This window comes from Mus musculus, chromosome 9 (genome assembly GCF_000001635.26).
Source record: "Mus musculus strain C57BL/6J chromosome 9, GRCm38.p6 C57BL/6J".
NCBI classification, from domain to species: domain Eukaryota; kingdom Metazoa; phylum Chordata; class Mammalia; order Rodentia; family Muridae; genus Mus; species Mus musculus.
In genome coordinates, this window is record NC_000075.6 from 59182239 (window position 1) to 59254327 (window position 72089).

At 43.6% G+C, this 72089-nt stretch overlaps 1 long non-coding RNA gene across 1 annotated transcript; it reads right to left on the minus strand.

Moving 5' to 3' along the window:
- Positions 1-8962: 8962 nt before the first annotated feature.
- Positions 8963-52833, minus strand: Gm33053. Its single transcript, XR_379496.3, has 4 exons — positions 52561-52833; positions 49688-49916; positions 48797-49179; positions 8963-9307 (listed from the first exon to the last, which is right to left on the minus strand). It is a non-coding gene; the product is annotated as a predicted gene, 33053 (long non-coding RNA).
- Positions 52834-72089: the final 19256 nt, after the last annotated feature.

The window sequence follows — 72089 nt, forward strand, 5'->3', positions numbered from 1 at the left end:
ACAGATGGAACTCTGCCTTCCTCTTGGCTGCCAGGGGGAAAGGAAAGTTAGATTCTTTCTGTGGCCACTGTTCAAGTATTTCCTAAGTGTCTTAGAACTGGTTTCAAATACTGCTAACCCCCTTCAAACTATAGCAAGACCATAAGGGTCAAAGGGGTGGAGATGGGAGAGGGCTCAGGGGAAAGAGTCCTCTGAAGAGAATGTGGACCCGTGGCTTCATTGAGAGATAGGGCATGGCTTTAAAGAGAGCAGCCATATAGATGGAGAGGCTGGGGCTTGGTTGATGGCTCCCGTACCCATTGGGAAGAGCTAGAAAGACAGAGAAGGCGAGTAGCACGTATGAAGCTCAGCGAGTGGAGAGCCCTTTTACAGAAGTACCTGTCAAAGGATGTCTGCTCCCAGCCTCTAGCACAGCCCACCCTGGGAGAAATCAGAGTTCCAGGCTTACAAGAACAGAAGCCAGAAGCATGCTAGTCCCTGCTGGAAGCTCCCTGCTGGCAGCAAGCCCGGGCAGATGAGAAAGATTTAACTTTAAACAGATTTCCAGATTTCTTGTTATATGGTAGTGAAATTCCAGTCTAAACCGAGACTGTATTGGTATCTTAAAGAGGATGTAGAACGTTTTCTTTATCACGAATGTTATGACCAAAGTGTCACAAGGCTTTCTATCCAGATCCCTGCAGGTCTACGCTTCCACGAACTACATTGCCCTCTGTGTTTAAATGACTTAGCTCACCCTGCCTGGGGAGCTGACTGCCCAGAGGAGAGCAAGGGTCCTCAGAAAACCTTAAAATAACCCAGAAACCCAGACAGATGTCACAGAAAGGACATCCATAAAAAATGTTGGCCTAGGGCTGTGGAAATAGCTCAGTCAGCAAAATACTCATCTCACAGTCGTGAGAACTTGAGTTCAATCTCCACACCCACGTAAGGAGTCATGTGTGGTGGCTCTGTTTGTGGTGGCTTACGGTAGCTGGTGATTTGGAGACAGGCACAAGCAGATTTCCAGGACTCCCTAGGAGCCAGCCTAGCTATTTTAGCTGAATCGGGACCCTGTCTCAAAAATGCAAGGTTGGATGGCTTCTGAGGAACAACACCTAAGGAGGACCTCTGCCCTCCACATTTATGTGCATGCATGTGCTTGCATAGGCTCTCTCCCTGTCTCTCTGTCTCTGTCTCTCTCTGTCTCTCTGTCTCTCTCTCTGTCTCTCTCTCTCTCTCTCTCACGCACACACACACACACCCCATATACATAAAAGACTGATTTTTTAAAATCAGAATTAATAAATGAAATTCACAGTTTGATTGATGAGTGTGGCCTGTGCCAAACAAAATCTAGAAGAGATTACTGAACAGACAGACCTCTGAGTTCTTCAACAAGGAAGCAGTGTGTGCCAGGAACTAGTGGACTCACTAGGAACCTGTCTAGCTCATGTCTTCTCTCTCTCTCTCTCTGTATGTGGAGACAGACAGACAGACAGACAGACAGACAGACAGACAGACAGACAGACTGAGACACAGAAGAGATTTTCTGTGTCTCAGTCTGTCTCTCTGTCTTTCTACCTCTGTCTGTCTCTCTGTCTCTGTGTGTCTGTCAGTCTCTGTCTCTGTCTCCTCTCTCTGTGTGTGCGTGTGTGTGTGTGTGTGTGTGCGTGTGCGTGTGTGTGTGTGTGCGTGTGCGTGTGTGTGTGTGTGTATGAGAAAGAGAGAGAGGAACAGAGAGGCAGAGATTGAGACACAGAAAGAGAGTTTCAGTCTCTCTGCCCCGTCTTTCTGTCTGTTCCTGTGCATGTGTGTGTGTGTCTGTCTGTCTGTCTCCTGTGTGTATGTGTATGAGAGAGAAACAGAGTCTGCCTCTCTCTCACTCTCTCTCTCTCTCTCTCTCTGTCTCTGTGTGTCTGTGTCTGTGTCTATCTCTCTTTCCCTCTGTATCTTGCTGTCTCTGTCCCCACGTCAGTGGATAAAGGAACATTCATAAACCCTACATCTTGATTTCTGTGAGGTCTTTCCTTCTTCCTGCTTTTCTCTGCACGTGGGCGTGTCCAGGAACAGGAGGGGAATCTATAATCCCTTGATAGGGTTCTCACAGTTTCTTGTCACCCTGGAAGGGAATCTGGTGGCATTCTATGGACTTTGTTCAGATTCTGTCCAAGTTAATAATTATATTTTCCAATGATTCCATAAAGAGATTGTTTTTACTTATGAAGTACTTTGTACAAAACCTGAGCAAGCACATCTCAAGTGTTTATCATTCCTTTCTGATGAAAACATTCAACATCCCCTTAGCTTCTGTAAGATGCACAGCTCACTCTCAGTATCTAGAGTCACCTTACTGAGAAGGGTTTCTTTATGAATAACTTGGAAGGTGACAGGGGGCTGGCTTTATCAAATGTATGCAAGATACTGAGACAGAAGAGATAGTGAACACATGTGACTGACTATAATTCTATTCTGTCTAACTTGTGATCCTATACGTGGACACATTTTGACATTGAAAATGGAAATCTCTGCACCAGGGATAGTGGCTCAGAGTTGATAAAAGCTGTGGTTCTTTTGGTTTGTTTTGACTTGCTTAGCCCACTGACAAGGTGGCTCTCTGGTCACGTGGTCCTTGGCCCACATCACTGAAGTCCGAGTCTGTCCCAATTCCTCACTCACTGTAATAGCACACCAGCTCCTCTACACAAACTGCCCCATCCTTGCTGGATCAAATCCTGTGAATGACTTGGGCTCCCCGGGCCTCTCACTTCTGTACCCACACCACTGCAGAGGCCCCTGCTGCAATTCCAGCAGGATTTAATGCCTTGGGCACCATGCTAGTTCCTGGCCCATTATCCATCTCCCTAGAGCTCTGTACCAAGTGGCCACTTGTCCCTGCATCCAAATTCCATCTATCTCTATGCATAAGCACACATGTCCTTCCTGCTGGTAGGAATCTCCTATGGAGGAGCATTAAGTCTGCATTGTTTAAAAGCCGAATTGTATTAGTACTAGGTGGGCTTGTGTATGCCTAACAATACTACACAGAGCCTCTGTCTAACCTATGTACCTAATATGAATTTGCTTAAAGTTCCCAGATACTGAAAACATACATTCTAAAAACATGTTGTTAAATTTTATATAGAATAAAATTATCTTATCTTCATAAGTATATTTGGATGTTTGATTCTTCCTAATTGACTTATTTTTAAAAAATATATGGAGGATGGTGAGGCACTGGGACATGATCCAGTGGTTAAAAGCATATGTTTCTCTTGCAAAGGAGTCAAGATTGATTCCCAACACCCATGCAGGGCAGCTCACACCCATGTAGGGCAGCTCACACCCATGCAGGGCAGCTCACACCCATGTAGGGCAGCTCACACCCATGTAGGGCAGCTTACACCCATGTAGGGCAGCTCACACCCATGTAGGGCAGCTCACACCCATGTAGGGCAGCTCACACCCATGTAGGACAGCTCACACCCATATAGGGAAGCTCACACCCATGTAGGGCAGCTCACACCCATGTAGGGCAGCTCACACCCATGTAGGGCAGCTCACACCCATGTAAGGCAGCTCACACTCATGTAGGGCAACTCACAACCACCAGTGACTGCCACTCTGACCTGGCAACTCTGACCTCCACAGACAATCTGCACTTCTGTGCACACACCCACATATAAATCACACATGTGCAAACAATAAAAATTATGTGCATATATATACATATATACATAATGCACATGAGTGTGTGTGTGTGTGTGTGTGTGTGTGTGTGTGTGTGTGTGTCTCAAATCATCTGTAACTCCAATTCTTTGGTCCCTGTGGGCACCAGGCACATATGTGGTACACATACATACATATATACAATCACTCATATGCCTAAATAAAAATAAGAAAATCTTACAATATATGAATTATTATGTAGCTTTGCTGCTGTTTCCCTTTAATTTGCATGTCTATACGTTATTTTTAAGTTTATTGCATATTGCCTGGCAGTTTCTAATAAAATCCTATCGGACAAGGAGAAACAAGTGTGTTTTTATACAAAGGTTTCTGTAACAAGAACAAACAAAGAGGAGACATCCAGTTTTATTCTTAACAACCAAACATTAGAAAGGAAGCAAATGTCTGTCAGCAAGTGAGTGGACCAACACACTGGTCCATCTTCACACTATGAGCTGTCCACTGGATAGTAGAATGGAACTCACCGCTGATACCACCAGCAGCGTGAGCTAATCTCCCATTACACCAAGTTAAAAAAAGCCAGGGAACGCATACATCTGGTTCCAGTTATGGGGAGTTCAAAGGCAGTGGCAAATTAAAGCTCAGTGAACAAATTAGTACAGTTCTCACCCAGGGGGGTGAAGAACCCATAGGGAACTGGCTGAAGTTGGGCATATTCTGCTTCATGATCCAGGATGTGGCCAGTGTACAGACGAGCATACACACACTGGAACACACACACACCAGAGCACACACACAGAGCATACACACACACACACCGGAGCACACACACACCAGAGCATGCACACACACACCGGAGCACGCACACAGCTGCTCCTCTGAAGACCTGTTCATCTTTACTAATGTAAATGACTGGAAGTGATTATTATGCACATGTATAAGTGCACACACACATGTCCATACATGTGTGTAGCCCAGAAGATGATCTCAGGTGCTATCTACTTTTTTTTTCTTTTTCTTTTTGAGACAAGATCTCCCAGTAGCTTGGAGTTCATGAGGCTAGGCTTTCTGACCAACAAGCCCCAGGGCTCTTCCTGCCTCTGTCTCCCAAACACCAGAATTTCAAAGTGTGAAGCCCCAAGTCTGGGTTTTTTTTTTTAAACATGAATTCCAGAGATCAAATTCACATTCCCATACTTGCAAGACAAACATTTGCCTGGCCAAGCAATCTCCTGCTCCAGCTCGTCATTTAAAAGACTTTATTTCATCATGCATCCACTCAAAACCACACACATACTTACACACACAAACACACACACTCACATACACACAGACACTCAGACACATACACACTCACACACAAACATACACACATACACACAAAGACACACTCACACACAAATACACACACACACACTCACACACACTCACATACACATAGACACTCAGACACATACACACTCACACACACACATACACACATACACACAAAGACACACTCACACACAAATACACACACACACACACTCACACACACTCCAAATGAGCATATTTCCACTCTGGTTTGCAATTCAGTTCCACATATTTCTTTGGCACAATGCAGTTTTATGGCTCCTTGGTTTAGGTGTTTGGGTTGTACCTGTTCAGAAAGTTCGGTAAGTTCTGTTGGCAGATTCACACACAGTCAGGAAGCTACAACTCGCTGCTCCCGGACACCATGTCCTGAATTCTCACCATTGTGGATGTTTATATCTGGATATATATTTATATCTGGATGTTTATGTTAAGCCAAATGCAATCTTCTCCAGGTTTTTCTGTCTTCAGAGCCTCCACTTACATCCTCTGCCAATCATGGAGACTGGCAGGCACCACCCAGGAGCCTGTGCCCATGTCCCTGCTCACTTGGAGCAACCCCACCCTGCTGTGGGCACTCTGAGTAAACAGATTCTGCAAGTGGACAGAAAACATGGCTGCTGAAATCCCCCGTCCATCTCTCTAGTGACCTTCATCTGTTGCCTGCTTAATGTGAAGTCTACCTGGTGATCCATTCAGGTCACCCTCCTCTCTTCAGGATGAGACTTTGTGTAAGCAACAGCCCATTTCCCAGTCCTCCTTCTTAGCCAATGCAACCCACATGTGAGGACAACCAGACTGGCTGTCCTGGGGAAGTTCACTTGGGTCCTGATCAACACAAACTCACTGCGACTAAGGGAAGCATACAGAAGAAGCCCCACCTGAAGCTGAGACCTCCAGCTCTGGTCACAAGCATCCTTTCCCTGCTTAGCAGAAGGGGTGGTCTTAGAAGATGATGTCTGCTCTTGAGACAGGTAGGCTGAATCACGAGGCTCTTTTCTGTAACAGAGGAGAATGAGTATCACTCACTAGTCCCTTGGTTAGAGACCTTTTGTTAAGGAATTCTATTTGCTCCTTTGCTCCTTGCTTTTAAGAGAGCCGCATTTCTTTGGGCACCAAGTCAGGCAAAGAAAGTTACAGACAGATTGCAAGCAGCCCATAGCGGCTGTCATGGGAAGAGGGATGAGAGGAGTCTGGGTGCTTTGTCCTTTTTAAGGAGAGCTATTCCGCTCCGGAGGAGAAAGCGAAACAGTGTGGCTAATGCTTTTAGTCATTTATTTTACTTCATTTTTTTTATTTTTTCATGCTAAATTTGGTAGCAAGCAAAGCTCTGGCCAGTCTCTTGGGGCTCACCCTGGCTCCAGGGAAGATAGTCTAAGTCTGGCAGGCCCTGAAATATGTCTGTAGCATTTGAGCAAATACCACAATGTTCTGGATAAGGGAGATGGTCTGTCACAACCATTAGAAATGCAGGCTTTGCAGACAGACCAACTGAAGGCTCCATTCTAGCAGGCCATTCTATGGAGCAGGTTTCCTCTGCCATAACTGTAGATAAAAATTCCTCTCACTGTCGTGAAGATTAAATTGGACAGTATGTGCAAAGAGACCCTTTGTTATTGTTACATTGTAAATAAAATTCACATCTTCCACAAACTCTTGTATGAAGGCAGCAGAGCTTATAGGGTAAAGACAGTGTCTCAGGATTGGCACCTGGTGACAACCAGGGACCCTAACTGAAGGATGCCGAGCCACCTGAGCCTGGCCAAAAAGACCTGAAACCTAGAACAACTCCAGGAGAGGGGTAAGGACTAGTTTTCTCCAGTAGACCACAGCAGCCCTTTGGGGGTTATAATACTATTCCTGGGATTCTGTCCACTGAGAGAGGCCATCTCAGGTCACAAGCACACTTCTGCTGGGTGTAATAGAGTTTGTTTGCTTGTGGTAAGGCCAGGAAGCGCCAAGGCGGGTAGCAGAGAGGCTGGCTGCCTTGGCTGGGAAGCCAAATGCTTGGCCAGTTGGGATGTTTCCAGAGAGTGAACTGGCCTGTCTTGGCTCTGTAGCCTCTGCTGCTGCCTACAGAACACCCCCCTGCAGCCAGCTGATTTTCTCATCGCTAGACTTCTAAATAGCGTGATTTATGACCACGCTCATCGGTGCTGGCCCCTGGGTGTACACACTTTCACTTCCAGCCGAGGAAGTGAATAATGAATTAATCACCCTGCCTCAGGTTCAATACGGAGCCGAGTGTTTGCAGATCTTTATTGTAGTGCACAAGCCAAGTCGATCTGCTCAATTTACACTCTTAATTCATTGGAGTTTGTGCAGTTCTGCCTGATTCTGGGAAGCTACAACCTCGTGGCTGCTTGGTCTCAGTGGTAGCCATCTTCTCCCTCCCAGCAGCCTCTCCTCATTGTCAAAGGCCTCTGGGTACTCAGAGAAGCCACAACAATTTCTTTAAGGCTGTACCATCCTAAATAGTATTTGGTAAGGCATTTCTCAGCATCCAAAGAGATGGGTGAAGGGTGTCATAATTTCCATTGCTGCAAAGAGACACTATGACTAAGGCAACTCTTATAAAGAAAACATTTAATTGGGGCTGGCTTACAACTGCAGAGGTTCAGTCCATTATCATCCTGGCAGGAAGCAAGGCAGTGTGCAGGCAGACATGGTGCTGGAGGAGCCAAGAGTTGTACATCTTGGTCCAAAGGCAGCCAGGAAAATACTATCTTCCACAGGCAGCCAGTAGGAGTGTCTAGAATTATTCAGTGGGCAGAGATTGAGCATAGAGACCTCAAAGTCCACCCCACAGTGACACACTTCATCCAACAAAGCCACACCTTCTAATAGTGTTCCTCCTCATGGGCCAAACATTCAAACACATGAGTCTATGGGGGCCAAATCTTTTCAAACCACCACAAAGGGCAACCCAGAAAGACATCTGTCATCAATTTCAGGCTTCACACACACACTTGCACACACACAAACACACACACACACACACACACACACACACACACACCCCAAAAGAAAAATTGAAAAACAAAGAAAATATTTGTTGAATGAACTGTCCTGGTTCTTACCAACACAATCGTCCATAAGAATTAATGGTGTGCAGTCATGGTTGCAGCAGGTCTCCTGTTCCCTTGTCTTAGTACTGTGGAACTTTGGGAGGAGTTTTTCCTAAGTCCCGGAGCTCATACAATCTGATTAATGAGATAGGGCTGACTGTTTTTCAAGTCATAGGAGCAGTAAGAGGCGAACATGGCCATTCCTAGCTTTGACCATTTTTCTTTACCTCCCAGACACCAAAGGCAGAATCAGATGCCTTTTACCACGTGCATGGAAAAGCAGGTAGACCTGGGACTCCCTGTGGAGCAGGCTAGCCCGGCGTCATCCTGATGGACTTGGAGGAGGGACATTCAGGCTGAGGACACCTTCTCCCTGACTGAGCTAGCTGAGATGCTCACCCCTACCCCATCTCATGTATCCTGTCTGGAACAGAAAGGAGGGGCAATACGAACAATGTAACTTCCGCCCTGTAGCATTTGGCTCCCGTAGGAACAGCTAGAGATGGGAGCAATTCTGACAGCAATGCAGGCTGGAAACTGGCAACTTCATGACCTCCATAATAGAAGATCCAGGAATTACAGCTTATGGGACTCAGCTGGACCTGGGTAAACTATGCATGTTCTTCTATGGTCCACCTGAAACCAAACAGACTGCAGAGTAGGACCTATTAAGATTGAGGAATTATAAAGTAAACTACTATTTACTGGAGGAACCTGAAAAACATTAGAATATCACATTACAGCCTTAGCTGGGAAACGTAAGGGAAACATGAGCTTTAAAACTGAGCAGAGAGCTATAAGCAAAATGCACCTTAAGAAACAAAACAAAACAAAAAATAAGCAAAGATCTGTGTTAAAATTCACATTGGCAACAGTAAAGAAAACTAACCTTCAGAATCCAAAATAGTGAGAAACTTTTCAGAAAACAAGGCAGGTAAGAGGGTGATGAAGACTGTCAGAGGATGGAAACAGAAAACTAGGGATTGCTTTTAAGTCGTCTAGGAAAACCAGAATGTTTGGACAAGGATTACAGAAGATGCATGCAAGAAAATTCCGCCAGTGGTTGACAAGTCTGGAGTATGCATCCTGAGAAGTTTTATTATGCTCCAAAGGCAACAGGATCCAAAGGCATCCGTATCCCCGCACATCCTCAGCTCCTGAGTCCTGACTGGTGAAGAGTCAGCCTTGAAGCATAGAGGCATACGAGCTCAGGCAATCTACAAAGAGGAAAAGTAGGCATGGCTCATTTGTGACTCAATAACACTACATCTGAGGAGAAAGGAGATTGGTGACTGAAGATCATTTCATTTGGAGCTGTTTTGGTTACTGTGCTATTGCTGTGAAGAGACACCATAGCCAAAGCAACTTATAAAAGAAAGCATTTAATTAGGGGGCTTGCTTATGGCCATCATGGTGGGGGACATGGTAGCAAGCAGGCAAGCATGGCACTGGATAGGTAGCTGGGAGCTTACATCTGATCCACAAGTTAAAGGCAGAAAGAGAGGTGGGGGCTGGGCTTGGCATGGGTACATCACCTGCAGTGATGCAACTCTTCTAATAGGGCCACACCTCTTAATCCTTCTCAGAACAGTTCCATCAACTAGGGACCAAACATCTAAATATATAAGTCTATGGGGGCCATTCTCATTCAAATCACCACTGTCAGCAAAGTGCTTGAAATCAAAGACAGGCAGATGCCTGAGGCTGGTTGGACAGCAAGACCAACCCACGAGGTGAGTTTCAGGCCAATGAGAGACTCTTTTTCAAGAAAAAGGTGGACAGCTCCTGAGGAACAATACCTGAGTTTGGCCTCTGGACTCTGCAGATACACACACACACACACACACACACACTGTACATACATGTATATAGTGACAAGTCTAGAATTTTGGTTTTTATAACAAAATATAGAAATACTATAAGAATGTGCTTTAGTTTTAATCCCAGGTGTGGTGATGTGAGGCTGCTTTGGACTGTCTGCAGCAGCTGACTATGATTTGCCTCGTGCTCTAGCAGAGGAATGGTTTATGCGAGCTGCAGGTAGTTCCTGTGATTGTGTGACATTTGAAATTCTGGGAAATTTCAGAGGGTATATAAATCCTAGAGCCCTGATAGGCATGGTTGGTGATCATTCAGGAGGTTGGTTGTGGCTTGTTAGTAGTTATGCTCAAAGAAGAAACAAAAAGAAAAAAAAGGGATGTGTGTGTGTGTTTGTGTATCTCCCCTCCATCCTTATTTCTCTTCTATCTAGATATAGGGGGGAAAGCCAGAGGGATATAAAGGGTGGGGAGAAAGAAGAACCCACATAGCAGCAAAGAGCAGCTACATATGTACACACACATAAACACACACACCATCATTCTATGTGGCTACTGCAATTTCTATGTACTAAATTCCATAAAAAGATACATGCTCTTAGACATGCATGCTACCCATACCTCTTCTTTATACACCCCTTTTTTAGAAATGTCTTACAGACTACACTCCTGCATATTACAAGAAGAACAAGCCAAGACCTCATCCACATATCAAGGAAGTCAGTTTGGCCATGTTTCCAAGACTAAACCTAATCCTAGTAATCACTGTTGTTTACCTGAGTGAGTAAAAAACGTATGCACGCACGCGCACACGCGCGCGCGCGCGCGCGCACACACACACACACACACACACACACACACATATACACAAACTTGTGTACAAATGTTTATAGTTGCTTTATTCATAATTTCCCAAATGTGAGAGCAACCAAAGTGTCATTAAGTAGGCTAATGGTCAACTAAGCTGTTAAACGTCCAGTTAATGGGATACTAATGATTAAAAAAATAAATGAATGAGCCATCAAGCCTCAAAAGAGGGGAAAATGTGTATTACAAAGTCAGAGGTACCAACCTAAAAAGACAAGATATTGGGTGACTTTCCACCATAGAACATTCTGGGAAAGGTGAAACTATGAAGACGGTGGTTGACTATGGCTTCCTGGGGAGGAAGGAGAGAGAGGTAAATTGGTGGTACCCAGAAAAAACTTTAATCTAGTGAAGGTGTCCTGTATGATGGCTGCATGAACTTAGGCATTTATCAAAACCCACAGAATGTACAATACAGAGAGTGAATACTATCATAAGTCATGGTGTTAATTAATAATAATGGATCACTAACCGGAGCAAATGTACTACGCTAATACAAGTTATTAATAGTAGTGTAAATTGGGGTGAGGTGGAGGGGGAATGGATATTTGAGAGTAATTTCTACTTTCTGCTTGAGTTTTCTGTAGCTAAAACTATTCTCCCCAGCAAAACAAAAATTATTTTTAAGTTTAAATAATAATGGCAAATGGTGATTAAGCTGTCTTTGATTTTAGTTTGCTTAATTCTGTTGAACTGCCTGTATCCAGGGGCAGTCTGTACCTGAGGTGAAGCTGAACTCCAAAGGGCTACCCTGGGTGGGTTCCTGCAGTTCTCTTCAAGACACTACCCCAACCGAAAGCTGGCTTTACCATTTTCTGGCTGCATGTGTTGCCTGCTGTGTGGCTGTTGCCCCCAGAAAGCACATCCTTTGTGCTGTTGATACCTTGTTCAGAAAGCATTACTGCCCACGGGCTTATCTCTCCCCTTCCAGCAGCGGAGCTGAGCAAAGTGACATGGCTCCTCAGAATCAAGGAACAGGACACTCATTAGATGAAAGGGTACAGGGCTCTAAAGACCCAGAGTCTAGCACAGTACATTCTCCGGGATTTGGATCAGAAGAGACCTAAAGAAGTGGTTAGGGACCTGGGGAGACGACTCAGTCCATAACGCGCTTGTCTCGAAAGCTTGAGGATCTGAGTTTGACCCCTGGGAATCGCGCCAAGGAGCCAAGTGTGGACAGATGAGATGGCTCAGTGGGTAAAATACTTGCCGCCAAGCCTGATAACCTGAGTTTGATCGCCGGGAACCATAGAGCAGAGGGAAAGAATCAATTCCCATAGGTTTTCTTCTGACTCGATGTGTACAGTATGGTGCACACATCTCCCATATCTCACAGATAAACAAACACATATTTAAATAAATACTCAAATAATTTTTAGGGGTATAGGAGAAATATGTGTCTATATCTTACCATGAAATGGGTCATAAAAATGTCACACTCAGGGACTGGAGAGATGACTCAATGGCTAAGGGTGTTTGCTTCTGCACAACCATGGGAACATAAGTTCAGATCCCATATAACAATCTGGACACAGTCTCATCACACCTGTAACCCCCGGTGCTTTGGGGAGTGGAGACAGAAGGATTGCTAGGACTTAGTGCCCTCCAACCTAGGTGAGAAATGTGTGCTCTGGTTTCAGAGAGAGACCCTGCCTGAAGGAATAAATCAGAGATTGGTAAATGAAGACACTCCATGCCCTCCTGTGGCCTCTGCACACACACTCATAGATGTATGCATCTGTATACACAAACATCCATACACACAATAAGAAAATCATGTGTTCTCTCTTTCTCTATGAGTGTATGAGAAAGACAGACATAGAGAGACAGAAAGAGAAAGGGAGAGAAAGAGGAAAAAGAATTTGATTAAGAAAATGGGGTTGACATGTTAACGATAAACAAATCTGGGGCTGGAGAGATGGACTTGGTAAAGTGGGTGAGCTGTGAGGACTTGGGTATGGATCCTCAGCACCCATGTAAAGGCCATAGGGGACAGCATAGTAACCAAAGCATTACTGGGAGGGGAAGACAAGAAGAACCCAGGCTCACTGGCCAGCCAGTCCAGCTGAACTATCAAGTCCCAGGTTCAGTGAGAGAGCCTGTCTCAAAAAACAAGGTGAAGGACTAGAGAGATGTCTCAGTGCTTTCGCACATGCATTGTTCTTGCAGTTACCAGTACCCAAGGTGGGTGGTTTACAACCACCAATGACTCTAGCTCCAGGGGATCTAGCACCTTCTGCTGGACTCCACAGGCATCTGCACTCATGTGCACATACCTGCCCCAATACAGATACATGCATAGGTGACCATACACACATGCACACACACACCTACAACACATACATAATAAATAAATCTGTACATAATCAGAATCTCTTACTTTTTTTTACTTTTAAAGCTTTAAATTTATTGACAGAAAAAAATGCTTGAGAATTTGAGCAAACCATGCCTTTAATCCCAACACTCAGGAGGCAGAGGCAGGCAGATCTCTGAGTTTGAGGCCAGCCTGGTGTACAGAACAAGTTCCAGAACAACCAGGGCAACACAGAGAAACCCTGTCTCAAATAAATAAATAAATAAATAAGAAACCCTGTCTCAAGTAAATAAATAAATAAATAAATAAATAAGAAAGTGAGCATATTTCAACACCCCGTTTTTATATTAAGATCTAACAACTTATGGATCCTGTGGTACTGGCAACTACACTCAGGTCTTCTCTTGCTAGGCAAGCACTGTATGGCTGAGCTGCATCTCTGGTCCCCCTGTCTTAATTGTAAACCAGTACTAGGCTGAGAGTACATCGGAGCACTTCCTCAGAGACACCCTCCGCTCAGTCTACAGCATGACAAAACACCAAGTAGTTTATCTACTTAAAACTATATCACCAATGTCATCGAAAAATCACAATGGACAATTCACCATCCGCTGAACATGGTATCTGGGGAAGATAGATAGACCACAGGTTCTACAGAGATGGGTCACGTTAAGGCATGAGGTTTTATTTTTTCCCCTTTCTTTTATTTTTGTTTTGTTTTCACTTTTTTTGTTTTTTAAGACAGGGTTGGCCCTGGCTGTACTAGAATTTGCCCAGCAAACCAGGCTGTCCTTGAACTTAGAGATCTGTCTGCCTCTGCCTCCCGAGGGCTTGTGTTTAGGGCACGTGCCACCATTGCCCATCTCCACATCACTCTTTACTTATTTACTTACTGTATGTGTTTAGGCACAGGCATATCACTTGTGAACACATGAAGGTAATCAAGTCTCACTTTCTACCACGTGGGTCCCCAGGATCAAGCTTTGTTTCAGGCTTGGTGGCAAGCATCTCTACCCACTGAGCCATTTCACAGATCCCCCAACCCCCATATCTTTACATTGCTTTCACCTAGGGTCTGTTATAACTCACAATGCTTACAGCTCAGCACGTGCTTTGTCCTCCATTATTTTTACAAGAAATATAGTTACAAAATTATAGAGCATTATTCCTACAAGGAGATATGCAAAACTGAAGTTGGTTTTTTGCTTTAAATTTAAAAACACACATGTATTTTCCAAACTTTCTCTAATCAGAATATATTGCACTTATTACCAAAATAGATGCAATTTTAAAAATCAGCCCATATAATTTTGTATGTATCATATGATCACAATCATGAGAAATTATAGACAACAAAAGAATAAAAAGAGATGTACTTTAAAAAGCAGCCATGGCTGGTGTGAAAACCTGCTGGTTTTCTCTTCTGTCAACTGCTCCTCTGTTGTCCTAATTACTGCTGTAATGCTTAAAACGGTTGTTTTTCCTTTTTTTTTTTTAAACCAACCAGAGAGCTGCAGGTTATTTTTAAAATGAGGTCCTCACCTCCCTCCATGCACTTAAATTAATCTCAACGGTTTTAGCGAGTTATATTTTCAAATGATAGTAACTTAAGAGGTATTAATCAAATTTATATTAAATAATAGACCCCTTAAAGGGGTGATTTTCTACACCTCGGATACTAAGAGAAATCGCAAATAGAAGACGTGCTGCGTAAAAATTCTGTAATGTCATTAAGTCGGAGCAGTATCTTGCATCCCAAGGATGGAACTCTACAGTTTGAAAGAAGTTGTGATCTAAGATGCTTTAATTTAGTCCATTTGACACACCCCGTCAGGGTGCTCGCCTCAGGTTGGGGGTGGAGAGTGGAGGGGTAGGAGTGGGGAGTGGAGGGGTGGGGATGGGGGGTGGAAGGGTGAGGGTGGGGAGTGGAGGGGGTGGAGGCGTAGGGGGGTGGTGTCTAGCCATTCCCTTCCTTTCTTTGTACTCCTATAAGACAACCTGAGAGGTCCTGATACAGCGAGCACTCCAGACACGGACAGACCGACAGACTGTGGTTACAACTCTACCGCTCTCTGATCTGTCTCTTAGCTTCCTGGCTGTCTTAATGATGAAAGCTGAGGCCGGGGATGTAGCTCGGTGGCTGAGTACTTTCCTAAGCATGTGCAAGGCTCTGAGTTCAATCCTCAGCACTAAAAATTTAAAAACCTAACAGACGGATGAAAGCCGTTGAAAGCCACTACTCCTCCTTCCGTTACCCCACTTCCTGGCAGAAGGCAGGAGGTAGCTCTTCCTAGCTTGGCCCAGGCCTCCTACAGAAGAGCCAGCGCAGCCGCCTCCTCTCTCCAGGATGGCATCTTTGTCTGGGATCACTGTTGGTCTCCAGCAGCGAGGCCGGCCATCTGCTGATGCCTACCACCAGCTGCTGTCTCGTCTTCACTTTCTGTCTCCCTTGAGAATCCCAACTTGCAGGCATGTGGGATTCTCTCCTGAACTAGCTTAGCCTGGATTCTTATCTTCCCGGACGGGCGCTTTCAGAATGTCCTCTCTTCACTTAGCCTCGCCTACATTCCCCTTGAGGACAGATCTGTCGCCTTCCCCTGAGGGAGTCCCCTCTGGTCATATACACCAACCGGAGACCCTAGGAAAGGAAGTCCATCTAGAAAAGTGTTTGAGTGAACTCACAGGAGACCTGCAGCTTCAAGTAGGAGGAAACTAGATCCTGGCCCAGAGTCCCACGGGACTTCGTTTCAGTTCCCCATATGGAGTCCCAAACCTGTGACTCGTGCTCCAGGTTGAAATTTTCCTTTGGTATCATTTCATGGGGAAAGAACAACCACCAAAAACCATAAAAAGAGCATGATTATTTAAATTAGCTCTTTTCCATCTGGATGCTTCCCCCAGTGTCTCCCCCATTTTAAAAGCAGGCAAGTCTAGCAGGGTTTGGGATCCATACTGTCTCCTTTCAGACTGTCTTCTGTGGTGGCGGCTGAACATGGGTGTTTCTCCCTTCAAACCCTGGATTCCCCTGCCTCCTGGGAAGAAAATAAGCTGCTCAGCCCCTGCCCTGTCCCCTCCCCTTCTCAGCCTGCTCCTGGAGCCTCAGCATCTGCCAGATCCAACTCCATTAGGTTAGGGCACAAATCGAAAGGGGTAAGCAAGGTTGCTGTCCAGCCCAGCACTGTCACAGTAATTAATGGTCCTTGGATCAGTGCTAAATCAGTGGAAGAAAGAAACTTCTGCCCAGGCAGTAGAGCTCCATATCCCTGGTGTCTCTGTTTCCTGTACTCCTGCAGGATCCATCAATTCATAGTTCAGGCCACCCAGGACACGTGGAACACATGAGCCCAGCTGGAATGCTGCTTAGAGCACCAACGTTACTCCCACAATTCATTTCTCTTCTCCCTCACTTAAAAAAGAAACCAGAGACGTGGGTGGGTGGGGTTCTTGAGCAAGTAATGCGTCAGGGAGTGCTCTGTAGAAAGAAGCAGAACTCTTAGAGAGGGTATGAGGAGAATTCTAGCTACCACCTGATCCTTCATGAAGCCCTAAACATAGTGTATCACTGAGCTCATGCAGCTGAGAGACAAGAGGACTGGGCTGGTGGACCGTCTTCCTGGCAGCCATTGACACAATGCCTGCATCTACAGTGTGAACTTACAATGTCCTACACCTGAAGCTTCCATCAGCCAAGGGCAAGTGTCTAGAAAGAGGACAGGACTGGACTGCCAGCAGCCAAGTCCCTCAGCACTGGGGAGATGGGGCTCTGACCTGGGAAAGGCATCTGGATAAAAGATCGGCAACTTCAGAACATCGTCCTTGATTTTTCTCAGCCATATGTATTTTCTTTCCTTTCAAAATTTTTATTTATTTTTATATTGCACTTGTTTGTGTAGAGTGTCTGTGTGCACATGGGTACATGTGTGTGTAAAAACGTGCCGTGGCATGTGTGTTGAGGTCAGAGGACAGTGTATGGGAGTTGGTTCCCTCTTTGCGCTGTGTGAGTCTTGAGGTCTCACTCAGGTTGCTAAGCTTGGTGGCAAGCACTTTACCCACGGAGCCATCTCGACACTTTACCCACGGAGCCATCTCAACAGCCCGGAGTGCCTCTTTGATGTGTCTGTCACTAACCCACTTTCACTTTTTACAACTCCTTCACTGTTGAACATGACCACAGCAAACTAAAAAGTCTTGATCAGCAATACTCAATCCTCAAGTCCCTGGCTTCTACAGTCTTTGGGATTTTTTTTTCTTTTTAATCAAGGAGTTTTAGCCCCTTCTGGGGCTGTCTCTCCATTTTCTTGAGGAGGAAACCGAGGCAGACAAAGATTTATCTGTATAGCATGTTCTCTAACCGAGTGAGCCAAGACCACGTGACTTTGAGGTAAAAGCAGCCTGCCATACATTCACTTCTGCTTCTGCGACGGTGGAAGGACTTTTTGTTCAGTCTTTCGAATTAATCATTATAAAAAAAGGATTATTAAATTCAACGCTTGCAAAGAAAGCTTCGTGGCAGGAGTAATATTCCATCCTGTGTTTGATGTCTGCGATAAGGACATGGAGTTAAGCCAGATATAGAACCTACTTAAAATCTTACGGAGTTTTAAAACCAAACTTGAACCTTCTGGAGTTGATTTATTTATTCTTGGCAACTCGCAGCTTCCTGATTCTTGGAAAGTTGCTGGCTCATTTAGAAGGAAAACTCATGAGACTCCTTGTGCACCGAGTAGCTCTTACAAAACGGTCTTTTGATGTGTAAAGTGTAAATGAATAAGAAGCAGAAGACGGACGTTCTGAAGCACACATGGATGCAATCACGGAGAGAACACTTCTCAGGGCAAAATGCAAACGTTTCCTACGCCTTAAACACCGAGGGAATTGTTCTGCAGTCACCAAACCCCAACTGTCTGAGGTGCCCTTTAACCATGGGAGCAACTTAGGTTCATGCCAGAGAACATCAAGGGGTCTGTGGTCAGGTTACACCCTTCTGTACTGTCTCCCAAGCAGTCCTCCTGCTGTGTGCTCCACCGATAAAGATTAGTTCTTCTTCCTGATTAAAACATGTCAGAATTATTCACTAAGGATTTCAAGAATTCTGTGTATGCATGTGCACATGCCTCTGTGTGTGTGTGTGTGTGTGTGTGTATTATGTATGAGTGAGCTTGTGGGGGGAAGGTGTGGGCTGTCAGGGACACAGTGGTTGTGTCCACTGTCTTCCTTCATCACTCTCAACTTTTTCTGAGGCAGGGTCTCGGTGACTCAGGAGCTCACTGGTTCAGCAAGACTAGCCAGGATGCTCTTGTCTCTATCCACTATAGTACAGTGCCCTACTTTTATGAAGGTGTTGGGGATCCAAACTATGGTCCTCATACAGACCTTACAACCACCACAGGACAACAGGATGGCTGCTTTTCTGTACTGAAAGGCTGAACACTCTGAAGCCTCATTACCACTGGGAAGGAAAGGTCTCCTCACATGAGCTCATTTCTTGTGGTGGTTTGAATATGCTTGGCCCATGGGGTGTGGTTTTGTTGGAGGGAGTATGCCACTGTGCAGGTGGGCTGTGAGGTCCCTATTCTCAGACTCTGCCCAGTGCGGAAGAGACCGTCCTCCTGGTTGCCTTTGGATCAAGATATAGAAAACTCTTGGTTCCTCCTGCACCATGTCTGCCTGCATCCTGCCATGCTTCCCACCATGATGATAATGGACTGAACCTCTGAAACTGTAAGCCAGCCCCAATTAAATGTTTGCCTTGTGAGGGTCGCCTTGGTCGTGGTGGCCCTTCACAGCAAACCCAAACTTCTATCTTTTGACACAGATAAAAGCTTATTCTGCTTATTATCTGTTGCCAGTGACAAAGACGGTCAGCTGATCTCTGCTCGAGCCCAAGTTCCCTCACTAACACCCTTACCGGTTCTTCTGAGGGGCGTGTGGGTGAGGGTGGCCACCTCATATAGTAGTTGCTTTATCTGTGGAAGGAATAGGCACGTAGTAAGCAATTGTCTAACACCTGAAACCTCAGCTTGGGTTGTTCTGGGCAACTGGTTCCTGGTTTTCCACCTAGATTGCTCATCTTAGTGGTGACCACAGTACAGTATTGTCACCTCTACTCCCATGAAAGGTTTTATGCCAGCTTCATGGACTGGGTTTGTTCTTGCAGGAGTAGTTAGTTCTTATGAGAGCAGATTGTTCCAAGGCCAGACTCCATAGCTGGTCTCTCCGTATACTGCCATTTTCCTTTCTGTTTCTCTATCAATCATTTTGATCCAACCAAAGGGAGCCTTTCCAGGACAGCATGCCATATACTCTTTGTGTCTTCTGGCCACTCAGTCTACTGAGCCAAATAAACTCCTGTAACGACCAGCCTTGTGTGTTTTGTCATAGCAACACAGGACAGACAAATGGTCATCTTCCCTCTGCCCCCATATATAACTACTAAAAATCTGCCAGACACCTTTTAATTTTATTTATGAGCTTTTAAGCATTCTGGGTCTCCCTACTACTTTTGGAAGGTGATAGGTAGGAAAAGCGCACTGAGACTCTGGATTCTAAGTCAACTTTCTAAGGCTCAAGTCTGCTCCTCATTTTAGTTGCATGGCCTTAAGTCACTAGAAATTTCTTAACCTAGATTGGGAATTGAACCTGGGCCCTCTTGTCGAACAGCCTGCACTTTTAACCACTGAGCCATCTCTCCAGCCCCATTGTTAGTCATTTTTGACACATTAAATCATTTGATCTTCACAGCAAGTGAAGCACTGGACTTCCAACACACAGACACAGAGGTCTAGGTTCAGAAATTTCTAGCATGTGTAACCCTGGTGCTGAGGGACGGAAGCAGGCAAATCCATGGGGCTTGCTGGAGAGCAAGTCTGGCTGAAACAGGGAACTCAGGTTCAGTAAGAATTCTAATCTCCAAAAGTAGGATGGGCAAGAACAGAAGAGGATATGATGTCATCCTCTGACTTTCACAGTACATGCACGGATGGATGGATGGATGGATGTGAACACACCCACCACAACACATTCATACACAAACATATGCGAGCACATTTCCGCAGTCTTCCACCTGATACTACATATCAAAATCTAAATAAATTCCAAATCCAAACAGAAATTCAATGTTGAAAACATGAATAAAATGAAAGTGAACATTTATCCCATTGCTGGGTAGGGTTCTGCCAGGCCTCGAGGCAGTGAAAAAAAATTATAAGTGGAATGATCCACAGTTTACCCACAAAATCCAAAATTCCATCTACAGCAGTTGAATTTTCACACAGAACTAAACAAGGGGGAGTATATCTGCACTAAATGCGATGAAGGGTTAATACCCTCAATATTTAAAGAGTCTATGAACATGGAGGCTGAGGAGAGAGGAAGGATTATCCGAGGCAACGCTTTAATCATAGCTGGCTCGTTCCAATACCTAAAATGTCTGAGTTCCCCCATTTCTGCCAATGGGTTTGCGTCTGTACACGCAAACTGTATTTAACATTGGCTCCAACCCAACCTCATTAGTAAAGTCAATCTGCCGCAAAGAAAAGATCATTATAATGCTTCACGCAGCCAAATGTCCATGATGTTTCTAGTACGTGCCATTGGACATTCTCCACATGACTGCTCCCCCTCCTTGGTGAGAGAAATGTAGAGCTGGCTATCTTTCCTTCCTTCCTACAGAGCTCAAAAGCAATGATGGGCTCGCCCCCCAGGAGCCAAGCCAGAGCCGAGCAGAGCAGACAGTTAAGGCGTTTGGAGCAATTTTAAAATCATAGTCTCACTAGTACTCAAGCAGCCATTGAATTATACTGTGGACCCCACTACCTGGGGCTAATCAAGCCCCTCCTTAAATCCAGCTTACAGCATGGCATCATTTCCTGCTCTTGTCTGAATAAAGAAACTGAGGTTCCAATTGAAGAAATAATTTGTCTGAGGTCATGCAAGGAGCTGGAGGGGCGGAGACTGAACCCTGAGATATTAGACGCTAAGAGCATAACTGCCTGTAAGTGTCCAAGAGGCCTCCTGCTGAACTAAGAAAAGGGTCTATGTAGATGACATTTCTTGGCAAACACAGACAGGGGGATGAGAGAGAGAAGAAGAATGGAGAGGAGGGCTGCTCTTTAAATCTTAAATATTCCCAAAGGCCCAGCGCAGCTCTAGTGGGAGGCAGTGGAACCTTAAGAAATGACGCCTGGTGGGCTGAAGCTGAGCCATTGAGGCATAACCAAGAAGGACCCTGGAGGGCTCCAGTCCCTTCCCCTTCCTTTCTTTTTGCATTGGCAATGAGGTAAAGATTTTGCTCTGTGACTTCTTTCTGCCTTGAGGAACACATCACTGCAGGCCCCAAAAGTATCAGATTCGATTGACTATAGACTAAAATCTCCAAAACTGTGAGCCAAAATCATATATTTTTCTTTATGAATAAACTGTTTTCATCAGAGTAACAGGAAGCTATGATAGTAAGGTCCTATGTGAGTTGCAGAGAACCCTCCAGCCTAAAAAGGCAAAGGAAAGCACAAATGCCCTTCTGGTCAACACGTATGTGCACGTAAGGCTGGGAGAGTAAGGTGAGAGAGACATTTCCAGTGTCCACATAAGGCTATGGATGGTTCTTGTTTTCCACAGCCAGACTGGAAAAAAAAATTCAAAATTTATGAGCCACTGAGTAAAGTACTCAGAATGGCTTTACAGAATCTGTGGGGCAAAATTAGCCCCAGAGTAAAGTCTGTTCTCATTAAATCTGACAAAAGTTTAACAGCGAGAGTTGAAAACATCGAACTATTTCCAAGTTACTATCCCAGAATAAGTCTCAGTTCTAGAGAATCTTTTTTGGCTCACGGGTATTGTGCACGGTCCTGGGTTTCATAAGGACACGTTTAGATAAGCACACAATGTGCTTTGACCGTGTTCCCCGTGTGTCCAGCCTTCCTGTCCCACTGGTCACCTTTGCTCCCTGAGTTTCACTTCTACTTTTGTGTCTTATGTGCATGCATGGTTGTACGCAGCTACATAATAAAGTCTAGGATCCACAAAGGATATAAAGTGAGGTATTCGTCTGAAACTAACTTAATTATCTGAAAAGACATCATTTTATTCTTCTTTATGGCTGAATAAAATTGCATCATCACGTGTCCATGCACACACACACACACACACACACACACACACACACACACACACACACACAGGATATGTGCAGGAATTTTATTTATTAGTTAGTTAGTTTTGGCTTTTTGGGCCGGGGTTTCTCTATGTAGCCTTGACTGTCCTGAAACTTACTCTATAGATCAGGCTGGCCTCAAACTCACAGAGATCTGCCTGCCTCTGCTGCAGAAGTGCTGGGATTAAAGCCATGTGCCACCACCCTGACCTGGACAAAAATTCTTTTGAAATTCCACTGTGTATATATGCCGTATTTTCTTTATCCATCTCTCCATGGATTGATGCCTAAGTTGCCTCTATGACTTAGCCATTAAGCATAATGGTACAATAAACAGCAATAGTCAAGTATCTGTACTCTCTGGGCTTAGCTTCCTTCAGGTAAATTCCCAGGAGTTGTACAACTAGGGTGCATGGTAGATCTACTTTAGTTTATTTGAGGACCCTAAATACTGATTTTCATGATGGCTGGGATGATTTGCATATGAAAAGGTTCTAGACTCCGATAGGAGTAAAATTTAACTAAGGAAAAATTGGGAAATAAGAAAAATATAAATAGTATTTGACATTTAAAACATAATTATACGGCTAGGCATGGTGGCACACGCCTTTTATCCCAGCACTTGAGAGGCAGAGGCAGGCAGATCTCTGAGTTGGAGACTAGCCTGGTCTATTAAGTGAGTCCCAGGACAACCAGGGTTACACAGAGAAACCCTGTGTCAAAAATAAATAATAGATAGATAGATAGATAGATAGATAGATAGATAGATAGATAGATAGATATTTTTAAAGTTATACAATGTAAGTTGGAGGGGGGAAAACTATCAGTTGAAACTGACTCTGAAATGACAGAGTTAATTGAATTACTGGACAAGGACATTGAAACAGAATGCTTGCATTCCAAAATGTTCAAGAAACTAACAGACTCCAGGCATTACAGGCGATTGCCAGTACTCTTGGTTACTCTCTAGAACTTGACCATGAGACTCTGTTGCTGAAGACATCACATAACTGAGTCGTACAACATGGAGCATGAAAGCTGGTACTAAACTTGAAGCTTCATCCCTACTGGTTAGCTTTCATGGTGCTGAAAGTTTCTATGCACACTACCAGAGAAGAGAAGTAATCCTGAGTCAGACACAGCAGTGACCCTTTAGAGCTACAATAAGTACTATGACATACTTACTGGTTCAGTAGTGAGTGACATCATCATCACAGATGTAACCAACCACTAACCCATATCAATATCCACCATTATTGAGCCAAAAACCTATGTCTAGACAGGTCATAGGTCCTAGGGGAAAGCCTACTACAATTATTCTGCTAGATAGATGTAGTCTTAAATCAACTTTTAATGATGTATTGTTATATCCATGGATCAATGTATCTCTTAACCCTCATCACAGAAGCTTCTATATTCAGTAGATGGTTATTGACACAGAGACCCACATCTGACCAGGGTACAACGAGTAAGAGACTTCAGAATGCTCAGCCCTAACTGCTGTTCACAAGGCTCCACCATCATTGCAGAAGAGGGGGCAGAAAGAGTTTAAAAGCCAGATATGGTGCATGACTACAAGGAAACAGTATGTTCTGAACACAGAAGGGCAGCTGTAGATATGAACTCACATTGGTTGCAACAGTATGCATAAGACATGTGTAAGTTCAAGTGAGACCAAATCCCAGCATGGAGATGGGAGTTGGCCATGAGATCCCACCCCTAACCATGTAACTATTAGCAACTGTTAGGTGTGTGTGTGTGTGTGTGTGTGTGTGTGTGTGTGTGTGTGTGTGTGTGTGTGTGTGACAGAAAGAGAGAAACAGAGAGAGAGAGAGAGAGAGAGTTCTCTAGGAATATAACCCCTTATGATTTGAGTACACTTTAGTGGAACAGCACACATCTAAGAGTATTTGGACAGCAGAAATAGGCCTTGTTGGGTGGCAAAAGGGGACATGGATCTGGTGAGAGTTGGGGATAGTGAATATTGCAAAAACATATTGTACAAAGCTCTCAAAGAACTATTAAGAATTTTTTAAAAAGAACAGGGCATCTCTGTAGGGACATAGAAGGTAAAAAAAATTGAATCATACATCTAGGAATAAAATTTTACAGTGTTTAGGATGAAGAATAAACTAGATAGGACTGGGCACCACAGAGAAGAGGACAGTGGACCTGACACAGCAATAGAAATTATCCAAAATAAAATACCAAGAAAAGAGATGGAGATACATCAGTGTACAGTGAGTAGTGAGATAACCTCCAGAGAGAGAGGGGAGAGAGGGAGAAAGGGGGCAGGTCCTGTTTGGTAATGCAAGCTAACCTTGGGCTTTCCATGCATGTAGGCATGGAACTCAAATCCTCCTGCCTCAGCCTCGGATGCTAAGATTAAATATGCACCACCACATTCAGCTAAATCAAGACTTTGATGCCCAGCAAAATGTTGGCTTGTTTTCATGGAGACAGGGGCTTTGGAGATAACTAGTAGATAAAGTGCCTCCTGTGCAAACATGAAAACCTGAGTGTGTATCCCCAGAACTCATATATAAAAGTCAAGGGTGAGAGCATGTGTCTCTAACTATGACTCTTGGAAGGAGTAGAAAACAGGAAACTCTGGGAACTCACTGGTCAACCAGTCTACCCAACAGTGGCCCCTGGGTTAGGTGAATGGCCCTGTGTCAAAAAAGTAAGGCTGAAAGCAATACAGGAAGATATCTAATGTAGATTCTGCCCTTCATGTGTGCATGCACACACACACACACACACACACACACACACACACACACACACACAAATAAAATTATGATAAAATGTAAAACCAATGTATCACAAGCAGGCAATAAGGAATGTTTAAATATAAATACACTGGAAAGTGACAGAGAACACTGGAAATCTCAGTTATATATGGTTTTTCTTTTCCCTTTTATTCATAATAAGGAATAAACCCAGGGCCTCCCACAAACTAGGCAAGTACTCCACTGCTGAACTGTGTCTTCAGGATATTTTCCACTTTTCGAGTCTGGGTCTCACTAAGTTGTCCAAGATGGTCTTCAACCAACTCTCCAGCCCATGCAGGCCTTGACCTTACAATCTCCTACATCAACCTCATGAGAGGTTAGAATTACAGGCCTAGTGCACCAGGCTCTGTTTTGATTTGAAAGCAAATGTAATGCTAATGTATTGAGGAAAAGGGAAAATAAAAAGTACTCTAAATTCTTACATAGACATGAAATGGCATGATCTCAGTGAAAGGAAGAATGTGGGAGTTAAAAATGTGTACTGCAGGGATTGGAGAGATGGCTCCGTGGTTACGAGAACTGGCTGCTCTTAGAGAGGACCGAGGTTCAGTTGCCAGCACTCACATTAGACAATTTGTGACCATCTGTAACTCTAGTCTCAGGGTATCTGGCACCCTCTTCTGGCCTCTTCAGTACCTGAACACAAGTACATACACAGAGAGACATACACACATATACGTAAATAAAATAAAAGTTTCTAAAAGATTATAAAATATGTATGGCTGATCCTTTCACAGCCACTAAGATGATAATACACCTAATGACCACAAATGTCAAAAAACACACAAATAATCCAAAGGATGGCAAAAAGTACAAGAAGATGCTCAATTTAAGTCCAATCATACAACAAAAATCACACTAAATGTACATGGTCCAGCTTCTCCCCAGAAGGCAGCAATTGTCATACTGGGTCAATCAATCTACAATTATAGTCTGTCAGCAAATCAAAACTCAAAGGTCTGTGGTCTTCAGCGTTCAAGACTTAGACTAGAACCTGGCTCCCACCCCTACTTTCCAACTCTTGGGCCTTTGGCCCTGTGATTGATGTTACACCATCACTCCCCTGGTCCTCAAGTCCCTGGGCTTAGATGGAGCCACACTGACAGCGTCACTGATTCTCCAGTTTGCAAATGGTATTCATGGAATATCTCAGTGTTCATAATGTGTTCATGAGTCAAGCTGCCCAATAATCTATCTATCTATCTATCTATCTATCTATCTATCTATCTATCTATCATCTATCATCTATCTATCATCTATCTATCCATTTATCATGTGTCTTAGTTAGGGTTTCTATTGCTATAAAGAGACACTATGACCAAGGCAACTCTTGTAAAGGAAAATATTTAATTAGAGGTGGCTCACAGTTTCAGAGGTTTACTCCATTATTATCATGGTTGGAAGCCTGGTAACATGCAGGCAAGCATGATACTGGAGAAGTAGTTGAGAGTTCTATATCATGATCTGCAGGTAACAGGAAAAGAAATGTGAGACACAGAGCCTAGGTTTAAGCATCTGAGTCCTCCAAGCCTGACTCCACAGGGACACATTTTCCAATAAGGCCATACCTACACCAACAAGATCTTCTAATAGTGGCACTCCCCATGGACCAAGCATTCAAACACATAAGTCTATGGTGGCCATTCCTATTCAAACCACCACATCATGTATTCATCTAATTTCATCTATCTATCTATCTATCTATCTATCTATCTATCTACCTACCTACCTACCTACCTATCTATCATCCATCTATTATCATTATCATCTATCATTACCCATCATCAAACTACCCATCTATCAACCTACTCATGTCATTAAAATTGGCATAATTGTCAATAATGAACCACATGTATAGTAATGGTCTTATAAGATTTATAATAATTTAGCTGAAAACTCCTATTACCTCATGATGCCCTAAGACACCATATTGTATTAGCACAGCACATTATTCCCATGTTTAAAGTAATCCTGCTGTAAACACACCTACCGCTCTGCTCTTATATAAGCCCCACACTCACAGTTATGTACAGCACATTACACTTAATGATGATAATAAACTATTATGATATATTAAACACCATATAGACATATATTAATATACATATAAATAGTTTACTGTCAAACAGCGTGCTGTGTCACACTGGCAGCAGCCTTCTACATCTATCAATTACTCTGCCTCTCCATGACACCAAGAGGCCACTTTGATGACTGACAGCTACCACCTAGGTCCATATAAGTTTACGTATACTTGATGATGTTTACACAACAAAATCGCCAAGTCATACATATCTCAGGACATGTCCCTATTGTTAAGCAGTGCATTGTTGTGTGTATCCTTTTGGTTTTATCTCACAGAATGGCAATACAGATAGCAAAAAGTATGCCAGGTAATACTAGATTTCCAGGGCTACCATAACAAACTACTTTAAAATTTAAAACATGCGTTTTTTTTTTTCTCTCAAATTTTTGGAAGCTGGAAGCCTGAAATTGAGGTATAACTTGGGCCATGACTTCCCAAAAGGCTCTGAGAAGCCTTTGTCATTGGGTTCCCCAGCTTCTGTAGTAGGAGCTTTGGCAAGTAGCAGCATGACTTCCATCTACACCCCCCTCGTTCTAGGTCCTTCTATTCTTCTTTTCTGTCTTTTATGGGTTGTCTATAGTGGTTCTAGGCCAACCCTACATTTGTTTTACAATTCTTACCTCCACATCTGCAAAGACCCTATTTCTAAGTAAGGTTACATTCTGACAGAGGAAAATTATTCAAATCACTACATATGCAAATACTCATCAAAAGAAGCCTAGGGGTAACTATATGGATAACAGATAAACTAGATTTTAGAATAAGGAATGTTTCTAGTGATCAACAACATAATTTCATATTGATCAAGAGTCAGTTCTTAAACACGTAGGCATATAGTAACAGAAATTCAAAGTCCATGAGGCAAAAGCTAAGAGAATTAAGAGTAGGCAAATGTTAACACTTCCATCTCAATAACTGGTAGAATAGGAACAAAGATAACCTACAGAAATCTGTACAGAAGTAAAAACCAACTTGACTCTATTGGGGTTTCTAGAAGATTCCATGCTACATCATTGCCACGCACCTTGTTTTCTTGTGAACGTGGAACATTTACCAAGAAAGATCATGTTCTAGCCATAAAGCTGGGCTCAAAAACTTTCCTGTTATTGCTTTCCTTTGTCCAAGCCTTGAGTTTTTTATCCTCCTGCTTTAAAAACAAAACAAAAATGAAAACAAAACATTTTATTTCGAGACACTTACATGTGGAAGTGCCTACAGGGGCCAGGAGAAGGCATCAGCTTCCCCAGAGCTGGAGTCGCAGGTGGTTGCTCACTTCCTGAAGTGTTGGGAACTAAAGTTGGGTCCTCTTGAAGACCAGGAAGAGCTCTTAACCACTAAGCCATCTCTCCAGCCCCGTCTTGTGTTTGTTGAAGCCGAATCTAATCATGCATCCTAAGCTGGTCTCAAATTCATGACCTTCCTGCCTCCGCCCCTGAGTCCTGGGCACCATCATGCCCAGCTGAAAAAGGATAAGTGCTTCAGGCATGCAGGGTTACTGGGAATTGAAGCTAGGGACTTGTATGTCATAGACATGCTTACTACTCAGCCCCATCAATAACTCTGAAAGTAATTATCCATACAAAGTATGTTTGCAGATCAGAATCAAATTAAATTGGAATCAATAACAAATTTCTCTGAGGAAAAAAAAAAAAAAACCTCCACACACTTGGAAACTAACACATTTGTAAATAGCCCACAACCCAAAGAAGCAGTCAAAAGAAATTAGAGGGGGCTGGTGAGATGGCTCAGCAGGTAAGAGCACCCGACTGCTCTTCCAAAGGTCCAGAGTTCAAATCCCAGCAACCACATGGTGGCTCACAACCATCCGTAACGAGATCTAGCGCCCTCTTCTGGAGTGTCTGAAGACAGCTACAGTGTACTTACATAGAATAAATAAATAAATCTTAAAAAAAAAAAAAAAAAGAAATTAGAAAGTATTTTGATCTCCTTAAACATTATACATTCATTAAGTTATCATGTTATCCCCATAAATATACACAATCAATTAATAAACTAAACAATATTAGTAAGACTCCTCCAAAAGAAATTATTTTAAATTGCATTAAAATTTAAAAAATATAGCATTCAAAAAAATGCAAGATGGAATTAAAGTTACAGTCCTCTGTTAACAAGAAGGAACTCAGTGATGTGAGCCTCCACTTTAAGAAACTGAGAAGAGTGAATTACACCCAAAGGAAAGAGAAATCAATGAAACCAGGAGTTGAAAAAAACAACAGAGAAAGTCAGTGAAATAAGCACTCCAATGTTGGGAGCTTGAATAATGGCACAGTGGGTTAGAGCACTTAGTGTTCTTCCAGAGGACACGGGGCCATGTCAGGCGGCTCACCGCCAGTGTAACTCCAGTTCCAAGAAACCTGACACCCTCTTCTGGTCTCTGTGGTCACCAGATACACACTTGGTGCACATAAACTCACATAGGCACACACACATAAAAAATAAATATTTTTAGATAACAATATTTATTGAAAAGATCAACAACATTGATAAATCAGAGAGAAAAATAGATGATGCAGATGCCAACATCAGGACATAAAAGAGGTATCACTAGAAAGTGTACAGAAGACCATTAAGGTACCTCGTGATTTGGGTGGTGCTGTGGGTCAAAAAGCATCATACTCTCAAGGGAAGTGCTGTAAACCACTGAGCTATAACTCCAGCCTGGTAGTCCTATATGTGCGCTAAGAAATTAAGTTTGTGATTGAAAATATTCCCGCAGGCATAAAACAAATCCCGGATATGGGTGGCTTCATTGCTGAAAATTATCAAACCTTAGAAAAGAATCCCTGAATGTATTAAAGAGATCAGAATACTTCCCAGTTCATTTCGTGAGAAAGGCGTGACAATAGACACTAAAATCAGACAGACTTTAGAAGAAAAGAGACCAGCATCCCTAGACAGCGTCAGTGAAGAACAAAGCTTTTGGAAACTGAATTTAGCAATGTACTACAAGAATCTCTGAGGTTTGGATGGCAATATCCCTTTAACTTGGATGGCAATATCCCTTTAACATTCATCTGGAGGAATGAAGAGTCAGGGTTGGTGTGAGCGATGAGATCATGAGCATGAAGCTTATGCCCCTTCTGTGTGAGGCTAGAGTAAAAACACACTGTCTGTAAACCAGGAAGTTGATAGTCCTGCAGATAATGAACCTGAAGCAGCCTTGATCTTGAGCTTCCTGGTTTCCAGAACCATAAGAAATAAACTTCTGTTCTTTATATGCTACCCAGTGTATTATATGTATTATAATGACTTATTCCAGTTACATAATACTAACTGAGCATCAAAAAAATCATTAAATAAAATATGCCCATTACTATTTTTCATGTTTTTATCCTTTGACCATTTCATACATACATGTAATGAATTTCCATTATTCTCACCCCACTCTTACCCCCACTGAAACCTTTCTTCCCAGACAGCTCCCTGACTACTTTAATGTCTTCTTTGTCTGTTCAACCCACACATTTCATGAAAGCATGAATGGAAAGACTTCGGGAATTTGGGCAACCTACCGGTGTCTACACCACTGAAGAAAATTAGTCCTGCCTTGCCACCACCACCACCCCCAGGAACCATTAACAGCTAATAGTGCTTCAGAGAAGGGTAGAGCCTCATGAACTCATCCCTAATCCATGAGGAAGTGTTGACAGACCTCATTCTGTACAGGCAAACCACAGCTGCAGTAAGGTAACAAGTGCAATGTGCACATCACCCTGCTGGCATGACAGCTCTTTCTTGCACAACTCCTCGTCCTCTGTGGTTTGTTATAGGCTTGGGGGTGTTGTTGCTGTTGTTGTTGTTGCTGCTGTGTTTGTTTGGTGCTTTTTTGTTTTTTCATTTATTTACTTTATATCCCAACCCCAGCTTCCCCTCGCTTGTCTACTCCTAGTCCTTCCCTCTCACCTCCCCCTCTGCTCCCCCATTCTCCCTCCCTTTCTCCTCAGAGTAGGGGAGGCCTCCCCTGGATATCAAGTTGCACTAAGACTTGGCCTAGAGGCAACCTAGTTAGGGGAAAGGGATCCAAAGACAGGCATCAGAGTCATAGATAGCTCCTGTCCTGCTGCTATTAGGGGTCCCACATGAAGACCAAGCTGCACATGTGAGATTATATATATACATATATGTATATGTATGTAAAGGGCCTAGATTCATCCCATGCATGCTCTCTGGTTGTCGGTTCAGTCTCATTGAGCCCCTCTAGTCCCAGGTTAGTTGATTCTATAGGTTTTCTTGTGGTGTCCTTGACCTCTCTGGCTCCTTCAGTCCTTTCCTCCCCCTCTTCCACAAGATTCTGTGAGCTCTGCCTAATGTTTGGCTGTAGGTCTCTGAATCTGTTTCCATCAGCTGTTGGCTGAAGCTTCTCAGATGACAGTTATGCTAGGCTCCTGTCTGCAAGTATAGTAGAATATCATTGGTAGTGTCAGGGCTGGGCTCTCACTCATGGGATGTGTCTCAAGTTGGGCCAGTCATTGGTTGTCCAGTCACTCAACTTTTTCTCCTTGATCTTTCCCCTGCACATCTTGTAGGCAGGACAAATTGTGTGTCAAAGTTTTATGGCTGGTTTGGTGTCCCCATCCCTCCATTGGAAGTCTTGCCTGGTTACAGGAGGTGGCCATTTCAGGTTCCATATCCCCTATTGTTAGGAGTCTTAGCTAGAATCACCCTTATAGATTCCTGGGAGTTTCCATTGTCCTAGGTTTCTAGTTCATCCCAGAGATGCTGACAGAAAGCTGGTATCCAAAATAAATAAAGAACTCAAGAAATTAAACATCAACACCCCAATTTTAAAAATGGGGTACAGAACTTAACAGGGAACTCTGGATAGGGAACTCTCTGATGGCTGGGAATCACTTAAAGAAATATTCAACATCCTTAGTCATCAAGGAAATGTGAAACAACTCTGAGATTCCAATCTTACACTAATCAGAATGGCTAAGATCAAAAACTCAAGCAACAACACATGCTAGCACAGATGTGGAGAAAAGGGAACACTCTTCCAAATATGGTGGGATTGCAAAATTGTACAGACACTCTGGGAATCAATCTGGTGGTTCCTCAGAAATTGAGAATAGTTTACTTCAAGACCCAGGTGTACTACTCCTGGGCATACCCAAAAGATTCTCCACCATACCACAAAGACACATGCTGCTCCACTATGTTCATAGCAACTTTATTCATAATAATCAAAAACTAGAAACATCCTAGATGTCCCTCAAGCAAAGAATGGATAAAGAAAACACTGTTCATCTACACAATGGACTACTATTCAGCTATTAAAATGATGACATCATGAAATTTGCAGGCAAATGGATGGAACAAACATCCCAGAAAGACAAACATTCCATGTACTTATTTATAAGTGCATATTATCTATAAAATACAGGCTAACCATGCTATAATCCACAGCCCCAGAGAAGATATGGAACATCCTCTGGTATGTCCCCTGAACCTTGGATGGTGATACAGATGTGGTGTTTAAGCCTGAGCACTACACCATCAGTTCCTCTCAGTGGCTGACAGGTTATGTCAGTCATCAGTCGGTCACTGACAGGTTGTGAGTCTCTGCACCAGTACTGCCTGCTGTAAAAGGAAGCTTCTCTGATGATGACTGAGAGTGGTGTGAATCTATGGGTATAAACATGGCTACTTAGAAAGCAGTTTGGCAACATGACCATTTATCAAAACAATAGTAGCAGGTTCCTTCTGAGGGCCTATGACCTCCCAAACGGCAGCTCTTGCCCAAGTTCACAGTACCAAAAGAGTTCATTTCTAAAGAGGTAGAAAAATCAATTGTCAAAATCCAGCTTCTATTTCTGATAAAACTTTCCAGAAAACTAGCAATAGAAGTTTTCTCAAAGCTAAAATGGTATCAGCAAAACCAACAGATAACATCATACTTACTGGTGAAAAATAGAATAGATTACTTTAAAAACCAGAAGGAAAAAACCCTAGGTTGTCCTTTCGCTCCGTGCTTCTCTCTTTGCACTAAAGATATAAAAAGATATTTAAAAGAAATAAATGACTCGCAGATTGCAAGGAAAAAAATAAAACTGTCTTTCTTTGCTGTGGACTTACTGTGCTTTTAGAAAGTCATACGTAATCTACAAAAGCTACTACAAAAAGCAAATTAATTTAGTGACAAAATTCAACCATTGTTGTGAGGAACATTAGCAATAAAGAATCTGAAGCTTAAAAACCCAAATACCCTTCCCAATAGCATCACCAGACCCAAAGACAGCTGGTGAATGATCTTTTGGGTTTGGGGAGTCTGTTTTGTTTTGTTTTTAATGTGCAGGGGCGGGAGAGATGGCCCAACAGTTAAGAGCATTGGCTGCTCTTTCAAAGAACACAGGTTTGACTCCCAGTACTCACGTGGCAGCTCACAGCCATCTGTAACTCTAGTCCCAGGAGATCCACCACCCTCTTCTTGCCTCCTCGGGTACCAGGCACACACATAGTATACATGCACATATGCAGCCAAAATACCCATACACATAAAACATTTTTGCCATCTGAGTGCTGGGATTAAAGGCATGAGTTACCACATCTAGAATCACATAAAAAATTTTAAATGTTTAAGGACTGTACATTGGAAATTATAAAATGTTGATAAGAGCAATTAAACATTGCCTAAGTAGATGTTCATACTATGCTCGTGGTCTTAGTAATTTAACATTGTAAGGATAGCCTTTCTCCCCAATGGGCGAAGCACAAATCTAAAAGGACTTTTCATAGAGTTGGTGTATTTACAAAAAAATTCTATGCACCTAAAATAAAGGAAATAGAATAACTAAAACAACTTTTAAGAGGAAGAAGAGAATTGGAGGATACACCTATCTACTTGAGTCTTCTAGAACTACAGAGGAGCTGGGAAGGTAGCTGATAGGGTTTCATCACGCTACCAACACAAATGTGAGGACCAGGTTTCGGATCCTCTGTGCCTTGTAAAAGCTAAGTTGGCATGGCAGTGAGAAGGAGTCGAACAGGGGAGGAGATAGGGAACTCCTACAGTAAGCTGGTTAGCTCACTAAAACAATGAGCTCTGATGCGATGGCTAAAGTTAACCTGTTAGCCCCATCTGCCCAAAGATAGATAACTTCCTGGAATGCTGGGGTCTGTTATTCATGTAAGCTAACAAGCCATGTGTTCTCACTTCAGTAAACAAGGTTGGTTGTCCCAACCACAGAGGATATGCTTGATCACACACAGTTGGGAGATATAGGCAGGAAATATGCCAGGATGTATTCTTGCCCCAAGTTGAACTAAGGTGGTAAGTACATAACCTTGTAGGTTTTGCCTTGTGAGTTACCTGACTAAACTAATTCAGCACACCATTCTCTAGGAATTCCTAGTATACCTGGCCAATGCCCATCATCCTGGACAGACCATCGTGGATTTGATCTTTCTCCTCAAAATGTTCAGGTTTCACAAGAGAGAGACCATGCCTCACACTGCCTCAATACATAAAGAAGAGAGCAATCTAGGAAGACACCTGACATCATCCTCAGACCTACACACACACGCACACACACATGCATGCTCATATACACACTTGCACACATACATCCATATACCTTCACTCACACACAACATATGCAAAAGCAACAAAAAAAATGTTAAATGTGCTAATGGCATAACAATATACAAACAGAAGGAAACAAGGTCAATAGAGTGATAATGTCAGTAGAGTAATAGGAAAGATACCTAGGGTAGCATGACTCATGCCTATAGTCCCAGCACTGTGGAGCCTAAAGAAGGAGGATCACTCCGAGTTCAAGGCCATCCTGGACTATAGAATGAGATCCTGTCTCAAAACAGCAATACCTAAAGATACAAAGATAACCTTGTGTAGAAATGGTAGCCTTGTAATTATCTGTTGCTCAAGTACTCAAAACAACAACAAAACCACTTCGGTACTTACCCTGAGTTACCTACAAGAAAGCACTTAACTCAAACAGGCCACAAAGCTGGCTTGAGTATAAAGCTATAGAACTTCCAGAATAAAATCCAGGAAAAAAAAATCTATGGGGCTGGAGAGATGGCTTAGAGTTTAAGACCACTGACTATTCTTCCAGAGGTCCTGAGTTCAATTCCCAGCAACCACATGGTGGCTCACAAACATCTGTAATGGGATCTGATGCCCTCTTCTAGTGTGTCGGAAGACAGCTACAGCAACAGTGTATTCACACATATAAAATAAATAAATCTTTTTTTAAAAAAATCTTTGTACGCTCATTAAGGCCAAGTTGATTCCTTACATCAACACAAATATTGAAATCAGCAAAATGATAACGCTTGATAAATTGGACATCACCAAAATTAGGAACTTCTGTTCTTTGGTAGAATTGTAACAAGACCAAAAAGACATGCCATAGACACACAGACAACATTTTCAAGGCAAGATACCTAATCAGAACTTATATCTTCAATATACAACAACCTCTGAGGGCTTATTAACCTCAGAAAGCATACAGCTTGCTTTGGTGGTTTTGTTGTAGTTCCTGAAACAGTCTTAATGTGTACCTCAAACTGATCTAGAACTCCTCAACGTCCTGCCTCAGTCTCCCAAGGGATGTGCCATGTAGCACCACGTCTACCTCAATTTTTAAAGTAGGCACAAGATTTTAAAGATGATTCATTAAAGAGTATATTTAGATGACACAAGAAAACATGTTCAGGGTCATTAACTATCAAGGAAATACAAAATCAGACCATTGCATCCCACTGAAGTATAAAATAACAGGCAAGTCATAACAAGTGTTAGCAGGGCTGGTGGGGCCTGGATATTGACAAAGCAACCGGGCAGTTTCTTCAGGCATTAAACTTACACCTACCTTCTGCTCCCGAATCTTTGTTCAAAAGAAGTGAAAGTTTATGTTCACAGTGATAAAGGGGGTATTTATTTGCAGCTGGATTCAAACTATCTCAAACCAGAAACAGCCCAGGCAGTTGAAGGGGTAAGCAAACTGTGATACATCTTTGCAACAGAATTAATTCCAAACAGTAAGGAAAAAAGGGCCACTGATAGACAGACACATCAACATGGGTAAATCTCAAAATCACTGGGCTAACTAAAAGAAGCCAGATTTCCCCACATGCATGTTGTATGGCTGAACTTAATAAAACTCTATAAATATAAACGAATTTGTAATGAGAAAAAGAAATCACTAGGAACAGAGGCGTCAGGCAGGGGGAGGAGGGAAGGGGAGTCACAAAGGAAAGCTGGGGTATGATGGGTCTTTCTGTTATTTTGATGGTAGTGACAATTTCCTGAGTGTGTGCATATGCCAAGATACACCAAACTTTAATACGCAATGTACTGTCTGACAGTTATATTTCAATAAAACAGAAACAGACAGACAAGAGGTAGACGTGGAAAGGCAAAAATGTTTGGGGAATGTAACTGGAGACTAGTTAGAGAGTTAGGACCCTCCAACATGAAGGACATCATTCGTAATAACAAATAATAATGGCTATCCTTAAAACTCATGGTTACCTCTTCTTAGTATTCTATCATTTCCCATTAAGGAAAACAAAACTCAGAGAAGCTAAACCACTTTCTCAAGGTCGTGAGCTAGTAAATGGTAGAATGGAGTTGTGATCCTTGCACAGTCTAATCACATGGAGCCCTGGCTTTCCTGCAGCTTTGGGGAGGTGCTGATGCAAGGCCAGTTGTAAAGATTCCCCGAACACTCCCCTGACACTCCCCATTCCCCCAACACACACTCTCGCCTCCGCAGGTCCTTCCCCTTTCCATTTCTGCTACCAACACTCTTAAGGTCAGGCAGGAAAAGCCATCACCAAGCTTAGGCTCCGGAAGTCTTGCTCTCATGGAGTCCAAGGGGCTTCAAGCCAGAACCCTAAGAGACATCTGAGAATGTGTAGACAGACATTGTCGGGAAAAGTGACTCATGCGAGCATGCTTGGGATATATGCAGGTTCAGTTGCTTCTCCATATCGTAAGGGGAAGGGAGGACTACGTGGTCTAGTCATGACAGGTGCTCTGGGGTATATCACTAGGCCAGAAATGCCTGGAAGAACCAGGACACAGGGAAGCCACCAGGGCACGTCACCAGGAGAACATGACACCTTATAGGGGTTAAGGGTTTCATCAGGTCAGTGTGGCTGGTACAATCCTGCTCTCTCTGTAGCAGCTGTCCCCACACTGAGAGCAGAATGTTACATATCACTCCATGGCCACCAGACAGGGCCCAGCCATTTCTAGCCAGAACCCTATGACTCCTCTTGAGACATTTCACTCCCAGAAGAGGGGTAGGGTTGGGAGGGTGCCATCACTTCCACAGAGTAGAATTATATTCAGGCCTTTGTGACCACTGCACCACCTCCTCTTCTGCTGCCAATGGCAGCTCTGGCCTGCACTTCACCAACTCCTTCAGGCTATCCTCTCTGGAACCTTTCCCAACAGGTTTCCAGTCAGTACCATAGGAATCACCACTCACCCAGGCTTAAACCCACATGTGCATTGTCTTACAATTCTAAGGTCAGAAGTCTGGAATTCTAAACATCCAGGTTGGCAGGGCTGCCTTCTTTTCCAGAAACTCTTAAGAACAAGACCACTTCCTGGCCTTTCTAAGCTTCTAGTGTAGCCTTCATCCCTTCCTTTCCAATCCAGTTGGAAGCTCTTTCTCATCTATCCATCCCTTTCTTTTCCAAAATCCCTTGTGGTTACTTAGAATGCACCTGGGAAATCCATGATAATTTCTCTGTTTTAAAGTTAGCTGCTTAGCAACTTTAATTCTGCCTGTAAAACTCATTCCTCATTACCACTGACTCTAACACAGTCTCACATTCCAGAGGTTAGGATTGGATATCTATGGAGAGGCAACGAAAAATGGATCTTCCTACCACAGATCTGCATCCAAGAACCATCTAGCTGCGAATGAAAAGAATCACATGAAGCTGGAGAGATGGCTCAGCAGTTAAGAGAACTTACTGCTCTTCCAGAGATTCAGGTTAGGTTCCCAGAATCCACATAGCTGATCACAACCATTGGTAACTGCAACTCTAGGGGGTGAGATACCCTCCTTCTGGCCCCCACACACAACCCAGCACATATGCAGTTCACATACATACAGGCAGGCAAAACACCCACACACATAAAATGTTTTATGAAAATGTTTTTAAAGACTCAGACAAGTCTTACATTCTCAAGAAGCTCCTTTTTCAATGCATGTGTGCACGTGCTGATAGGACTAGTTTAACTATCCAGCTTTCTCAGGGGATCCCCTGTCTCTACCTTCTGAGCCCTGAAATTACAGCCAGTCCATCATGCCCTCTAGATGACATTGACATGGGTACAAGGGATCCAAACTCTGGTCATCACAAGAAAATGCTTTACCCAGGAAGCCCCAGCCTGACTCAGTCTTTAATGGGACTTTCACCAATGGTTCTAATTCTCTCTTCAGAATTCCTGGGGCATTTAAAAGAAGTGTCCCAGCATAACCAAATGATAGTCTTATGATGGCTATTGATTGTGATTGTTGGTTCTCTAGACTGTGAATTTCTTGATGTTCATAACTGTTTTGTTATTGATGGTAGACAGGTGGTAAGACTAGGTAGGAAGACAGTAAAGGGGTGGGTGGATAGATAGATAGATAGATAGATAGATAGATAGATAGATAGATAGATAGATAGATAGATAGATAGATAATGGGAAGATTTTTGGTTCCTTTAGCCATGAAAGATACTAGTGCCCACTTTTTTATCTGTTCTCTCTCTCTCTCTCTCTCTCTCTCTCTCTCTCTCTGTGTGTGTGTGTGTGTGTGTGTGTGTGTGTGTCCATGTGTGTGTGCGTGTGTGTGTGCGTGTGTGTGTGTTTGTGTGTGTACACATATGAGGTACATTCACGTGTGTACATACGCACATGCACAGGTGGAGGCCAGAGAGAATTCCATTACTCTCTATCCCTCCACCTTCTTCTATTAAGACAAGGTCTCTCACTGGATCTGGAGTTAGGCTGACAATTAGCAAGCCTTAGGGATCCTCCCTGACAGTAATGGGCTTAAAGATGTGTGCATGGCCACACCCAGCTTTTTACATGGGTTTGGGGGATTGGAACTCAAGTCTTCATGCTTGCTCAGTGACTAAGAATCCTTTTTTACTTACACACTGAGCAATCGCCCCAACTCACAGGGCCCACTTTTGTCCCCATCACAGATAAGCATACACAGACATGGGTTATAATACGCAGGGCACAGGTATCTAGGGACACACAGACTGGAGCCCGTGTAAGGATTCACCACTGATCATTCTAAAACTCTCTCAACCTCGCTATTCAAATAAGACTCTAGCTCCACCTGGCTCTCTGGCCAGCCAGTGCCTGTAAGTACACTGACGTCAGCATGAGCCTTTGAGTGTGAGCCTTTTGACTGTGAGCCTGCGACTCCTGTTCTGTGGCCTGAAGCAGCAGACCCCACAGAGTTCACAAGCAATGGTCAACAGCTAAGCCTGGTGCCAAGGACTTGCCTATGGGAAGCATAGTTTGAGAGATAATGTATCCAGAAGTGTCCAGCCTGCTGCCTATGGGCTGTATTGTCCCAGGACAGTTAGAAATGCAGTCCATCACTGTAATGATGTAGTGTCAAAAGGCTGGACACAACACACTGGCAGACAACTAAGTTCTTCAATTGCCCCGTGTTGTTCCGTTTATTCCCAAGGAAGGCTCTTGGGTCCTGGTGGAAGAGGTCCAGTTTCCCCATATTGTGCCCACTGAAAACAGGGCAGATGCGAATCTGGGAAGACAAAAGGCAGATCTGCAGACACAGATATTCTTGGGCCATCCATCAGAGACTCCAGCTCTAGACTGAACAGTTTCATCACACACGCAGCAAGGCAGGTACCCCTGGGTGGGGTTACTGAAAGACCAGAAAGCAGTTTTGGCTCTCAGGCAGCACCTGCTGTCCCGCCATGGGATGGTTTTTATCATCAACTTGACAGGATGTAAAATCACCATGGAGACAAACCTCTGAGCATGTCGGCAAGGTATTTTCTAGATTAGATTAGCTAAGGAGGGAGGACCCACTCTGAACATGGGCTGGCATCCCAGGCTGAATAAAAATGCATCACCGAGTGGAGCACCAGCATTTTTGTCTGTTTCCCCGCCTCACACTCAATTCTCTCCACTGAGTCCTGCTCCCATCACTATCCCTTCCCGGGTATGGTGGACTGCACCCTCAAACCGTGAGCCAGGAATTTTGTCATAGCAAAGGAAAGGGAAAGGACACTGGCACCGCCAGGAAACCAGCATAGCTTAGAAGTTTCTAGCCATAAGCAAAAACGTCTCCCCTTGGCAGTTAAGCCTTGGCTGTGCTTTAGAAATGAGTTCCAGAGAAAGGTTCCATGTGTCAGCCACGTGAGGCTTCTCTCCAAAGCCTTGGTAAGCCGGAACTAAGCAAATGGGGAAAGGGCATTCCCTACTGGCCAGGGGCAGCTGACTCCTACTGGCCAGCCAGTGCTAGCTTGGAAGAGTTTGCTCCTCCTGCATTCTGCTGTGTTGGCCAGACCAGACCTGTAGCCCACAGAGGAGAGAGGCTGAGTGACTGGAGCTGAAGACCTGGGGGTACTTGAGGAACAATTCCTGCATTCCCATCCCCATTATTACTGCTCTAATATAATGTTGAGCCCCTCCCTCTGATAAGATACCTGGACAGTTTAGAACTCTAGCCTCAGAGAGCTGGGCAGGATGTGATGTCTGTGAGGATGAGTTTGTTCAGAGAACTGGGCAGGGGTGGCTTGCAAGTGAGGCGGTGCTCTTATCTGACAGGGTTTACGGGGCACGTCTGCCCAAATGGTCGTGTGAAGTAGTACCAACAGAGAGATACAAGGGGCCCCTTGAGGGTGTGTGTGTGTGTGTGTGTGTGTGTGTGTGTGTGTGTGTGTGTGTGAACACTGCTTCTTCATAGTAGAGTAAGGGCAGAGTGATGACCTGGAAAAACTTGAATGTACACATCATGATAAAGACAGGCTTTTACACACTAACAAGCCATTGAAGGCTATACTAGCTATTCACTGTGAGAGTCCTTTTGCTGTTTAGCTCCTGAATCCATCATAGTGGCTTCAGAAACAGTGGTCATCATGCCACGGTCAAAGTCCCCTGGAGATAATCACATCACCAAGAGTCTACCACTCTTTGATAACATCACATCTTGAGTTAGGATGATTGATTAGTTGCTATTTTTCAGACCATTCTCATACAGCCCTGGCTGACTTTGAACTCCCTATGTAGCTACGAATAACCTTGAACTTCTGAACATCACCCTGTGTTTATTTTCCAAGAGCTGAGATTACAGGCATGGTCCACCCTGCCTGGTTGATATGTTAGAGAGTGAACTCAGGGCTTCACACGTGATAGGCAAGCCCTCCACTAACTGAACGCCTGAAGATTTCAGCATATGGATTTGAAGACCCTCAGCCCACACTCCACTTTTGCTGTCTTCCATTCATTTGAAGCAAATCACCAGGTCACCACCATACTCAAAGAGAGGGGACCCTCCTTCAAAAGTCCAGGATATGGTATGAATCACTTGAAGTTCTTTCCAAAACACACACCACATCAATTAATTCAGTCTACAGTTATTTAATAAAGACTTACTTAGTATCAGACAATGAGCTGAAATGAAGAAGAGAAAACAGAACTGTCATCATCACGTGTAGACCAATGGGTAAGTCACATACTAAACAAACATGAAAATAAATGTCAAGTTCCAGCTACAGAAAATGTCTTCCATAAAAGTGAGGCACCTAGCACCATGGGAACACTTAACCAGGGGACAGAATGACAGCAGAGTGGACTGGAATGCGAAGGAAGGTTGGGAATCATCTGGGTGACGTGGAGAGGGACTGGTCAGAGGCTGCTCAGAAGGCCAAAATAGTGGCAGCCTATATAAGGAAGGCACATGGGTAGCTGTGAGCGAACAGGTGCAGGCTGAGGTGTGGGTGAACATAGTGTTGTAATGAGTGACATTCTTTTTTTTTTTTTTTTTTAATTATTTTTTTTTAAGATTTATTTATTTATTTATTTATTTATTATATGTAAGTACACTGTAGCTGTCCTCAGACACTCCAGAAGAGGGAGTCAGATCTTGTTATGGATGGTTGTGAGCCACCATGTGGTTGCTGGGATTTGAACTCCTGACCTTCAGAAGAGCAGTCGGGTGCTCTTACCCACTGAGCCATCTCACCAGCCCATGAGTGACATTCTTAAGCAAATACTGGTGTCTTGAAAGACTCTAAAAGAAAGGACAAGATGGAGCTTGAACTCAGTTGGGTTCTACCCCTAGCACTGCATAAGACCAGGTGTGGTGGTTCATGCCTGGAGTCCCATCACTCAGGAGGTAGAGGCAGAAGGAGCAGAAATTCAAGGCTATCTTTTCTATATATCTTCTATATCACAAGTTCAAGACCAGCCTGGGAGAACCTGGTAAAAAGGCATGAGGTGGCAAAGAATGGAGATGAACCCTGCTAGATGTTCCTCCACTCTCCTCTGCACTCTCTTGCCTTTCCTGGTTCCTTCTATGTAACTTTTCTTTGGGGAGTCATATATACCCTCATAAAAAAGCAAAACCTGCTGATGCCGCCTAATGCATCATCCGGAGGGGAAGGCTGTCTGCAAGGGCTCGATCTGCTCCCACCCCAACCTATGAGGCTCCATTCTGCAAGCCGACATCACCCTTGTTACTGAGATGGACTATTGATTAAGACCAAAGTGACTTTTTATGGGGCCTCAGGTCCAGAGACAGGAAAGAGATGAGAAGGATGCCAGGAGACAGGGGCTCCTCTGGCAGAAGGTAGGGGGAAGCCCTAGACCCAGTGAGAAGGCCAGAGGATGGGAGGTCTAAGGGAGCTAATGAGCTCCTGGCCAGAACAAGAGCTCCTCTTGTTGTCAAGGCAGTTGAAGGAAACATGATGTGACAGAATGTAATGTCTGTATCTAAGGCTAATAAATGCCATGCTGGTTTTATGCAAACAACACCAAACCTATTCAAATCAGCAAATCTTTGGTCCCTGTCCTCAGCACCCAAAGAGACGGTGTTTCTCCTTCCCTCAACACCTTAAGGGGCTACGCTATCTGGAACCCTGGCCTATGGGTGTGACTTCTACTTCTTCCTCTGTGTACTCATTAAAAGTTCTCTACACTGTGTGTCCTGCACTGTTCTGTTAGCCTAGGGGCATATACATAGAACTTGCCCTCATGGGCCTTTAGTCCAGACAGAAAATAGTCATCGAGTGATTACCCACATCACCATGGAAGAATTGTGGAAGGGGCAACAGGAGGCAGATCTAGAATGGTTTGGGAGACTGTGAGGCCTAGAAAGGGACTCCACATCAATGCATTGGCCTCTAGTTCCTGCTAAGCCCTATGGAGACATCCAGGAGGCCTCCCATGGACCAGTCTTGCTCTTCGTAACTACCAAAATGTCCCTTTGCTGGTGTGGCTTGTGTTCTGTTCTTGGAGCTAATTTTATCTGTCATGATCTACTTTCTGCTGGATCATCCAAACCTCACCCCGTTTCTACTTTCTCTGGCCCAGGCACCCTCAGAAGCTGACTGAATCCTTCTCCTTCCTGCTGAAGCTTGCCTTCCCACATCCCCGTGTGATTCTCCTGCCCCTGACGTCAGTGGTCCTCATCCACACCCTTCTCTTGGCTTCTCTTTAGGCCAAGGGCCATTTTCTTACGCCATTCATAAGCCTGTGAAAGAGAGAGGGTCTGGAGTAAAGCAGCATAAATACCAATGTGCGTTCCCCTCTCTAAATGTTCCACCATCAGTATCTGTAGAATTCTAGAAGAAATGGGGCAAAGGCTCCCCTGCTTCCTACTTTAGCCAGAGCCTGGTGTGATATAGAGCTGCCGCTACGTCTTCAATGATCCTTGACTCTTTCCAGTCTGTCCAGCTGCTGCTCTGCATGGAACTCTCCATCTGGAAGTTTAAAGCTCAAAGCTCCCAGAGGAGTCTAACGTGCAGCCAGGGCTGAGAGCCACTACTTTCAAGATTCCCTTTAAAAGTAGCTGTGACTGTCTCAACTGAGCCTGAGCAACTCAAGAAAGGATCTAAGCCTTAGCCGCAGTTGTGGGTTTGACACATCTCAGGTGAGCCCCTTCTACACTACCGGGCACTGCTCCAGATAAATGACACATCAATGCCCACGCAGATTAAGACAGTCACTAGCCTTGGGCTGTCAAAGAGGCTCAGCCAGTAAAGGTGTTTGCTGCCAAGCCTGACAACATGAGTTTGATACCCAGAATTCATGTGGTGGAAGAAGAGAATTGAATCCTGCAAGCAGTCCTCTGATCTTCACACATGCAACACACACACACACACACACACACACACACACACACACACGGAAGAAAGCCTGCCCTTGTAGAGCTGGCATTCCAGTGAAGAGAGACAACGAATATTAGTATGGTAAAAGGTAAGGTCTATTTGCACATATGTACAAAAAGAGAGATTTTTTTTCTAAATAAGGGGTTCATGAATGGGGGAAGGTTATGATTTTAAAAATGGGTGTCCAGGCTAGACCTTATGCTTTGGTCTAACCGTGTCTAACAGTTGGTCTGCTTCCCTGTACCACAAGTCTGGCTCCCAGTGTGCAATATGAAGAGAAGATTCGATCTGTAAGAGGTGGAGTCTAGAGAACTGGGTAGTCAGTGTTCTCAGAAGGAATGATATTTACAGGTGGTTAGTTCCTGAAAGGCAGGAGGACAGGTCCCTCCACCATCTTCCTGCAGGCACTTTTCTGTAATGCTGTGTGCCATGAGTTCCTCCTCAGAGCTAAGACAATGCCAGCAGCATGTCCTGGTAACGTGCCCCAAAGCTCTGAGCTCCGTGAACTTATTGTCTTAAACAGAGTCTCTACCCAAAGCCTGGCTGGTCTGGAACTCACTCAGTAGACCAGGCTGGCCTCGAACCCACAGAGATCCACCTGCCTCTCCTCCCAAGGCTGGGATTAAAGATGTGTACCACCACACGGGCTAATTTTTTTTTCTATACATTACTCAGCTTTGTGCATTTCGTTACAGCAGCAATAGGAAACAGACTAACACAGATACATTTGAGACAGTATAAGTAGAAAAGGAGTGAACTAGCCAACTCGGATTTTCCAAATTAAAAACCCACAGCACAGATTTCTCAATGTCATTCTCTTATATGCATTTAGGAGGGAAAATCTATAGGATTTGGTGACGAAGCTGGGAGGGAGTGAAGCGAGGGAAAATAGGATCCGGCATGAACAACTCTCAAATTTCTTAAACCACGCAGTTACGTGTATAAAGGTGTGAAGTGGAAACTTCTAGCTTTCTTTGGAAAGTTGGCTATGTCAAATGCTGTTTTGCTGGGGCACACAGGTAAAAGGAAGTCTTGCTAAAGCAAACACCTGAAAGAAGCAGACACCGGTGAAAGGATGTTTTGATGTGTTTATAGAAAGCACATGAAAGGGCCTGTGATGAAGGAATATAAATATGACCCCACAGACAGTGGGAAATGAGCACTGAGCTTTGGTTTGGCTTGCTCTGTCTCATTATTCTTCGCTAAGGACATGTATTGGTTTGCCTTACACTGCACTGTTGAGCTCAACTTCTTGTAACACTGCCATTGAGAGAAACTCGCCTAAGAACTGCTGCTGAGGTTTCTGTGGCAGCTTGTGGCTTCCACAATCTCGCCTCAGGCTGCTTAGCGAGCTTGTGGTTTGTTCAGGATTGAACTACAGCTGCTGGTTCATGCCTGGTGTCTGCTTTCCTGACTAGACTGTAGCTGCCAGTTCATGTGTGGTGTCTGCCGGCCTAGAGGACTGATCTTCAGCTGCTGACTGGTGTTTGCTACAGGACTGAACTGCTGATAAAGAAGCTAGAGCTCACCCCCAAAGAACTATTGCTGAACAGGTCCACTTCCCCCACATCCTAATAACTTTTCTCTTCTACTATCTCTCCCCTGTGGTGGGCTAGAGGAGAGGTTGAACCCTTATTAAAAGTAGGTTGCAAAAAATTTATCTCTACAAAAGAGTCCTGAACTGGGGACACTGGGATCTAGAGGTGGAAGTCCACAGTTAAGATTTTGAATATGCTGGTGTGGGATGTTCATGAGACAGCCAAGTGAACCAGCACAGATATAGGTAGTAGCAATCTGGCTCTGCCATCTGCTTTCACCATTTTTTTTAATTTTTTAAAAATTCCTATCGTGTGTGTGTGTGTGTACATGCCTGTATACACACACACATACACACACACCTATATATTTATACGCACCACATGCATACAGTGCCTTAAGACGGCATCTGATCCCCTGGAACTGCAGTTACAGAAGGCTGTCATATGGATGTTAAGAACCAAACCAATGCTCTGAAAGAGCAGCCAGTACTCTTAACTGCTGAACCATTTCTCCAGCCCCTGCTTTATGCATTTTAATGGTAGAAAAAGATCAAAAGAGGAATGTTTTCTGATGTGAAATTATTATACAAAATTTTAAAAATATGTAATAGTTGGAAGAAAAAACTAGAATAATATTGCCTGATACATGGAATTATATATAGTTCTAATGTCAATGTCTATACACAAAGTTCTACCAGCTTTGACCTAAATTATCATCATCTGTTGGTATCCACAGGACCCCCTCAAAGATAACAAAATCCATGGATGCTCAATTCCCTTGTATTAACTGATGAAACACTGGCATATCCTACAGTATCTTCCATATTCTATAATCTCTAAATCATACCTAGTACAACATAAATGTTATGCAAATTGTTATTACGCTGTATTATAAGGAACGCGACCAAAAAAATGGCTGTGTTCAACATAGATGCAGGTTATTAAAAAATTATTTTCAATCCAGCTGGTAGAATCTACAGATATGGAATACACAGATTCAGGAGGTGGGCACGTGTGTTATGTCATCATCTGCAGCAGGAGATCTTTGAAACCCTTAAGTAGACAGATGAAAACTTGACTTTGGAGCTAATGAGGATGAACCAGGCTAGAGACATAACATAGAAGTTTAATGGCCACAGGAGTAGGCGAGATTGAAGAAATGGCCACAGGAGTAGGCGAGATTGAAGAAATGGCCACAGGAGTAGGCGAGATTGAAGAACGAATGCAGAACGAGAAAAGAGGAGAGGGGCCAGACTCTGAAAAACTTGGACATTAGAAAATTTAATGAGGCAAAGGGATTTTGAAAGAAGGCAGAGGAGTAGCTAAGAGGTCAAAGGAAAATGCAAAATTATGTCTCCACCAAGGAAGACACACAGTGCCCGAAATAGCTAAGTGTTCATGCTACAGAGCCCCAAACACAAGAAGAATGGAAAAAGTCTGATGAGTTTCACAGCAATATAATAACTTGAAGGCTGGAGGTGGCTCAGTGAATGAAAGCCCTTGCTGTACTAGTGTAAGGACGTGCGTTTGAGTCTTCAGAACTAACATACATCAGATATGTGACACCTCCCCGGCCGCCATTGTGGTTTTAGCTTCAGATTGGCTGGACAGTATCTGGTTGGTGAAGAGAGAATATGAAGATGAGATGCAGAGCAGATGACAGTGGCCTGGCCTGTGGAGGCTCACTGACAGAAGCCAAAGAGTCCTGAGTTCTGTCTGACCCCATTGGGAAAACAAGATCCAGCAAGGAGAGCCCCAACCCTCCTTTCTCATGTAAGTAGGTGTAACAGAGTCAGGCTGTGTAGCTTAAAACCCTGCCTGTCTTTGCTTATTCTGTATTTTTAGAAGCGGTGGCCTCTCAGAGGCTCCATTTCCCTACCTGTGAAGGGGATAACAGGAATCCCAAGTTGACAAGTCTCGTGAAGGTCAGTGAAGTGAGGTTCATACTACAGCCTCAGTACCCAATATGTCACAGACATTCAGTAAATCTTAGACTCTCTTCTCCCTGCCCTAATCCACTCCAAGCCCAGCTCCTTCCCAGACTTTGTCTTGGAGAAAGAGAAAAGAATCTTGGACACAAACCTGACCTACATTCTGAGCCAAGTCTCTTGTCTTTGAGGAAGGGAAGAGACGATTCCAGGGATGTGCTCGCCCAGCTGGCCTGGACTCAGCCCACTGCATCCCTTTGGAAACTAAGCTAATGGAGGGTCCTGAGGTTCTGCCTTCTAATCAGGTCTTGCCCGAAGACCTCCAGCCATCTGAGCTACAGAATCTCTTGTCAAAACAGAACCAGCAGCCGGTCTGTTTGGGGATCTAGTTTTTAGGCAATTTTCAGTCTTAGAGTCTCTGGTTGTTCTGCAGTTGTCAAGAGGCCAACCTTTATGTGTGCATGAAGCGGTATGTGTGCAGTGAGGTATGTGTTGTGTGCATAGCGTATGTACTTGTAAGTGTGGATATGTGCACGTGTGTCAAAGAATGAGAGCAGGTGTCTTTCCTTGATCACGCTCCTCAGCGAATCTGAACTTTATTGATTCAACTAAGCTGACTAGCCAGTGAACTTCAAGGACTAATCCCTCTTCACACCACAGCGCGCGCGCGCGCACACACACACACACACACACACACACACACACACACACTCAGATCTGGGGTTACAGGCACTCGCCATCATGACTGGATTTTCATGAGGTTTGGGGATACTAACTCAGGTCCTTGTGATTTGAAGGCAGGCACGCTATCAACTGAGCCATCCCCCAAATCCTGCACCAACCTACCTCACCTGGAGATTTTGAAGGGCAGTGACCATCAGAAGATGTTTGTTTTCCTTTCAACAGCCATGGGATTTGACAGTCCCCACACAAAGGAACGTTTGGTCACAATCAAGAGACATGATCATGTGGTGAGCGAGATCAAGTTGGTCCCCGTTCTTGACACATCTGTAGGGCCACTCTACATGCAACACCTGCTTCCCACGGTCAACTTCTCAGGCTGTGACTCCAGTCTCCCACTCTAAGACCTGTCTCCTGGATCCGTTGTTTAGAAAGGATGAAATGAATATACTTCCCTGGTATTCCCTTTTCAAAGCAGGCCAAGTGGCTGCAGTCCCAGTTTTGTACTCAGTCGGGAAAGCATTTCATCATCTTCTAGGACAAAAGTCCTGTGAAAGGGACAGAGCAGGTTAGTCTTCCATCGTGAGAGATCGGCTCAGCAAGCCAGTGAGGGAGAGAAGCCATTTGTTCTGGGAAAAGAATCAAAGTATCAAAGCTGCCTCCTGCAATTATTTCAATTAAATACCATGTTTCACTGAATGTAAGATATATAATTAATAAGGGTTCTCAACCCTTGTTATAGTATGACTGAGCTACAAAGAGATTATTAACCAGAATAAATCTCTCCCACAGTGCCCAGGATGCTGGCTGTGTGCTTGTGAGTTGGTGTGTGTCTGTCTGTGTGTGAGAAAACGAGGCTGCGTGCCTGAGCCATTCTGACCACATGTGCCTTAGATGCCATTTGACTGCTGCAACCCTACGTGAGATAACTTAAGTAAAAGGAAATCTGGTATGAGCATTTTGCTAGAAACTGACAGGAGGCTCAGTCTCACATTGTGGTTGTGCCACAGCATTCCTCTCATTGACAGGCACAGCCCTTGGAAGCAGGACACCTACCTGTGCTGACTCAGTTAGCTTACACCTCCTGATCCAGGAGCGCATGTCCTAAAGAAGTCTGAGCCATGTACCACCTTAGCACTATGGGCTTCAAACTCACTCGTTTGTTTACAATGTAGTTTCCTTGGCTCTCTCTCCAGAGACTCGGGGCTCTGAATTTTTTAATAAATGCTCCAGAGCGATCAGCATGCAGATATTTCGGTAAGATGAGAAAACTGACTTGGCTGGCCTGGAGAGAAAGAGAAAAGAAAGGGAACCAGCTGCTTTGGTTGACGACGGCTTCCAGCCCACAGTTCCAGTCTGTAAGTTCAGTGAAAGCCTTGTTCAGTGAAAGCCTGATTCCTAAGACAAATGTCTTATGACATTTAAAATTAAATGTGTGTATATATCTATCTGTAGATACACACACACATATATGTATGTATACATATATATGTATATATATGTACATATATATACATAACATATGTTAAAAACATATAAATATATTGATTTCTCCAGTCTTCCAAAAGTGAAGCTGTAAAAGTACTTGTGTTTATGGAGCCTAGGGCAAATGACCACCTGGTCCAATTAACGTGGCTGATAGCAGAGTGAGACAGAAGCACCTGCTGCAAGCAGACACCTTGACCTACATCTTCAGGGGTACAATGGGAAGCCTTTTCCAAGAAACCGGAATTGTCTGGGAAGACACCCTAAATGTATCTATCACAAAAACTGTCTCTGAGCATGTGAGAACCCAGTGGGCATTTGAATATTTGTGTGTGTATGTGTGTGTATGTGTGTGTGTGTGTGTGTGTGTGTGTGTGTGTGTATGTGTGTGTGTGTGTGTCCATACTGGCCTTCTGCCAGTCAGAGCTCTCGGAGAACAGGATTATAATTGTGAGTAGGTGTGTATGACTGAATCAGACACTGCTCGAGAGTGGGAGAAAACCAAGCCAAGATGCAGTCTGGGCTATAATTGTCCACATCAGAGACTCATTAACTATATGGCTGCTTCTCCTATCGCATGCCAGGACTGTATTTAAAAATGAGTTTCTTAAAGGGAGAAAAGGGACAGTCTTGCTATTCTGGTGCCAGGAGGAGTGTCCCAGAGAGTTTTAAAAAGAAAAGGCAATCCTAGCACTAGGTGTGAGCTGGGTTCTGGAACATTCTGGGCAACCCCAGGTTCAGCCTCCACACGTTTTGTAACTTCTTCCTCCTGTTGAAACAGTCCCTCCTGGAGAACACTCACAGCTAATATGTTTTAACAAAGAAATATTGAACAACTTCCCACCAAGATCAGACATGAGACAGGGATTTCAACTCTGGTCCTTTAATGAGAATCCCGCTGTCCCCTTATTTTAATAATCCCTGAATGACCCACCTCTAAAAACCACCACATGAGGCAATTGCATGCCCCAAATTTGAACAATAGAAGACAATTCATAGTGGATAGGACATCAAAGACAAAAAGAGAAGATAAATAAACTGGAGTCCATCAAAAAAATTGTTTATGTTTCCAAGGAAAGAGAAACCCACAGAATGAAAGGAAACGTCTGCTAATGCCAAGAGAAGGCCACCATCTCTTACAGCTCCTTCTTAAAGAAGGTCTAAAAATGGCCAGGATGCCTGTGACAAGATGCTCAGAATGGCTGATTGTTAGAGAAATGTACATTGAAACCAGATTGCAATTCTACTTCACACTTCCTAGGATGGCTCGTAGATGTCAAAAGTATAGAGATAAGTAACAGTGTTGATGGGGGTGAGCTGGGGGAGGGGGGACTGGGACCCCTTACGTGTTGCTGGTAGTAATGTAAATTAATTAAAATACTTCAGAAAACAGCTTCTCAAAATGTTAAAAAAAAAAAAGCAAAACAGTGAACATCTAATTCAACAATTCTATGGCTAGTTGCTTTCATAAAAGAACTTACCTAAATAAACTGAAACATGTTTATTTGTGGCCACACAAATAAACATATACACACATACATGTCTATACATACATGTTCAAGGGAAAGAATCCACACATCCATTCAACTGACAGATAAACTAAACAGCATATTTGTACAGTAGAATATTACTGGACAATAAAAACTGAAGCCAGGCAGTGGTGGCATACACCTTTGACTCCAGCATTTGAGAGACAGAGGCAGGTGGATCTTTTCGTTTGAGGCTAGCCTGGTCCACAGAGTGATTTCCAGGACATCCAAGGCTATACAGGGAAACTCTGTCTTAAAAAAATAATATGAAACAAAACAACAACAAATGCCCTGAAATAACAGTAGATGTTGTGGTGCGGATGAACATGTTCTGGTAACTGTATGCAGCCAGACACTGTTTAAAAAGCACACATCATACGGCTTCATTTAGATGAAATACCCAGAAGAGACAGAGACAGAACAGAGCAAATTAGTGATACCCTGGGAAGCAGAGATGGAGGGAGGAATGGGCATTTGTCTATATAATTTGTCTAATTATCTAGATACTAATATGTCTAGAATTTCCTTATAGTAGTTTGAAACTGTTCTAAAATTATATCATGATTATAGCTTCATAATACTATGGATATAAAAATATAAAACAAAACAAAACAAAAACCTCACTAAGCTATCTGTAGGCAAATTTTGTGTGAGATATAAGACATAATTCGATAAAGCTATCTTAGGGGTTAGAAGGTGGCTCAGCAGTTGAGACTATGCACTGCTCTTCCAGCATGCCCAAGTTTGGCTCTCAGAACCCACTTTAGGCAGGGCACACAACACCTTCCTCTGGCCTCCATGGGCACCTGTACTCACACTAACAAACCCACATACACAGACACATATACACAGAATTTAACACACACACACACACACACACACACACACACACACACACACATTTTAAAAACTCACAGTTGAAGCCAAAGAGATGAATGAGCCGTTAAGGCGTTTGTTATGTACGATGAGGCCCAGAGTTCAGATTCCCAGAATCCAGGAAATGCTGGCTGGATGTTGTAGCCCACAGCTACTCCCAGCCTCAAAAGGCAGAGACGGGATTCATCAGAGCAAGCCGCCTAGAGAGATGAGCCTTATGGGAAGCTCTGATTGGTCTGTCAGACCTTGCCTCAGCAAATGAGACGGAAGAGTGTTTAATGGTGCCACCCAGCACCACCTTCAGGCCTCCACAAGCACGCGCACATGCTACCACCGGTTCCCCACTATTCTTTCTGAACATGTTTTCCTAGTCCCCAAATTCCTCATAGCCGAACACTCAAACTTGCTTGATGCCTGTACTGATAAAGGGTCCAACAGGAGAGGGACGACTCACTCACTTCTGTAAAGCTAGCTTTGAGGTCTCTTCCCCAGCGTTCCCATCCCTACTTCCTCTTTCAGCTTCTTAAGAGTTGGCGTTTCCCAAGGATCCACTGTCTGCCATGATACTTCCTTTACTCATCACAGAGGTGACCAAGGTAGTGACCAACCGCAGAAAGCTTGCAAATTGACATCTTTAGAGCACACCAAGCCCCCAAGATTCTAGCTCATACATCCAACCACTTCCTGGTCTTCTCAATTTGGTACTCAATAGGAATCTCATACTTTAATATTACTGAAATATTCCTAAGTCTCCCTACTCTACCCTTACTTTCACATCACAAGCAGTCTACAGTGCAGATAGTTCCCATGAGCACTAGATCAAATGGTATCAGGCCCTGCCCAATGCTGAGGGAGGCAGCAACCTAGAGTCTCTTTAGCCCTGGTCTTCCCGACTCCACATAAAATACACTAACAGTTGTTTTAGTTTGCTTATTTTAATAAAGCTCCCATCTTCACGGCTGGGGCTCCAGCCACACTAACTCAACTACAGTTCTAAAAATGGTAGTGCTAGGTCGTGGTTATCTTCTGCCCCTCCCCTTCCCCCTCCCCTTCCCCCTCCCCTGTATAAAGACTGTATAATGACCATATAAGGTCACAAGACCCAAGAGGAGTAGACAGCAGAAAATAATCAAACTCAGGGCTGAAATCAACCATATAGAAACAAAAAGGACTACAGGAAGAATCAACAAAACCAGGAGCTGGTTGTTTGAGAAAATCAACAAGATAGATAAACCTTTATCCAGACTAACCAGAGGGCACAGAGACAGTATCCAAATTAACAAAATCAGAAATGAAAAGGGAGATGTAACAACAGAAAACTGAGGAAATTCAAAAAATCATCAGTCATACTAAAGCTGATATTCCACAAAACTGGAAAATCTGAATGAAATGGACAGTTTTCTAGACAGATACCAAATACCAAAGTTAAATCAGGATCAGATAAAGCATGTAAACAGTCCCATAACCCCTAAAGAAATAGAAGCAGTCATTAAAAGTCTCCCAACCAAAGAAAGCCCAGGACCAGATGGATTTAGTGGAGAATTCTATCAGCCCTTCAAAGAAGACCTAATAATATCAATACTCTTCAAACTATTCCACAAAATAGAAACAGAAGGAACACTACCCAATTCATTCTATGAAGCCACAGTTGCGATGCATATTCTCCCTTGGAAGTGGAATGGTTTCTGCCTAATCAGGAACTTGTCACTATTTCCTTTCATAGGGGACTTCATAAGAGATTTTTAATATTCCAAATAGATTTTAAAACTGGTTGAGTGTATATTAATTTTAGCTTCAGAAAATTCATGTATATTTAAGAGGCATTTAACTATTATAAATTATTTTGATGACTTAAAAAATGTCAAAAAAAAAAAAGAGGGGATATGGAAGAGAGCAGAGCACACCTCAATGAAGCCCCGAAGGGCTGGAATGTGGAAACAAATGAGATTGACTCTGTAGTAACTATTGGTGCATTGTACAATGAGTCCGTCAGCCTTTGGAGTTTTCCCACTGCCCTGTTTCATTTCTTGGCCCTTCTTTAGCCTCCTCAAGTCCCCTGCATGTACATCCTCAGTTTAAAATGATTTCTAGTACCTGTTAGACCTGACTGATCCAGCTCTGAAGGCTTTCTCTATGAGGTGGAGAAGACAGAAATATGGAGGCTTGGCAGCATGGGGGTGCGGGGGAATTCTGGTTTGGACCGCAAGTTGAAGAATCAGTGACAGTCATGGGATAAAGCTGAGAGTGATAGAGGGCCAAGCAGAGAGGAAAACCCAGCAGGATAGATGCATTTTGCCACAGGAAGTAACCCAAGCTCAGTCACTGAGATCTTGTTTAAGGTGCTTGGAAGCCCATTTCGCTGTACAAAGTCCAGAGCTTTCAAATGTTCTCGACACATCGAGGTCACCTGAACCCTTTGCCTCAGGCATGCACAATGGATATCGAGTGTCCGTCTCACTTCCTTGCTGCAGACATCACGCCTCTGTCGCTGTATCTAAGAATGGGTCCCATGGGAGAAGGTCAAACAAGTCGTTCATTTGCTATGGATTTTCAGAAAATTTTCAGAGTGGGAGAAATGGGAGGGAAGGTCTAACTGACTTGACACTGAATCCTCAGAAATTACATAAAAGGCTACAGGGCTAGCCTGACCAACTGTAATTTCAGCATTCCTACAGGGAGATGGGAGCCAGGAGAAGCCCAGGAACTAGTAGGCCAGGTAGACTGGCATACCCAGCAGAAGACAGGAAAGAGACTCTGCCTCAACAAGGTGAAAAGTGAGAGGTGAAAGGTGAAAGGTGAGCAGTAACACGAAGGTTATCCTGACATCCATTTGCATATGGAGATACATTCATGTATACATAACTGTACACAAGTGAATGCACACATTACACATCACATCACATGCACACATACACACACACGCACACACACACACACACACACACACACACACACACACACACAGGATTACCTAAAGAAAAAAGAGGGGGAAAATAGAATAAGAACAGACCAAGGTATAGATCATATACCTTGTATTCTAAACTTTGGAACTTTATAACTATTCTCCATAATTATATGATAAACTTTCATTTTTAATACTGACCTCAAAACAAATCAAAACTGAAATGAAAGAAGCAAAAGAAAAATGCTTTCTTTCTGTTCCACTAAAAGGATTTCTAGTATTGAGTCAATCATGTGATTCTGGGAAAAAAAAATTCAAATCAGCCACAATGTGTTATCTGTTTTCCCCATCACAAGACGCTGGTTCCCACTGGTCTATTTAAGATTTCCACCTTGCTATCCATGTGACATTAGCCTCAGGTCTTCCTTTTTTTATACTGTTCTGTGGCTTTCTTCATGCTCCAATCAGTGTTACACCAGACTCGGGAATACTCTACCTTCATCTGTGGCCTGGAAGAATTTACCCGGCTTTGGAATGCCTGTGCTGTTAAGGTCTGGTAGAATTCAGCCACGGGAAACAATGAAAAGTGACAGGAAAACATGGGAAGCAATGGTTTGCTAGACTTCAGTCATCAAACAATTGACAGTTCTCTCTGAGAGACAGAAAAGAGAGAGCATCTCACTTTCCCAGTTTACTGACATCTAGGACTGGAAGACAGGACTCAGGCCGAGCCTGGTCAAAGCTCAAAGTCAGGGCTGGGAGATAGCTCAGTCAGTAAACAGGCTTGCCGCATGAGTGTGAGGACTCCAGTTTGGTCTTCTAGAAGTCACAAGAAGAAGAGAAAGAAGCCGAGGCAGCGGTATGCACCAAGGATCCCAGTGTTGGGGAGGCAGAGGAAAGGAGGCCCCTGGAGCTCACTGGCAGCCAGTTCAGCAGAACTGGTGAGCCCCAGGGTCAGTGAGAGAGCCTATGTCAAATGTAAAGAGGAGAGCAACTATGAATGACACCAGACATTGACCTCTGGTATCCATACACACGGGCAGAAGCACACACATGTGCACACATACAAGAAACCCCAGAGTGAGAAGAGCCACTAATCTGAGAAAAAAATAAAAGCACCTGGGAGACTCAGTGGATAACACATTTGACACCAAACCTGCCTACCTAAGTTAAATTCCAGGCTTCCTGGAACTCACACAGTAGAAGGGAAGAGAATCATGTCCTGGAAGTTATCCCCTTTCTTCTACACACACACACACACACACACACACACACACACACACACACACAGATAATTGTAAAACAAAAGGTATTTTAACGGAACAGAAGCATAGTACAAAAAACATGTGAATTCAGCTAAAACAATGCTTATAAATTTAAGCACAATAACCCCTTCATTAGGAAAGGAATAACCATAGCAACCACATTCAGACACTAAAAAGAACAGTATATTGACCTGGAAGTAAGAAGACAGGAAAACATAAAAGCAAAAAGGCAAAATTGAACCTGGTGTAGTGGTGCACACCTTTAATCCCAGCACTCAGGGGAGTTCTGGATCAGCCAGGGCTACATAGTAAGACCCTACCTCAAAAATAAAGGACAGGGGACAATAGAAAAATAAATAAAATTGAAAACAGAAGCACTTACTCTGGGACAATAATAAAACCGATGAAACACTACCTAGGTTGCTAAGGAGAGAAAAATATGTTATCAATGAGAATGAGAGAAACAGCAGCGCTGCAGATGTAAAGATGAGAATAAGGTAGTGTTGTGAGTAGCTAAATGTTGTGGCAACTTGGGGAAAATGACAAATCCCTTGAAAGACACAAAATACCAAAGCTCCCTCAGGAGCAAACAGGTAACATAACTCAACATAGATCTGTCAAAGAAACTGAATATTTTAGTTTGAAAAAAAAAATCCCACAAAGAAGCTATGGCCCAGGTAGCTTCACCTAGCATGGGAAAGATAAACCGCACAGAGTGTTTCCCCAAACACGAGTGAGGGGGGCTCTTGCAAAGAATTTAAGAGGGGAGCATATTCCTAACTCATTCTGGAAGGTGACATTAACCCTACACCAAAGCCAAAGACATCCCAAGTAGACACTAAATCAATAACCATCACAATAGTAAATGCATAAATTCCAAATTAATTGTTAGCAAATCCAATTAACAATATATTAAAGAAGGATAAATGCATCGTGACCAAGTGGAGCTTATCCAAGGAATGAGGACTAACATCAGGAAATCAACCAGCATGACTCACCAGATTAATAAACAAAAAGGAAAAGGGATAACATCATTACCATAGATGCAGAAAAACAACTGGACAAAATCCAACAACCTCTTATTTGAAAATCCTCAGCAAGACAGGGATAGAAACCAGTTTTTCAGTTTAACAAAAAAGGTCTGTGAAAAACCTACAGCTGATGTTAGACATGGCTGTCACATACATACATACATACATACATACATACATACATACATGCAACATTAAATTAGAGGTCCTAGCCTAAGCAGTGGGGCCAAGCGAAGAAATAAAAAGCACCTAGTCTTTATGTATAAGCGATATGATCTGCTATACTGAAGATCTAATGGAATCTACAAAACAAATCCCTACCAGAATCAATAACTAGTTAGCATTGTTTGCAGGATATAAAATCAATATGCCAAAAAAAATCAATTATACAGCTAGATAACAGCAATAAACAGTCAGACAGTGACATTTTAAAAAAAAATCACCTACAAGATATAAACAAATATAAAATACTTAGGAATAAATCTGAAAGATATATTAAACGCTTGAACACTGAAATCTATACACCACTGATGGGAAAAGTTAAAGTAAGCCTAACTAAATGGAGAGATGTTATCTACAGCCTCATGTTGGATGACTCGCTGGGCTACTTCCCCCTAAATCAATGGACAGATTTGGTACAATCCCACTCAAAATCCCAGCAGGCTTTTCCTTTAGAAACGGACAAGCAGATTCTAAAATTTGTATTGAAATACAAAAGACCCAGAAGGACCATGAAGGCTTTGGAACGGAAGAACAAAGTTCGAGGGTCAACACCACCTAATCTTAAGATTTGCTGTACAGCTGCTGCAGTCCTTGCGATGTGTTGCAAGAGAGAGATCGATTAACCAGCAGAATCCAGAAGTCGATCTGCCTGTCACAGACAACTGAATCCAGCCGTGGAATGTGTGACTCGGTGAAGAATCAACAGAGCGGGCCTTAAGCAGCATAGAAATGATGCATATCTTATGTCGTTATATAAATTAACTCAAAATGAATTGTAGGTTTCATTGTAACTAGAACTATAGAAATCATAGAAAAAAATGTAAGAGAAATTCACTGTGACCTTGGATCAGGCAGATTGCCTAGATGTGATGAGCCAGTTGGACCTCATGAAAATTAAGTTTTCCTGTCTTTGAAAGATGATGTTAAGCCAATAAAAGACAAACTACAGATTGAAAATAAACACTTGTGCCCAATGTATCTGCAGCAATACAGGAATTGCTATACCTGATGAACACAGTATAATACGGAAGACTTATTTATTTCAGCTCAGGGTATCCGAGGACTCTTGTCTATAGTGATGGGGAAGGCACAGCAGCCAGTGGCCCGGGTTCCGAGAGGTCAGAGCACATGCAGAGGCTGTTTGCAGCCCAGGGACTGAGGGGCAGAGCAAGCAGCAGGAGCCAGGGACCATTTATAGCCTTCAAAGAGCACCCCTAGTGACCTTCCCCCCCACCTCAGGTTGCCTAGCTTCCTGTTATCATAGAACAGGAAGTTCAAAGCCTGAGTCGGATCGATAAGAGACATTTCAGACTCAAACAATAACAGACGTGCATCCAAAGAACTCTGAAAACTAAATAAACAAATAACCTAAACTTAAAATGGGCAAATGATGTGAACAGCCACTTCATCAAAGATAGTGAATAGTGAATAGTGAATAGTGATCAAGCACATAAGGGCACATAAGGGCACACTAATGACCAGGAAATGGAAATTAGAATTATAATCGGTTATCACTATACAGTGACTGATTTTAAGACTTTTTAAAAAGACTTTTTTTTAGACTGTTTGCATTATTTATTTATTTATTTATTTATTCATTCATTATATGTAAGTACTGTAGCTGTCTTCAGACACTCCAGAAGAGGACATCAGATTTTGTTACAGATGGTTGTAAGCCACCATGTGGTTGCTGGGATTTGAATTCAGGACCTTTGGAAGAGCAGTCAGCACTCTTAACCGCTGAGCCATCTCACCAGCCTTAAAAAGGCTTTTAAATGACTTGTTTTTAAAGAATTGTTTTTCATTTGTGTGTGTGTTTGTGTGTGTGTGTGTTGTGTGTGTGTGTGTGTGTGTGTGATTTACTTGTAATAGCTAGAAACTATAAATACACATCAGCAAGTAAGAGGATAAGCAGATCATTTGATATGTAGTAGGGGGTTTTCTGTAAATGCATATTTTTCCTCCCTGACCAAACTCCCAGAAATAATGACTCTAGGATTCAAATACATTTACAAATACCTAGCCCATATAGCTAGGCATGTTCCCTGACTGATTTACATTTTAATAATCCCACTATTCTAGTCTAAGCTCTGCCTTGTGTCTGTTTACCTGGTCCTTAGTTACATGCATCCATCTTCCACTATATTTGGAGTCCTGGCCTCCCCTGCTTGGCCCTATCCCAGAATCCTTTCTATTTATCGGATGCCCCACCTTTTATTTCCTGCCTCAACTACAGGCCAATCAACTTTAATTGACAGGTGTTACATCCATACAGTACATAAGAGATTTTCCTCTACAGAGATATTTATACAGTGGAATGCTATTCAACAATGAAAAATGAATAATAAATACAACAGAATAAATAAGTGAATGAAGGCAGATCAGAAAAGAGTACACACTGACTGCACTTAAATAAAGCTCTAGAAAACATTGCTCTACAGTGACAGAGAACAGGTTAGTGATTGTGGCAGGTTAGCTCCTCAACCACTCTCTCTCTCTCTTCTTACCATGTCCTGGTCTTCCCACCTGGCACATTGGCTGGACATTGGAGTAACTCTGTGTGTGTGTGTGTGTGTGTGTGTGTGTGTGTGTGTGTGTGTGTGTGTGTGTGAGTGTGTGTGTGTGTGTGTGTGTATGTGTGTGTGTGTGTGTGTGTGTGTGTAATACCAGCAGAAGCCAGAAGAGGGTTGGATCCCCTGGATCTAGAGTAAGGTGGTTGTGAGCCACCCATTGTGGGTGCTGGGAACTGACCTCAGGACGTGCAATGAGTGCTCTTAACTGCTGAGCTGCTATCAAGCCACCAAGGGTGACTCACGTCTAATGAACAGAATGTTGTAAAATTATTCCAGCTTTGACATTAACGTTATAAACAGATGGTGGACTCCATATTGCTAGCTGTTATATATGTTCTTTCTCTCTCTGTCTTTCTCTCTTTCTCTCTCTCTCCCTCTTTCTGTGTCTCTGCCTCTCTGTCTGTCTCTCCCTCCCTCCCTCCCTCCCTCCCTCTCTCTCTCTCTCTCTGTCACACACACACACACACACACACACACTCCTGTGAGGCCTCTAGCTAATAACTAGTGAGAAAATGATGCTTTCTGTTCAATAACTGTGAGAAACTAATTTTTCCCACTGTGAGCATGGGTGTAGACTCCTCCAGTCACAAGCTTAGTCAATGTCTGATTACAACCTTTGAAGAAACCCTTCAGAGCACATAGCCTCACATTCCTAACCCAGAAGAAATAGGAAATGATAAGTATTTATTGTTTTAAGCCGATAATGTATGTGATTATTTGTTATATAACAAAAAAAATGCAGTCCCTGTGTAGTGGGAGGCAGTGTGAAAGGCAAGAGAGGAGGGTTATTGACGGGCATGGGGAAGTTTAGAGGACTGATAGAGATGATCATGACCCTGTATGGTATGATGGCTTCATGGGTATATGCAAAGCCAAAGTGTAATCGCTTATATGCTTTACATATGTGCAGTTTATTGATTAAAATTATACCCTAATGAAGACGCCCTGTAAAAGACTGCTAGAAAGTCAGAGAACAACTGACAGTATTTATGAGTGGACTCAGTGATATCAAGGGCATTGCTCACTGGCAACTCAGACTGAGGCTATGTTTCAAGGCCAAGGTAGAGTGTGGAGAAATAGAGATGGGTTTGTATACTTTTAACAACACCGGGGAGAATGATAGGGAGAAGGAATCTGGAAGATGCTGCTGGGAACCAAACCTTCTAGAATAGACCAGAAGAGGGGTGGGGAGAAAGAGAATGAATGAATGAATGAATGAATGAGTCAAAACGAAATGAGAAAATCAGCAACCCTACATTTGACCCTCCTCTCCACAAGAATTTGTTTCAAGACCCTCCTTAGGTATCAAAATCTATACAAAATGATGTCAGAATTGCACGTGACCTGTGCTCATCCTCCAGCAGCTTGTGTGTCACCTCTGGAATGGCAATTACTGGCTCCGCACACAGTATCACACTGTATTTCCGAGGAAATGCTGACAGCAGAAAAATCTATACAAATTAGATATAGTCAAGTTTGGTCAAATGATTTTTCTTTTCCCACTTTTGTGTGTGTCATACATGTGTGCATGTTTTCATGTATGTGCACACACGTGTGTGGATACATACACATCCTGTGGAGTCCTAAGGTTAATGTCAGAGTAGGTGATATCACTCTTCTACCTTAGTCACTGAACCAGGGTGTTGGGTTTGGTGTGGTGCTGCTATGTATTCAAATGCTAAATTCTGTGCCCCACGATCTGGTTGCCCCAAGATGAGAATGAATTCTCAGGTACACCAGCTTTGGTTGGGCAAACCTTGCTCCCCAAGCTAATTGGTCAATAAAAGACTAAAGCAGGACTTGAGAATTAAGTGAGGGATCTCAGGAGACCAGGAAAAAAAAGAGAGAGAGAAGACAAAGAGAGAAGGCAGCCATGAGAAGAGAGAGACTGTGAGCACATGGTTAGGAGAAACATAGCAAGGGACATATGGCTGAAATATATGTTAGAGGAACTCAAATCCTGCCCAATCTAGGCTTACAACTTGCAAATCAATACCAGGATTGTGTGTCTTTTATACAGGCTGGATAGAATATATAATTCATACAATAGAAGGGCCTCTCAATCAAACCAGAGCTCACCGATATAGCTGATGTTATTATCTAGCTTACTCTTGGACTCCCCTGTCTCCACCTTCGGCTGGACTTAGAAAAGGGGTAGCATGCCAACCTATCTACTGGGATCTGGGGATATGACAAGCACTCTAAACACTGAGAAATCTCTTCAGCCTTCAAATATAATGTATATTTATCTTCAGCTGATTAAACCTGTGGACAAGGAGGCCAACTGCAGAAACAGCTCTTTTGAGAAGTTTTGTTGCAGGAACAAGGAAGGAATTGTGCTCATAGCTAGAGCAGGTATAAAGTCAAGGAAACAGGCTTCAAGACGAGAATCAATAAGGCCTGTTTGTATGCTGATGGGTACGGTATAGAGGTTTCTGACGATACTGTACTATGTGGAGAACAGATAATGAAAGAGACAAGCCCTCCTGTAGGTGACACCCACTTGTCAGAGCAGTGTGTACATGTAGCCTGCGGCTCCCCACCAGGCTACAGGATCATGGACTACAGGGCCAACAGGGCCAAGGCCCTTTTCATTCTTGCAGGCAAGTGACTCACGTGTTGAGTCTACTGAAGGTTTACTTGCTACTAAGCCAATGATTGAGTCACAGAGGGTTACTAAAATGTGCTGTTCATAAACTAAAATTACTCGGACTCCAACTGAACCCTCTGCAAGGAATCTGTCTGCCACACAGCACTTAGCAACACTGTAAAACAATCCCGGGGTTTCCATTGCGGGGGGGGGGGGGGGGGGGGGGTCTTGCGGTCAGTCCTTCACCCTGTTCTGCTGACCTGGCTGCTGTTCTTGCTATTTGCACTAGAACTTTCTCTTTAAATTAGCTTAACCATTACAGCTTGTAGCTTATCTTAGGTTGCAAGGTTAAAGTGGAAGTCCTACAGTGATCCAGATTTGCATAATTCTCACATTCTAATCCCTGAGTGTTGGGCCTCCAGGTCGCTGTAAATTTGGTATTCAATGCAAATAGCTCATACCTCCCTTGCCCACACAATGGATGGACATTTGTAGTGTGATAAAGTTACTGACTTGCTTTTAACTTTTCGGGAGATTTCTTTTGTAGCAGAAAGAACCCGTGTGTATGTTTATATTCTATTAAGGCGACTAATGGATGGGAATGCATGTGGCTGAAGTCTTTGTAACATTTGAGGGTGTCCCCCCCGCCCCCGCTAGAGGAACCCAGAAAGGGAGTGAGAATACAAAGCGTCCACCCTGCTTCTCAGTGGATGGGTCCCACTTCTAGAAGAGGTTTCTTTTTAGGGCCTGGGCGGACTGTTCCCTGGGCAAAGTTCCTGCCGTGTAAGCATAGGGAGCTGCATTCAGATCCTTAGCCCCACGTAAACATCCAGGTACAAAGGCAGGCCTGTGTCTGCCTGCCCCGTGCTGGGAAGTGGGGAGATCCCTGGAGCTTGCTGGCCAGCAGCTTAGCCTAAGTCCGGGTTTCGTAAGAGACCATGTCCCAGGAAATAAGGTGAAAAGAGTTAGAGAAAGAGACTTACCATCGACCTCTGGCCTGCATGCACACGTGCATGCACACCTGCACACATGCCACACGCACAGAAACACACACAGGGAAAATAATTATCTGTGTGTCTATGTATGTATATACATTATATTCTATATTCTATATGCTATATTTTATATATATGGTTCTCAGGAGATGCCTTTGCGCTAGCACAGAGTTGCCACTCCCCAGTCACGTTCCCAGCCAGTTTTTTTTCTGACTGCAGTTTGCAGTATGGGTTCGCTGCCCCTCCCCCACCCCTGCCCACAGCCCCATCATCCCCCCTTTACCCTTATGGAGCCCTCCCAGAGGAGGCTGTGGCTTTTCTACTCCAGTGTTAACATCCTGTTCTGGGCTTCATCTTTCTCCCCCCTCCCCCGAACCCCCACTTTTTTCCTTTGGCTTCTCTCTCTTCATTCCCCAAGATTTACTGTTCCAAATATAACTTCCAACAGGTGTGCAGCCAGGACACGGAGGCTGTGCCCAGCTGTCCTGTCCCCGACACATGGACACTCTCCAACTGGCTTGCTGAAACCCTAGGCCCCAGCACCCTCACCTGGTAAGGATGGACCTCCCTGGGTCCTGGAAGTACAGAGGGTGGGGAGGGCAACTCCTTCCTGAAACAAGTCTGAGGTGTGGGGAGGGGCTGAACAAGCTACCAAACTCTTGCTGGACCAGTTCATGTAGTGAGTTAGACCCTGCTTTTCCATTTGTGCCAAATGGCTATTCAATAGCCCTCCCTATCCTCCCTCCTCTTTCATCGGCCTCCTCTCTTTCTCTGTGCCTGGCCCAGGGTTTAGTAAGAAATAAAGGCTCGATGGGGGGGGGGGCAAATGAGGAGGCTGTGGATGGGGGAGGAAGAGAGAAGGAGCACTGGAAGAAGAAAGGTCCAATGGTTCTGTCCTCAAAGAATAACCCAGCAGGATGTGCTAGCGGGACCATGGCAAACTGCAGTAGACACTGCCCACGTAGTGGGGCCAGCCTCCACTGACATGTGGAAATATGGTCTCAAATTATCAAATACTCCTTTTTTTCTTTTCTTAGAGAAATCCAGACTACAGACTTTAATAAGTAAAATGTCCTTAAGTCTCTTCCTGTGAATATTGTCCTACAGCGTAACAAGAAAAACCAACGCACAGGGCCCTCTGTAACTCTTCATCCCAGGTGTCAATGTTTCCCAGCTACGAAAGAAACTCCTACCCAGAGAGGCTTGTCTGAACCTCCCTTCATTAACCTGTCGTCATTATGGAGTGATATTGACCCAGGTGTCAGAATATGACCCACACTCTAGAGATCAGTGGAGATCGACAGGTTCTAAATAAATGTGAAATTGCTGGAGCAGGTTAGAGGTTAGTCTTGGCAGGCTGTGAACAAACTTGGAACTAAGGAAAACCAGAGGCTCTGGTATCCAAGATGGGGCCAGAAAATCTTCCCAGACCCAACCCAAAGCCTCAATAGAGTAAGCAGTCCAGACAGCTCAAGACAGAAGTGCTGAGTTTGTGCATAGTCCCAACCTCTAGGCTTGGCCCTTGTGGCACATCTATGCACCAACAATATGGTGAGACCACCTAATCCTGACCCACAGGCCTAGCCTGGGTCAAACATCTTTGCTCTGGTCCAGTCTGAGGCAGCCTAGAATCTCACATCAGCAACACAACCAATATAAGAAGTCTACACGCCACGTCCCATCACAAATACACAAGCAATATGAAAGGCCAAGGCAGCATGTGCCCCACAAAAACCTCACTAGTCTTACTGAAGTGTTCTCCAGTGAGAACTACCTAGAGGAACCTCAGGAACACAGAACTTTAAACAAAAACATAACTTTCATCAAAAAAATGTCAAAGAGTTTTAAAAAAAACATGAACAAGAGCTCTGTGGACTCAAAGAGAATAATAAGCACTGAGCTACGCCCAGGAAGACAGAAGCATATGGCTGAGTGAGTCGGAAATCCAGGCCTTGAAAACCAAATTCAGTAAAAAGGTAGAAATATTGAACAGTGTTAAGTTCCGACGTGTGCCCACCTCTCACCACCTGCTTCTGACTCGATAAAAGTAGATTTGTTCAATGTTAGCCATGGTTAGAATTCCAATGCCAAGGGATACTGGCCATTCACACCAGGAGAGTGTAGGTCAGGGTGACCACGGTTGGACTGTGTTTGTAGCAACAGTTATATCAGCTTTGGTCAACACTCATGACTTACGGCTTGGTGACACTGCTCACCTAGTGTCATCATCATATTGAAAGAGACTCCCTACTTTGGAGTAACCACAGTGAAGTCACAAGTGCTGCCTCAGTGACAGGGTAAGATGGAGGTAGCCGCAGTCTACTCCCTCAACTAGTAGGCAGAAGAAGGTGTGGGTAGCACAAATTCACACCCATCCTTCTCCTCTCTGATGTTTTCTTCTTAAGAAACAAGCACATGGCTTCATTACTAACAAGCCCAGAATAAATTAATACGAGCTGAACTCCGTGAAATTAGATGCACTTTTCTAATTAGCAGGAGGGTCCCCAGATACCAGGCTGTCTTTATCAGGGACTCTCTTCTTATCGAGAAGGGGGTGGACATTTGTGATCTCAGAAAATGAAGCCCTTCCCCTCACGGCATCTACAGAGGGGTTTCCGATTGAAGTGTAAATGTGAATTTCCTTTGGCCACCTGGAAGATCATTTTGAAGCTGAGCAAACTCCTCATTAATTCCACCCTGTGGTCGGGAGACATTGTGTGATACAGCAATTTCTGTTTTCAAAGGAGTGTCTTTGACTAACAACATCTTCCGCTTAGCTGGCACCCTCCTCCGAGCAGTTCAAAGTGGTTTTTTAAGACATTTTGTGTTTAACTGCCATGTCCTAGGGAAACAGCCGGGAAGAGGATGCAGTTACCTTCTAAACAGACATGCAAAAGAATCTGAGTGTGGAGCCAGGGGTCAGGAAAGACAATCAAAGGTGGCCCACAGGTCAGCAGCAGCCCCAGAGAATCTTGATTCTTGCTTTATTTCTTACCTCTAGTCCACTGACCACTCCAATTATTTTTCCAAAGTCTGAAACCTTCAGACCAATGGGGTTTAAAGCAAGGACTCCAAATCCCTGGCCGTGCCTCATGTAGAGATTCTCTAAGTAGCTTCAGAGAGCAAATGTTTATTCAGAGAAGACCAGCTCCTGCCTACAGCAGCTAGATGCCCGCTTCCCAGAAGCACTCTCTCAGTAAGAACATATCCCATTACTGGACAAAATTTTTGAGCACCCCCTAGTGTTCCAGATATTGTTATGGATACTAGGGATCTAGAAGAATGTAGAATGGGAAATAAATCCTTTACCATTTCAGAGACTATTCTCATGAGTAATGGAAACAATAAGCAAGGAGAAAAAGTAAAATAAGGATTTTGTATGTGTATGTGTGTTCGCATGGGCACATGTGCAGTTATGCACACACAGTACACACACCTCTCTCCTCTCCCTCTCTGTCCTCCCTCCCCCTCCCTGCTACCCCACGCCTTTCTGTAAATAAAAAGACAACCCAGGTTATCATTCCTCGGGCTCCTTCTACATCTTGTTTGAGATAGGGGCTATCATTAGCCAGGAACATAGCCAGAAAGGCCCCAGAGATCCTCCTGCCTCTGCCTTCTGTAATCCCTGCATGGCTGGGATTACAAGTGTGTACACTGCTTTCTAATGAGTCCTCTAGGGATAGCTCTCAGAGCCCCTCACATTTACAAGGCAAGTGCTTTCAGGTTGAGCCATCTCTCCAGCCCTTAAGATATAAATGATGATAAAGACCAGAAATCAAGGACATAGGATTAAAAATGTTAGTACCTAAGAGGCCGAGTCTTAAACTGGGATAACCAGTGAACACTGTCCCCCAAAAAAATCTCTCAAGGAACAGAAGGTCACAATAAGTGGTGTAGAAGTAACAGCTGGAGAGGAGGGGGACACATGGGCAGATGTTTGCCATTATTTCCTTTGAAATAAATTTATGTCTTTTGGCCTCCTCTTAAACAATTGGAAAACTATTCTTCAGAGGACTGTAGGAATTAAATTTTAACTCACATGGGACTGTGCCAATGGCTGCTCTTCCAGAGAACCTGTATTAAATCCCCTGCTACCCAATAGCTGCCCACAGGCATTTATAACTGCAATTCCAAAGGATCTAACGACCTCTTCTGGCCACTACAGGCATTGCAAGTATATAGTGTACATACATGCAGGCAAAACATTCGAACACACAAATTTTAAAAAGTTTTAATCAATTCATATGAATACTAGAGAAAATAGTATCTCACCCCCAAGATTCTTGTCCCTAACTCAAACCTTACGATGTTATCTTAATGAGAATGAGGGTCAAATTGATGTCATATTGGATCAGTAGACGCCCTAAATATAATGACAAATGTCTTTATAAAAGGCTATATGGGGCATGTGACACAATTTAGTGAGTAAAATTGCTTATTATGCAAGCCAGACAACCTGAGTTCTATAACTAGAACCCACAGTGAAATGAAAGAATTTGACTCTCAAATGTCTTCTGACCTTGACATGACATGCATCCATGCACACAATAATAATTTTTAAAAGATGTCTCTGGTGCTGTTACAGAACTGTAGAGTACATTATCTGATGTTGGAAAAAGGATGTTTTGTTCCACAGTAAGAGAGAACCTGGTTGCACTACAGTCAGACTAGGGCTGAGTGGGAAGTAGAGTTGGTATGTGATGAACTGGATATTTACCTGAGGAATTCCCCAAGAAGAATAGGGAAGGTGTGGTCTGCTTTCTCCTTGTATAACTAGAGGATATGGGGGATTCTCAATATAGCTATATTAGAAGAGATTTATTAAGACAGCCTTGAAGATGACACTACAGGTAAACCTGGGCAACCTTCTTCAGGACAGGATCACTGTATAAGTGATCGATCCAACTCTCCATCACACCAATGCCAAGAGTGGAGACGGAGGTATACAAAAAGAAACTAGAGAATTCTAATTCAATAACATGAGTTTTCTTGACATACACAGGAAACCCAAAGACTTTGAAAACATTTTACCATAGAAACACTATGACCCGAGACCAAAAGAGACAGAGACAAGACAAAAATCAGTTTCCAGAATTCTGGGCTTCCGTGAACAGAAAACAAGCCACTAAAACTACTCAGTCGTTAAAATTCGTTGTCCTACTATGCCCCTCCTTAGAAGTGGGAACAAAACACCCTTGGAAGGAGTTACAGAGACAAAGTTTGGAGCTGAGATGAAAGGATGGACCATGTAGAGACTGCCATATCCAGGGATCCACCCCATAATCAGCATCCAAACGCTGACACCATTGCATACACTAGCAAGATTTTATCGAAAGGACCCAGATGTAGCTGTCTCTTGTGAGACTATGCTGGGGCCTAGCAAACACAGAAGTGGATGCTCACAGTCAGCTAATGGATGGATCACAGGGCTCCCAATGGAGGAGCTAGAGAAAGTACCCAAGGAGCTAAAGGGATCTGCAACTCTATAGGTGGAACAACATTATGAACTAACCAGTACCCCGGAGCTCTTGACTCTAGCTGCATATGTATCAAAAGATGGCCTAGTCGGCCATCACTGGAAAGAGAGGCCCATTGGACTTGCAAACTTTATATGCCCCAGTACAGGGGAACGCCAGGGCCAAAAAGGGGGAGTGGGTGGGTAGGGGTGTGGGGGTGGGTGGCTATGGGGGACTTTTGGTATAGCATTGGAAATGTAAATGAGCTAAATACCTAATAAAAAATGGAAAAGAAAAAAAAAGGCAAGCAAAAAAAAAAATTCGTTGTCCTTCAAAAAAGGAATCATCACTCCAGTGACGTTAGAGCATGTCCTGCTCTTCCTACTGACCCCAGTCAGATCCCAGCACCCATACCAGGCAGCTCACAACCTCCTGGAAGTTCCGGTGGATCGGGCTCTCTCTCTCTCTCTCTCTCTCTCTCTCTCTCTCTCTCTCACACACACACACACACACACACTAAAATTTAAAAATTAAATAAATCTTTAAAAAAGAAGAAAGGGGAAGAGGATTCTGGAGATATCAAAGAAAACAGCTAGGCCACCTGTGCTTCACATAAAGAAGGTGGTACCCAAAAGACCAGGGACCCTGAGGCACTCCTTGTTACTAACATAACCCAGAAACAGAGGGTGATAGAGCTTCTTGAGTTGAGTTCACATTGGTCCAGAGACTGATGAACTGAAAAGAAAAAATTATTGAACCTCAACACACATAAGTCATAATGGTGAAACAGAAATAGGTTATGCCAAGGACCCCTCCCTACCTCCATTTAAAAGAAAGTAAGTGGGAAAAATATCTTAGTTTGATTTCTGTGACTGTGATAAAAAAAAACACTCTGAACAAAAGCAAGTCAGGGGAGGAAGGAGCTTATCTAAATTATACTTCCAGGTCATGATGCATCTAAGGAAAGTCAGGACAAGAACACAAGTGGAATTGAAGCAAAGGACATGAAGGGACTTACCTGCTTACCTGCTTGCTCACTGGTCCATGCTCCGCCGTTCTTCATCTATTACCCAAACCAACTGGCCTAGGGCATGGTGCTGCCCAAAGTGGGGTGAGTCTCTGACAACCTCTTATAGGCATGGCCACTGATCTAGGCAATTTGTCAAAAAGGTTCCTTCTTTCCAGATGCAGTGGTTTAGGTAAGAATGGCTTCCCCACAAGCTCATATATTTTAATACATACTCACTAGTGGAACTCTCTGATAGGATTAAAAGGATTAAGAGGTGTGGCCTTGTTTAAAAAAGGTATGTCGTTGGGCTTTTAAGGGCTTCTGAGGTTTTCAAAAACCCACACCTGGCCCAGTGTTTCTTTCTCTCTCTAGACCTGTGGATAAGGATGTAGCTCTCAGCTGCTACTCCAGCACTGTGTGTGCCATCATGCTCCGCACCATAATAATGGACCAAACCTCTGAAACTGTAAACCAGCCCCCAATTAGATGCTTTCTTTGCTAGGAAGAGATGGGATAGTGCACACCTTTAATCCCAATACTCGGGAGGTAGAAGCAGGCAGCTTTCTGTGAGTTCAGGCCAGCCTGGTTCTATAGAGTAAGTTCCAAGACAGCCAAGGAATACAGAGAAACCCTGTCTCAAAAAAGAAAGAGCCAGGCAGTGGTGGCGCATGCCTTTAATCCCAACACTTGGGAGGCAGAGGCAGGCAGATTTCTGAGTTCGAGGCCAGCCTGGTCTACAGAGTGAGTTCCAGGACAGCCTGGACTACACAGAGAAACCCTGTCTCGAAAAACCAAAGAGAGAGAGAGAGAGAGAGAGAGAGAGAAGAGAGAGAGAAGAGAGAGAGAAGAGAGAGAGAGAAGAGAGAGAGAGAGAGAGAAGAGAGAGAGAGGAGAGAGAGAGAGAGAGAGAGAGAGAGAGAGAGAAGGAGAGAGAAAGAGAGAGAGAGATACCTTGGTCATGGTGTCTCTTTACTACAGAACAATGATCAAGACACCAGGTGACTCTATAGTGTATCAAGCTGGCAGAAAAACCAACCAGCACAAAAATGTAATCACTGTCCCACAGTGACTAAAATTTAGATAGATAGATGCTGTCAGTTCCAACTGTAGGAGCAAAAAGCATCTCTTGATTAGACCCATTCTCTCCTTACAAGAGAATGCTTTTCCGATCCATTGTTCCTTTCGTTGTGTCTTTTGTTTATTGTTATGTTTTGGTTTTGAGGCAGGCTTGCATTGAGTGGGCATGGAACCCAATATGTAGCCCAGGTTGGCCTTGAAATCAGGATTTTTCTGCCTTCACCTCCTGAGTGCTGCTGGGATTACAGAGGCCACAAGTCTGACTTTGGTTGTTTTTGAGTCTTGGTTTCATGCTCTGTACTCTGGGATCCTCCTTCCAAGGTCTCTCTCTCTCTCTCTCTCTCTCTCTCTCTCTCTCTCTCTCTCTGCAGAGTAATGGATTATATTTTCAGTGGGTAGCTTGATCTCTGAGTGCTTCCTACCTACAGAATCATGGAACCCAGGGACC